The sequence below is a fragment of the Pinus tabuliformis genome, chromosome 4_1 (assembly GCF_031772625.1).
Source record: "Pinus tabuliformis cultivar Carrire ecotype Pingquan chromosome 4_1, CPIR1, whole genome shotgun sequence".
In the NCBI taxonomy this organism is placed as follows: Eukaryota; Viridiplantae; Streptophyta; class Pinopsida; order Pinales; family Pinaceae; genus Pinus; species Pinus tabuliformis.
The window spans coordinates 941038820-941110908 of NC_142303.1; the positions used below are offsets into that span (position 1 = coordinate 941038820).

Here is a 72089-nt window from a genome sequence, read left to right on the forward strand (position 1 = left end):
CATAGCACAGGCTGAAGTCTCACCCGAAGCAATATTGGGGGATCACAAAACTAGGTTTCTGCATCCAGAGATCAGTGTGATGGGTTCCTGCGGCTTCTAGGGCTTCTTTTAGTCTTCACAAACCCTAATCCTTAAAATATAAATAATTGCAGTAACTCGCAGAAACATAATCTAAACCTTCGCGAAATGCTTTAAACATTCATACCAACAAGTAAATAAGAAGATCTACTACTTTTGTGCATCAAATAAACATTATTTCATATAAATTCAGAATAACATAGCGAATATACAAAAAATGCATAAGTAAATATAGATGCACATATACATAATTATAGCTTCAAAACAGTCTTTATTGATATAATTTTTCTTGTTACAGACACTTCTTCCCTGCGCACTCAACTGCAGGGGCCTGCGCACTCAGCCTATGGACTTACCAAGGTCTCTACGTGCACAGTAGCAGGAGCCTTCCCCTTCGCCTAAGTACAGGAAATCAGCATGTCCTACCCTAGCTTACTTGCTTATACAATGATCTTTTATTATCGAATTACCTCCTAGACTCGCTATGACTCTTCTATATATAGCCTTCACTTTTACAATACCATGGTGCACGGACCATGGGTGAGTCACAAAACTCCCTATCTTCTAGCATATTAAGCGACTAAAGCCCCTTTTGACTCTTATGACCTTCGCACTCCACTTCCTCAAAACGTGAAGACTTTACAAGTATATCAAAACTTATTACAAAAATTTACCCCGGGGGACCCTATCCCAACAGTCCCCCAACACAATTTTGTGACTCGTCCTCGAGTCACTCTGCTGGTGCTTCAATCTTTGGCCTGTAGTTCACAAAACTCCAACTTCAAAACCTGCAGGTCAGCAATTCCCTATGTAGCAACCTGGTGCACTTCTTCGACCAACTTTTCAGTAGTTGGGCCTTCAACTACAAGGCCCATGGTCCTCTGAGTCTACTGCATCCCCTTGAGCTTACTCTATACTGGCAAAGTCAATTATTAGGCCTCATATGTCCATGGTTACTTCCGTGCAGAAAATATTTCTTCCTTGCGGCGCAGGTCATCAATTTCATTTTGTATAGCTTCCCTTCCTGCAATTGTGTGAATTGTTGTACTGGTGCCAACGCTCTCGCAGTCAATTAGATTTCATCGAATTGCCTCTGCTTTTCTATGATATCCACTCCAATATTTTTCAAAGTTGGATCCTCCTGTAGTGAGGTCCATAACTCCGTGGCTTTCACAAATAGCTCAGTGCAACCCTTTACTGCTTCTTCTAAAGTTGCCATGCCTTCTTTGATAGCAGCTTCACACTGCTCTCTAACTTTTGGAGGAGTTGTGGGTTGCAACTTTAATTGTAGCTCTGATATTTGCAACTACAGCTCAAACCGGACTTGGTCAATTTCATCTTTAGACTCCTTCAAAACATCCAAAATTTTCTGAAAATCCTCGTCCCAACAAAATGTTGCATCCTTTTTCAACAGTCTTTCCATCGGCACAGTTATTTGTGCATATGCCTTGATGAACTTCCTGTAATATCCGGTATGGCCCAACGTTGCACGAAGCTGTTTAACGTTCTTCAGGGCCTCCAAATTGACAATGACTGCAATCTTGGCAGGGTCTACCATCAATCCCTACTTGCAAACCACATGACCCAAGAGTATCCCATACGGTACACAGAATATGCACTTCTTCAGGTTAAGGGCGATCTGATGTCTTCGATAGGTATCCAACATGAGGCATAGACTAGCAACATGGTGCTTTACCAATCCGAACATTGTCTAGTCATCAAAGTAGACCTCCAAAAATTTATGGATAAATTCCTTGAAGGCCGCAATTACTACGTGCGAAAAGATTGTGGGTGCATTCTTGAGTCCAAAATGCATCACTATGTATTGAAAACAACTCCACTCAGTTGTGAAGGTGGTCTTGCTCTAATCCTTCGACGTGATCTTGATCTGATGGTACCTCAAGAACCCATCTATGAATGAGTAGGCTTCCTAATCTCCAACATTCTCCAGCACCTCGTCTGTAAATGTTATAGGGAATGGATCATGGACGCGCGCATCATTCAACTTCCTCAAGTCTATGCATTTCTGAATTTCATCCTGCTGCTTCTTTTCCTAAACCACCATGGGACTCACCCAGTCTTATTCCTCCACAGGTTCAATGATCCCAACTTCCAACATCTTATCCAACTCTTTGCGCACCTTTTCCTTATATTTGGGATTCAATCGGCATGGGCATTGCTTTATTGGCTTCACATATGGCTTAAAGTAATCTTCATGACGCTCAGATCCCCTACTATCCCTTTGAGATCATAGAACTTGGTGGGAAACAAGTCTTGATACTCATGCAACAACTCTATGACCTTATCAATTGTATCTTCATCCCAATAATCCCCTACCTTTGCAAACTTTGGTTGCACTTTTGATCCAATATTCACTTGCTTGGTCTTTAAAGGCTCTGATATATCAGGGATTTTTTCCTTAGGTCCCTTGACCTCGCGTTGGCCTTCAGACTTGAGAATGTTGATATTTTTGGGATCTTTTTCACCCTCCTATGCGGTCACATTATAACATTCAAGTGCATGGCATAACTGCGTACTACAATCTAGTTGCACCCACACAACCAGTTCTTCAGACATCTTGAATATCACAACTTTGATCGTCTGCAAAGCTTCATCTATACATTCAAACCCATCTTCAAAGCTAAAAGTTAACATAAATCTTTCTTTCAAAACATCCCATTATTCAGTCCCACGTCGCAACTCTGTTTCCAAATACCCTTTCATTGGTATTGTATCAAACGTGTGGCAGAAGATATGAACCCATTCCGGTTGTGGTTCTTCTCCCCATGCTTTCGTTCATCGCACCAAATGATCACGTGGATCATCCTTCCCTATGTAGTTTTCCATCATGCAAGTATTGACATACCCAAACCTCAACTTCATCATTTTTCGGTACTCCTTCCAATTGGCAAAGTTGTCTTTATGCGTACCCCACCATCGGGTAGGTGTATCTTGCAGCGCGATATCTAGAGCTTGGAACCGATGTTCCTCCGGTACATCCCTTTCAAATTTATCCAAAAAAAAATTAACATCTTTTAAACCATCATAATAAGGTAAATTTCATACCTCAGTGGATATGCATCGAAGCGATTTTGTCAGCATGTTACAGCGCAACGAGGATACTTCATGTAATCAGTTATGCCAATGTTCAAGCTCCTCATCAGAATCTAAAGTGTAGGAACTATCCCTATCCCATGTGATTCGTCCATCTGTAGTAGGTTTGATCCATTCCTCATCATGTACAATGATCTTATAGATTTTATCCAAGTCACCTTCTTCTTCATAATCATGGACTGGTTCAGTATAGCAAGCACCCTCAGTCGGATCTAGTGGAACAATAACCCTAGGATCCTTCCTTTCGAACATCATTCTGTGCTTTTTGAGATTAATGACTACGTCCATATCAAAGGCCCAATCAATTCCAAGTAGCATGGGGTACGGGTTACTATCATCAACTATCTCAATTACTTCAAAATCAGCTAGGGCGCTTGCTCCTTCAATATCTACCATTACCCCATATAGGCGCCCCATAAGAATGATCTTTTGTTGATTTTCCATTCGTAGCTGGATAGGAGACCACTGCAACACAAGTCTCCCCATTCTCTCCCAATTTTGGTTTGGCAACACATTTGCATCAGATCCTAGATCAAGAATTACCTGGTCCATTCGTACTCTCCAATTTGCATAGTCAGTCTCATCTCGTGACCGGTTCGCTTCTTGCTTTTGCCTACTTTGCATACTACGCATTGTTCCATCATATGCTTATTTTTACCCATACAATTATTTATTAGTTCATGTATCCCTTCCACTGCCTTCTTATCCCTTAGAAGCTTCATACAAGTCTTCAAAAATATCGCTAACAACAAAGGGTCTACGTCCTACGCGTTATCGTTTCCTCCAGATTTTCCCTGACTTCCTGATGTAGAGGCTTCTGCAAAGCTCTTCTTGGCCTCCATAAAGGTTTCCTTTGCTTTGCTTAGATCGAACCCCACTTATTTTTTAGCAACCTTGCATACCCATCCATGAACTTCTGGCTGCTTCCCCTTGTCTTCTCTAATGGCGATACCACTTCATGTAACAATATTAACACTAGGCTCCTCTTCGCGAGGCTTCGACCTCATCATTTGGATGTTTTGCGTAAGCTATTGGGTCTGAGCCTTATTTTCTTGCATCTTCGCTATAAGTATCAGGTAATTTTCTATGACATGGTCAAACTGCCTACAATACTGACAGGAAGGATGTGTCAGATTTTGACAATCATGCGTGAAATGAGCTACTTCTCTGTAGTTGTAACAGATGATATCACCACGACCCCTTCCATCTCCTCCTCCTCGACCTCTTCCTCGACCTTGAAATCCTCTGCGCGTCGCACTAGCTCCCTGATCTTGAGGATGATTTTTTGCCTACATCCTATATGTAGGGGTCTTCTCCATCATCAGTTCATAACTTCGGCAATTGCGCTCATCGTGACCTACCAATTTGTAGAAAGTCCAAAACAAGTACTGCGGAGTCTACACAAACTTTTGCAGAAGATGATAGTTATCAGTCACGTGTTTCCCAGAGATTTGACAAATAACACACCATAATGTTACTCCTGCACTCGACCCAACAGTGTTTTATGGCTTCAGGGGGACAGGACCTCCCCCAATAAGATAATTCTGGTAGACTTGGCAATGGTCCTTGTTATGACCATGGCCTTATGCTTCAGGCACCAAACTTTTGTGCGTACCAGAGGCTGGACTTATTTTCCCTTCTTAAGGCTATGTAACTCCATATGTAGACTAGCCAACTGTGACTGAATCTATTGTACCCCCATATTCGTATCCTGCATGGGTGAAGCCTCCAACCTCATGGAAATCTCCAAGGCTTCAGCTTGCATTCCTATTTGTGTTGAGACAGTGGTAATCTCAGATGAGGCAATAGCAAAGAAATTTACCAATCTCTGTGTTGATCACCTGTGATATTCATATTAGCCTGTTGAATCAGACACTTTAGTCTTTGATCAAAGTCCCATGTGGACTCATTTACCCTCTTCTATATTTCTTTAAACTCCGTCATTGATCGGGCTTGCGATTTAGGCTTCTTAAAATCATCATTCAATGCTTGTTGTGTTTCTAGCATAGTCGCATTGGGTTTACCTAAACAAAACTTGATATACCAGCTCAGCGCTCTATCCTGTAGCGTCATAAACAACCACACATTCTTCATGTCATCATCAGTAATCTGTTGTGCCTTCCATACATCATCTACTACGAAACAAAATTGCTCAGGGTCTTCAGTCCCCAACCCTTAAACACAGACATCTTCATCGCATTCACCATGTTGAAGGATGGAGGTGGAGGTGGAGTGGATGGATGGGGTATCCCTGCGATACCCTGGCTCCCTGTCTGCAATGCACCTCGCAGTGTCTTTAGAATACTGCTCTCGTCATCACTATCAGACGATCCTAATAGTGGAATATATTCAGCACTTGAATCTAGGTCCCTTTTAAACGCTCTTCCACTTTGCATAGTCCCAAACATTAATTTAAAGGCATAACCTGCTTTTCGCACAATAACATTTTAATCCAAGTTTTCAAGGATTTCAGATACTTACCTCTTGGCCCCTTGAAAAACCTGTGCTCTGCTTCGCTATAACTGGTGGATGTATCGATCGGGAACTTGGTAATGAATCTTCCCAGAATACTATCGATCCAGTAATCGATAGCCCATGTGATTTTGTTTTTTGAACCCTCTAAGCACTTCACTAATTCTGGGGTCCACACAATAGGGTTATCCAACTTCCACGTGCCTTAACTATCTGCCAATTTTGACAACCACTGGTGCATTTCACATGGAAAAGAATATAAGAAAATTTTGTGCTCATCGGTATACAAATATCTATTCAGCCACTCTTGCTTGGACATACACAGATTCTTGTTTTCTTGAGCCGTGAATTCGTGCAACTTCTTATCTATCCACTTCTCGAATTCTTTCTTAGTTGGGAACCATTTATTCGACATGCAAGTACCTCCCTCCAGGCGACTGGCTCTCGGCAATGACCTTAAGGCAAGGACTCCGATGATTGGCAGCAATGCTACACCTGGCAATCCTCTCCTTTTAGTCGAGCCACTAAACGTACCTAGGGAAACTGACTAAAAAGGCATGTTTGAGTCATAATCAAATCATTTACCGTGTGGGAATGAGGAGGCTCTTGGGTATCGGCAACCGGCGACTACTATCTATCGGCACCTCCTGTGAATGATTGACCCTTGGATCGACTAGTGGAAAAGAATCCTGGATCGAGTACACCAAAACCTGGATGAGTACCGACATCGAAACCTGGGATCGACTCTTGACTCTCCTATCAGCATCCTGTCAATGCCCCTCGCATCCCTAACCTCCTGGGAATGCCAAACTGGGAATGAAGGCATCCCCCGGCTATGAAAGAGAAACATAATGAAATGTCATTATTCCAAAGCAAAAAACCTCTTCCTTATGGTCGAGCCCCTCTCCTTATTAGTCGAACACATTCCTCAAATAGATCCTGGTCCCAGCAACGAAACCATTTGTTGGCTTGAGGGTTCTTGACCCAGGTTCAAAGTTAGTTACGCCAACCAACAAAACCCTAACTGCTGGCCCTTTCAGCAATGACCCATGTAGCGCAGGTTGCAGTCTCACCCGAAGCAGTATTGGGGGATGAGATAACCAGCTTTCTGCATCCAGAGGTCAGTGTGATGGGTTCATGTGGCTTCTAAGGCTTCTTTCAGTCTTCGCGAACCCTAATCTTTAAAATATAAATAATTGTTGTAACTTGCAAAAACATAATCTAAACCTTCCCCAAATGATTTAAACATTCATAAAAGCAAGTAAATAAACAGATCTGCTACTTTCATGCATCAATTAAGCATTACTTCATATAAACTCAGAATAACAGAGTGAATATACAAAAATTTCATAAGTAAATATAGATGCACAGATACAGAATTATAGCTTCAAAACAATATTTATTGATATAATCTTTCCTATTATAGACTCTTCTTCCCTGCACACTGAACTGTAGGGGGGCACGCCTTCAGCCTACGCACTTACCAAGGTCTTCACGCACATAACAGTAGGAGCCTTCCTCTTCACCTAAGTACAGGAAACAGGCTTTCCTACCTTAGCTTACTTGCTTATACAATGATATTCTATTATCGAATTACCTCCTAGACTCGCTATGACTCTTTTATATATAGCCTTCGATTTTACAATACCATGGTTTGTAGACCATGGGCATGTCACAAAAATCCCTATCTTCTAGAATATTAAGGGGATAAAGCCCCTTTTGACTCCTATGACCTTCACGCTCTGCTCCCTCAAAACGCGAAGACTTTACAGGTATATCAAAACTTATTACAAAACTTTACCCCAGAGGACCCTATCCCAACACCTTGTGACCTCACTTCTTGCCTACTATAAAGGGTTGTCGCTCGGAATGTTGGGGGTGGAACTAAACTACCAATAATTGCACATGAATACGAGTTTGTCTCTTTATTCAGTGGTATGTATTTAGGACATGTGAAGAATACCACTGATAGTCTTATAATTCGACAACCTCCAGTGCCTATGAAACATAGTTTTGAACTCGTAGCTTGTCATCCACGTTATCTGTGGAGTTTCTTAATTCAAAACTACAAGTTGGAAAGTTGTTAATGTTCGGCCTTTATGTTCTCAGAAATTTCATGTATATCAATTATTGAAGTTAACTTGACTCTAGTGGACATGTTCAAGTCATAATTGAAATAAAGAGAAGCTCAATATGTAATATTGGTCACATGAATGGAGTGTATGGTATAATATTTCGATGTGTTAGTGTTGGTGGTTTTTGCTACTCACAATGTTGTCCGTGAGAAACTCGTACGTTAGTGAATGCTAGATTGTCCTGTGTTGGTACATTGCGCTTGAACAAAACAATAAAATGATTAAATAGAGTTCCATTGGTTAAAGGTTGGTAAAATGATGTTGAACGATGAACTTCTTGCTCATGCTCCTTACTATGTTGAATGATGTTATTCATATGCGTTGATAATATTGAAGAATGTGTTAAACTCGGTCTGCTCCTTGGTGTTGTTCACTATATGTTGAACTCCTGCAATTGTCTCAAGCAGTCCGTTGAAGTAGCCCCTTCTCTGCATTGGTTAAATACAATAACCTGTGAGCTAAAATGTCTTGATGGTCATCGTGTTATGTGCTGGTATGTCAATTGTGTTGAAAACCATTGATTGAAGCCTGAAATGTGTGCCTTGGTGCTGAATTGGATTCAAATTGCGCGTTGTAGCTTTTCAAGTATTCAAACTATGTATATGCATTGAACCATTATGTTTAAGACCACAAGTTTGACTAAATAATTTAATTATATGTGCATTGCTTCATGTATTTGGTTCCATTCAAGGCTATTGTGCATAATTTCTAATTTTATATGGTATATGACATACGTTGGAGTTGATTCATGCTCATGAGGCATAACAGTTATTGCTCGAGTTTGGATCCAGTAAATTGAAGGTAGAAGATCCAAGTTGATAAAACTCCTTGTGCATTTCCTAAATAAGCAGTTTCTTTAAGAAACAAGTTGCATGACCTTTGATATTGTGATGTCACCTCAAAGGACTATATACGAGTTAATTTTTTTTGTGGTCTAAGCTAAGAGTTGTCTTTATGTTTATGGTGACATTGTTTCCTAATATTTTAGTTTGAGAGGAGTCTTCAAACAATAATGGGATTATCCTTCTTTTGAGTGGATTTCCCTCTTATCATTGGGCACATTTAATTTTGAAGAATATTGCATTGCTATCTATCTGCCTTTACAAGTACATTTTTTGGTCATTTGATGACTTGGGTTATTTGAATAATGGTGAAAATTCATGGATTATTAGAGTTATTAAGCACTCTAATTCTATCTACTTCTAACAACATAGTCAAAATCAACAAAATCACTCTTGTTGACATTAAAGTTTGTCTACAAAATGCAAGAGAGAAGATTGATTTCTTGCAGCTTGAGATACAACTACAGTGAGATGAGCTACAATAGTGTAGTCATCATTCTGAACTTGTTTTTATTCATAGCAATCCTCTATTTGAGTTTGAAGTAGACTCCGATCAGCAAAAAAAACTAATCAGATCACTAAGATTGAGGTTGAGTCTGTTGAGAAATCTAGGGGCAACTAGATTAGGTGATTTATCTTACTTTGATAATTGCTTGTGATGTATTTTTACTCAACTTAATTATCTTCTTATTTCACTTGATTATTATTATGTTCTTATCATCAAACAACTACCAAACTATAAAATACAATAAGACGAGAGGACACAAGATATAGGTTATAATCCAGGGCCAAAAGCTCTCCTCTTGAGAGGAAAACCCACAAGAATTCTCCTCTTCTTATAGAATGTTCAGATGACGAATTCTAAGACCTAAGATCCCAGTCAAATACCCCTCTAAGACCAAGTTAAACTTCTCCTTGAAGAAATTGCTTCTCACAAAGTCAACCCAAGTCACAGTGCTTCAAAGCTGCCTCAACCTCACAAATTCAGACCTGCACTCTTGACTATAATTTTTGGCCTTCTTGACCCGCAACTCTCGACTTCTTCTGTAGAAACCCTAGATTGGCAAGTGTGAGAGAAAATGGTGAAAAATGCCTCCTTTTTCTTTCGCTTTTCCAAACTTTTCCTCCTTGAAAATTCAACCTCCAAACTTAACTTCTTTTGACACTAGATTAGGCTCTTTGTGGTGATTACAATTCAAACTTGTTGTAACAAAATTGATTCCCTAATTCTTGTTCGTACATGTGTAAGGAATAACCCAAAATCACTCCCAAAAACTCCAACCTTCTTTATGAGTTCTTGTAACCACCCTCCTCCCACATCTACCCAAGTAACCGACCTACCGGGGTAAACATGTGACAAGAGGCTACTACGATAGGATTCAACCTCCTTGGTGAACTTAAGGAAATGGAATCGATGGAAACACGTCAACCATACCTTCCACATCAACAACAACACTCCCAAGAGGCAACCCAACCACTCATGCATCCAGCCCCTAGTTCCCACTGAGTTTTTAGGCCTCTTGACCTCTGGACACTCTCATGCTATGGGCATGCCAGTGTCCAAGAACCTATGAATGCTCCCACAAGCCTGCGTCCACAGAATTTAAGGCACTTTTCTAGCCCAGAATTTTGGCCACTGCCCAAAACTTTTTGTAACTTCCATAATCCATTAAACACGTGATGACAAGGATAATAAACCAAAAATAAGCTTCAGGACTAGGCCTAACCATCCCCAACTAGGACTGACATTTTGTCAAACACTTCGCATCAATGCAATCTACAAGTCTAGGATATAAGACAGAACATGAATGACTGAAAAATCTGATGAAACATGACAAGAAGGATCATCACCTTATCTCTTGAACTGTTATGACATCAATTAGGTCTTGCATCCATCATTACGCCGCAAGGCGTTTCCCTCTGAAATGAACTTCCCTAAAATCTACCTGTCATCCCTGTGAGCCGTTAGATTATGTGTTAGATGATTAGAGTATTGTTAGTCGTTCGATTAAGGGAAGGTATTTGAATGGTTGTTCCTGATAAGCTCACGTCACCGCAACCGTCGCAGGGTTTAGAATGAGCTGGCACTGGGAAGTTGAAGCGAACAAAGTTATTTCACAGAGCAATGATATGAATGAGAATTGTTCTTGCTTGCTTCAGCTACCCTCCACAGGATCCACTGAAATTGTTTCCAGGGCTCTGGCCTGGTATCACGGAACCTTGTTTCTTCCCGGTTATTTCATCACGACAGAACTCGGTTAATCTCACCATGGAATCTCTTATCTTCCGAGTTATAATGTTTAATTTGAAACGAGGTTTTTACTTGTTTTCATGGGTTGTTTTTGCGGGCCAGCAACAAACCCCAACAAACTCCAAGCGGGGTTGGTGCTGTCAGCTGTCAAGAACTCCGGAAGTGCAGGAACAGCTTCTCTCACTCAGGTTGGCAAGCTCAGCCTAAGGCTTGTCTTGAGATTTCCTTTGAAGCTCTGTAGGCTTTATTACTGTGGAACATGTCTGGTTATTCCTCTTCCAGCAGAGGGTTTGATAGTGAAATGAGTTATTGTACAACCGGAACTTGCCTGCGGTATCCTAGGGCTTCCTGAAGCTACCGCCCCTATGAATGTTTGGAAGAAAATCAGCCTTAATCTCTGGTTTGAGGATCCTCGGCCCAGAATATAGTTTAATGGTTCACAACCGACAGCACGGTTGTTGCCTTAATTACAAATTCTTTGTATAAGATCTACTATGACTATTTATTTTCTGCAATGTAATTTAAACGGTTTGACACATTCAAATTTGGTTTAGGCTGATGATACTCTGTATTCGTTATGACTGTTGCATTTCAGCGACCAAGAGGTATGCGGAAATTATTTCTGTCCCTCAAGATCACTCCCAGCATAGTAATAATATTCATTCAGTTCAATGCCTAATTAAGTTCTGGAGCATCTTTTCACCCTTTCAGCAATTGTATTAGTCTTTTTAAAAAAATGTATTTATGTCTAGAAGAAATGGGGTAGTCATGCTATTACATCTCCTCGGTGTTTCATAGGTTTACTCATTTCCAGTTAATGAATAAGATTGTTGATATCTCTCTTTACAGTTCATTCTATAAATAAACAGGGTTATGGGTTTCATTCTTATCGTTTTGATGAATACTGTTATTTGCTTAAACAGAGTTATGGGTTTCATTCTTATCGTTTTGACGAATACTGTTATTTGCATTTTCTTGCTGTATATAATTTCTACAGTGGAGATTTCCCAGTTTCCCCAGTGGAGCTCTTTCTTTGAAATTGGGGTTTCTTCCCCAAGAGGGTCAATCTACCTGAACATGTTACCTTGGCTGGAGGATAGGTATTTTAATACCTCACTTACCCTCAGACCAGTGTATTGGCACTATGAACATGGTTCATTTACTCCCTTTACTTTAGTTTATCAGTCACAGTGTCTCTGTTGATTATGGGTTGAATAACATTACCACTTCAATCCTGTTAGACAGGTATATCTCACAGTATGCTCTATCAATTTGTACAATTTATTTGTCCAAGAATGCATACTCAAATAAGTATTGTGTAATTCTTACATATACCACTTGTTGTCCCCGTTACATCTTTAATTCATAGGTACATAATAAAAGCAGTCTTTTCTTACTTAAGCTGTATTCTTTACTTATCTATTGCACAATTTATTTGTCCAAGAATGCATACTCAAATAAGTACTGTGTAAGTCTTACATATACCACTTGTTGTACCAGTTACATGTTTAATTCATAGGTACATAACAAAAGCAGTATTTTCTTACTTAAGTTGTATTCTTTACTTATCTATTGCGCTCTCAGCAACATATCATAAGCAGTATTATTTGGCTAATCTAATGCATTCTCATAACATAAACGGAACTACTTTTTCTTATCTGATGCATTCTCAGAAGCATAACCTAAACGGAATTACTTATTCTTATCTGTTGGATTCTCAGAAGCATATCATAAACATAATTACTTATCTGATGCGTTCACAGTTTTCCAAGAAAGTGAATTCAGGACAGGACCACACCTCCCAGCCTATGGAACTGGCAATGGCAATCACGTCCAAGTTCCCCCCGAGCTTCCTCCTTCCGTTACAGTTGTTGAGAGTAAACTCTCACAGGTTACTTCTCAGGGCTCAAAACTGTAGTCCAGCCTGGAAAAGTCAGATTTTCTCTCTGGCAGGGAGGTTTCCACTGGCACCAAGCCAGCTCCAGATAACCTTCCCCAAGGCAGCCCCAGATAACCTTCCCCAAGGCAACACAGTATTCACACTCTGTTTCTCTAGGTGGTCACCTCTCTCCTTACGAACCCCTCCTCATGCCCTCTGAACTCTTTTTGTCTCCAGGACTTTGAAACTGCCCGTTAATGCTAATTCTGCCATGGCAAACTCAATTCCAGTTTGTGCCCATATGGAATACTATCCAGCATGTTTCTTTGCAAAATAACATTTGGTTTTCTGCAGTATGAAGGAGTTGCAACAGAAGATGGCCAGAAGCGAAGCATCTTTGACACTTTCACTCACAGGGAAGGTCTGTTTCATCACATATCTTCATTCATCCCTTCATTTGCCTTCTACCCAGTTCCTTACTTTACTTTGGGACTTTCAAGGCCAAGGCTGGAAGTGAGCTGTTGTTTGTTTTAACTGTATTGTCAGGGATTACTGTTGATGGAGGTAATGGAGATGTAGTTGTTGATCAATACCATCGTTACAAGGTATTATTATCTGCAAATCTAAGAACAATAAATGTCACTAGGACAACCTATATGCAATGGCTACTCGTAAGCCATCCTCAAGCTTTATGTGCATGTCCCACCCCATTATTGTTGTTTTCATACTAATGTATCAATAGTTAAACTCCTAGATGGTTTGGGTATCAACCTGATGCAAAATTTCATGTGGGTTTTGAAGGAGGATATTGATCTAATGTATGCGATGGGAGGAGATGCCTATAGATTTTCAATCTCATGGCCCAGGCTTATTCCTGGTATATTTCTGTTTGAGCTCTGACCACATGTTTAATACTGAGAATTTAGTAAACACTCAATGGACAATGGTAGGAAATAACTATTTCACATATATTGATGTAGATGGCGAAGGACCCATCAACCCAAAAGGCGTTGAGTAGTATAATAACCTCATAAATGAGCTTTTGTCCCATGGTAGTATTTATTGACAAACTTGTTTGTCTACTTTGTTTTTATTCCTGTGTCTATCATCCTCAAAGTTGTTAATCGTTTCACAATGCATGTATCAGGCATTCCACCACATGTGACATTGTACCAATTTGATCTGCCCCAAGCTCTGTAAGATTCCTATGGAGGTTTCTTAAATCCACAGATTGTGTAAACATCTTATGTCATCTCCTGTTCTTATTTTTCTTCCCATGTGGGTTGACACACAAGTCAAAGCATCAATTTATGGTGCATTAATAACCTTATGGTTAGAGAAGCAGAGTTCTCTAATCTACTTCGATCTTATGCAGGGAGGATTTTAAAGGTTATGCAGATGTGTGTTTCAGAGAGTTTGGTGATCGAGTGAAATATTGGTCCACTTTCAATGAGCCCAATGTTTTTGGCACTGCAGGATATGATGACGGCGTTTTCCTACCTCAAAGATGTTCCCAACCATTTGGAAATTGTACTGCTGGAAACTCAACTGTTGAGCCATATATTGTTGGTCACCATGTTTTGCTATCACATATAGCTGCTGTGGAGTTATACACGAAAACCTATCGGGTTCTTTTCCTCTCTGATCTATGTTCATCTCCATTCATTTATGAGATTTTATAAATTTCTTGATGAATGCAAGAAAAGCAAAAGGGTTGGATTGGATTAGTAATTTTAATACATTGGATGATACCTCTTACCAATAAATCCACAGATGTGGCTGCTACTCAAAGAGCAAATGATTTTATGGCGGGCTGGTGAGTGATTTCTAATTTCATTCTGCTAATTTTGATGTTTTCAATCTGTTATTCAATCCGATTACAAGACATTCTATTTTCAATCCATTATATGATATTGTTGCTCCACATCCTGGATTGGTTTTACAGCTATACAATCCCCTCTCTAAAGATCAGCTCAAAACTCTGCCAAGGATAAATTTGTTGATGACAATCTCTCTTAGAGCATCTTGGATTGGTTTTCCAGCTATACAATCCCCCCCTCTAAAGATCAACTCAAAACTCTGCCAAGGATAATTTTGTTAAGGACAATCTCTCTCAAGTTCAAAACTCTGCTAAGGATAACTTTGTTAAGGACAATCTCTCTCAAGCCTACTGTTGAGACAAGCGGTTCCTTCATAATGCTAACTAATTTGGGATAGGCAACTTCAATTTACTAGATTTTTCTACTACAGCAATCTGTTGAGATTTTTAGCTTTTGCTTTCTGGTTGTTTCCAATTGTCAATATATTCCTCTCAGAAAATGGAATACCTCAAAGGCTCTCTTGGGGTTCATAATTTAATTTTTATTTCAGCTTTAGATCTTTATACACAAATGTATCAAGTTTTATTTGCTTTTGCTTTTGCCCGTTTCCAAAGGTCAGTACTCTAAAAAAGGCATTAGGCTTTTTTGAGTCATAATTCAACTTTTATTTTTGGGACTCAAGTAGTTGTTGAGGCAAAAAATGATTCAATTATGGTGTTGCAGGGTTTTGATGTTATCAAAGCACACAACCATCCACATATCTTTCCTTGTTCCACTGTTGGCCCTAGAGGAACCTGGAGATGTCATTTCTTGGATGAGGTGACTAGGTTCTTCCCAGTTGCAAAATTAGACAAATTCCAGTGAAGTGAACTGAGAGTTTAAACTTCACCCCACATTTGGATTTGTTTGTCTACATTATTACAGAGGTGATTATGGTTTGTGGACTGCCTTTTTGGTCTTCCTTGTTAGACTATTTTACTACATTCCTGGTGAGTCACAAGAACTCAAATGCCATCCTATTTTACTTACTTGGTCGTTCTTTCCTGCACAGTATATTTAGTTGAATTGCATGACAAAACTGTAGTGTTTGACAAACTTAATTTGTTGGGAATAGGGGAATTGGAACTGCCATTTTTATTTGTGTTATTGGTGATTATTGCTCCTTATCAAGCCATGAACCTGAGGCAAGTTGTTGTTTTCCTTAACAAATGATTGAATTGGTGTTTGGAAATGTGGATGGTAGTTTATGGGATGTTGTTGGTTTGCAGAGGAACCCAAGCTGGAATGGTCATTTCCATAGCGGCTTCTGCATACTTGATCTATCAACACATCACCAGGACAGGGGGTATTAAAAAGGCTTTTGATCAGGGAGTTGTTGTACCCACCATTGCTGCTGCGTGCCTTATCTATGTGCCGTCCATATTCCCCGTTAAAGGGTATATATTTTAATTTAACCAGGTGTCAGGCCTAAACAGTGCCATATTTGTAAAGCCATCTTGACTCCCTACTTAAAATTTTCAAATTATTATTGTGGAAAATAGTACATGTAAGGTGGTGTGTAATAAAGATCTAGTATATAAATAAGTCCAACAAGCTGCATGATTGACTCCTTGGGAGCCTTGTCTTCTTGGCAAATCATGTCAATTTGGATTGCATGAGAGATTGGTTGAGAAAATTAGATCGGCTCTTTCTGGATATGTTTGAACCTCCTCTGTCCTTTGCAAGGGTAGCTGGTTGGCTGACTTGTTGAAAGCACTATTTTTGTCCATGGAGACAAAAACTGTATGAATAATATTTTAAAGAACACAAGGTTTTTTTCAGTGGTCAAACCATGCCTTTTATTCAAAGTTGCAGATACCATACATGCATTGATATTCCTCTGCTTTTAAAAAATAAAGGATCCTCTATATTATGAGAGTATACTGAGTTGGAGGGTTTTAAAATTCACGTTAAATAACTTATTTATTTGCCTTTTATGTATGTGAGGCATGATCACACAAAGTTATCCATTATTCACAGTTCTGAAATATTGTGGAGCTCCTGTGCACAGTATTTATTTTCATTTTTTTGATATTTTCTATCTGTTTTCTGTCAATTTTTTTATGTCGCTTAATCTGGCATCCTTTCTATTTTGATGCCAAATTTGTTACTGGATACAGAATCTACTTTCATTCTGCTAATTTTGATATTTTCAATCCGTTATTCGATCTGATTACAACACATTCTATTTTCAATCCATTATATGATATTGTTGCTCCAGTACACCTTCTGTCTTCTTAAAACAAGATAATACCATGGATTATATAACTCGCAATAAGTCGAGATATGCAGGCTGTTTTAGGCAATATCCCATTTTTGTTTCTGAGCCTTCTGTCTTCTTAAAACAAGATAATACCACGGATTATATAACTCACAATTGTCAAGATATGCAGGCTGTTTTAGGCAATATCCCATTTTTGTTTCTAAGCCTCTGTGACTTCAATTCTAAATGATTTTCCATATAAAACAAGTAATTTTTTCTTTCTTTATTGAGAAAGAACATATATTAAGTTTATATATAATATTATGGTGAAGTTAAATATTGAATTAGTATAAAGATAATTTGTTTATGATATAAGGATCTATTTTCTTATAGTAATTGGATTATTATTAGTTTTTACTGAGGTAGGACTTTACAATATAAAAAGCTTATTGACTTATTGAACAATGTAATTATGTAATGTTTAATTTTGAAAAACAAATAATTATTATTAGTTTTTAATAAGATAGGATACAGTTTAAAGTTTAGTTATAATGAAGTGGTGTTTCTTAATAACATTATGATATGTATAACAGAGTGGTATTGTCAATGAAGTGGTGTCTCCTACTAACTTAATGGTTGATCGGTTAAGTGAGTATGATTGCTTTCTCGGCCATATTTCTTTTTGTGTAGAATTTGTGTAAAACAATGATTAGATAAGCCTTTCTTAGAGCATCCTGGATTGGTTTTACAACTATACAATCCCCTCTCTAAAGATCAACTCAAAACTCTGCCAAGGATAAATTTGTTAATGACAATCTCTCTTAGAGCATCTTGGATTGGTTTTCCAGCTATACAATCCCCCCCTCTAAAGATCAGCTCAAAACTCTGCCAAGGATAACTTTGTTAAGGACAATCTCTCTCAAGTTCAAAACTTTGCTAAGGATAACTTTGTTAAGGACAATCTCTCTCAAGCCTACTGTTGAGACAAGGGGTTCCTTCAGAATGCTAACTAATTTGGGATAGGCAACTTCAATTTACTAGATTTTTCTACTACAGCAATCTGTTGAGCTTTTTAGCTTTTGCTTTCTGGTTGTTTCCAATTGTCAATATATTCCTCTCAGAAAAAGGAATACCTCAAAGGCTCTCTTGGGGTTCATAATTTAATTTTTATTTCAGCTTTAGATATTTATACACAAATGTCTCAAGTTTTATTTGCTTTTGCTTTTGCCCATTTCCAAAGGTGAGTACTCTAAAAAAGGCATTAGGCTTTTTTGAGTCATAATTCAACTTTTACTTTTGGGACTCAAGTAGTTGTTGAGGCAAAAAATGATTCAATTATGGTGTTGCAGGGTTTTGATGTTATCAAAGCACACAACCATCGACAAATCTTTCCTTGTTCCACTGTTGGCCCTAGAGGCACCTGGAGATGTCATTTCTTGGATGAGGTGACCAGGTTCTTCCCAGTTGCAAAATTAAACAAATTCCAGTGAAGTGAACTGAGAGTTTAAACTTCACCCCACATTTGGATTTGTTTATCTACATTATTATAGAGGTGATATGGTTTGTGGACTGCCTTTTTGGTCTTCCTTGTTAGACTATTTTACTACATTCCTGGTGAGTCACAAGAACTCAAATGCCATCCTATTTTACTTGGTCATTCTTTCCTGCATAGTATATTGAGTTGAATTGCATGACAGAACTGTAGTGTTTGAAAAACTTAATTTGTTGGGAACAGGGGAATTGGAACTACCATTTTTATTTGTGTTACTGGTGATTATTGCTCCTTATCAAGCCATGAACCTGAGGCAAGTTGTTGTTTTCCTTAACAAATGATTGAATTGTGTTTGGAAATGTGGATGGTAGTTTATGGGATGTTGATTTGCAGAGGAACCCAAGCTGGAATAGTCATTTCGATAGCGGCTTCTGCATACTTGATCTATCAACACGTCACCAGGACAGGGGGTATTAAAAAGGCTTTTGATTAGGGAGTTGTTGTACCCACCATTGCTGCTGTGTGCCTTATCTGTGTGCCGTTTAGATTCCTCGTTAAAGGGTATATATTTTAATTTAACCAGTTGTCAGGCCTAAATAGTGCCATATTTGTAAAACCATCTTGACTCCCTACTTAAAACTTTCAAATTATTATTGTGAAAAATAGTACATGTAAGGTGGTGTGTAATAAAGATATAGTATATAAATAAGTCCAACAAGTTGCATGATTGACTCCTTGGGAGCCTTGTCTTCTTGGCAAATCATGTCAATTTGGATTGCATGAGAGATTGGTTGAGAAAATTAGATCGGCTCTTTCTGGATATGTTTGAACCTCCTCTGTCCTTTGCAAGGGTAGCTGGTTGGCTGACTTGTTGAAAGCACTATTTTTGTCCATGGAGACAAAACTGTATGAATAATATTATAAAGAACACAAGGTTTTTTTCAGTGTTCAAACCATGCCTTTTATTCAAAGTTGCAGATACCATACATGCATTGATATTCCTCTGCTTTTAAAAAATAAAGGATCCTCTATATTATGAGAGTATACTTAGTTGGAGGGTTTTAAAATTCAGGTTAAATAACTTATTTCTTTGCCTTTTATGCATGCGAGCCATGATCACACAAGGTTATCCATTATTCACAGTTCTGAAATATTGTGGAGCTCTTGTGCACAGTATTTATTTTCAAATTTTTGATATTTTCTATCTGCTTTTTGTTCCCACCAACACGCAATGTTGCATCTCCATCACTCTAGAATAGAAACTTGACATCTGGAATTGCAGAAAAATGATAGCAATTGGAAGGCCTAGCTGCAAAGCATTTATGGGGTGTGTAAAGCAATTTCAACAAAAAAACGTCTAGCAGTGGGAAACATTCTAGGGTACTTTATGTTTTACTAGCTTAAAATTATAATTAAATTAAATCAAAACTTTATTCTGAAATAATACAAAATTAGTATAAACCTGACTTACAATGATGGGGGCTTACATAAACAATGTCATGTCGTTCCAAAGTTGGGATTCCTCAATGTTTGACATTAATCAACATGCCATTTGTTCCCTTCCATTCAAAAGTTCAAGTTGGTTTCCTGATCAAGAAAGATCGATTGCATCCCTCCTTCTGAGCAACTCAATAATGATAAATGACCGAATTAGCACTTCAACATATAAAAAGCAGAATTGTGAAAAAACATATGTTTTGTAATGTTGCTTCTCGCCCATGCTTTTGTTCTCTTTAGAAAGTGATGTTCCTAACATTTCTCCAAAGGGAAATTTTGACAATTTGCCAAACTGGTGCAGCTATAAAGACAGCCAAAAATGTTAAAAATGATTACTATAAAAGAAAGTGTCTTATGTGTCATGCAACAAGATCAGAACCGTCTTGTCAATAATCAAGCTTAACATACTAAACTTTTAACGCATCCATTCATGCTATCAAAGCAATACAAAATCTTGTATGAAACTTACCAGAGGTGAGCCTGCTCCACATGAAGAAGCTACGAGACAACTGACATATTCTCAGCATGTTTCTCCTTATTTCCACATGTCACAAGAGGCAACTTCTAGACCAATAGAGGATAGTATAGAGAAGCATTCAAGCCACTCCCAAATAGTGCTCAAACTTCATCTTGTATTACCAATAATCCTGACAAGAGCACGTTCCATTCCTAAAATGGTGAAAACGTATAATGTCCCTTACTACAATTTCACGTCCAACAATCTTAGAAATAAACTTGACAGCATTGTGACAGTCACCACATACACGAAGGTTCTTTATTATTCGAATAGGGGCCCCAGGAGGTGTGCTCATAAGCCCAAATGCAATGGCTAGCTTCTCACTGTGATGGTAGAGGACATGTTCCTTATGTTCATCCTCCATATCATGGAGGACAAAGTTTGTGTTCGGTACATAACCTGCCTCCTCCATTGGCCCGGCCAATGTATTCAACATTGCATGAACTTCTATTTGTGGGTGTGATCTATCTTCTGACATGAATGCATGTACTCTATTCTTGACCTCAATCCAGCTAAACCCTGGCTTCTTTTTAGCGTCTCTGTCTTTCATCATTTTTCTAACCTTCGTTGCATCATCCCACCTGCCAATTGCAAAATAGATATTTGAAAGCAACACATATGCAGAAGTATTTTGCGGCTCCAAATCGAAAAGCAATTGTGCGACACGCTTTCCTATTTCTATAGTGCCGTGAACTCTGCAAGCACTGAGCAGTGCCACCCAGATACTGACATCAGTTTCAAATGACATCTTATTGATGAAATCTTCTGCCTCATGTATACGACCAACACGACCAAGAAGGTCAATCATGTAGGCATGATGATCCATTCTTGGTGTGATGTTATGTTCATGCCTCATGGAATGAAAGTAATAATGTCCTCGATCTACTAGACCTGTATGGCTGCAAGCAGAGAGAACACCAAGGAAGGTTATGGCATCTAGCCTAATGCCTGTCAGTAGCATTTAATAAAAAAGTCTCAAGGTTTCCACCCCATCCCCATGTTGAGCATGACCAACAATCATTGCATTCCATAAGACAACATCACACTCAATCATCTTCTCGAAAACTTTCTGTGCATCTTTTATGCCTCGACATTTGGCATACATAGTAACCAGGGTGTTGACCATAGACATGGGTGACTCAAACCCCATACAGAAAATGTGGGCATGGATGTGTCTTCCATGCTCAAGAACTGCTAGGTTGGCACACACACTAACAATGCTAGCAAAAGTTGCCTCATCTGGCTTCAAACCAGTGTGTTGCATTTGACAAAAGAGTTTTAGAGCCTCTTCACTATACCCATGCTGCACATACCCTGCAATCATTGCATTGCAGGAGATCACATCTTGTTCAGGCATTTTGTCTAACACTTGACGGGCATATTGTAGGCTGCCAGATTTAGCATACATGTCTACAAGAGCACTTCCAACGAACATATTTGAGTCAAAACCAGTCTGGATAATGTGGCCGTGAAGTTGTTTACCTTCTTCAAAAGCAGGTAAGCTGGAACTTACACTGAGAATGCTTGCATAAGTGAATTGATTCAGTTTCACACCTATCTGTTTCATTTGGAAACTAAGCTTTAAGGCCTCCTGATAATGGCCATTATGTGCATATCCTGCAATAATTGCATTCCATGAGATTAAGTCTCGTTCCTGCATTTTATCAAACACACATAGTGCATCTTCTATGGTTTGAGTTTTGGCATACATTGTAACAATAACATTGCACACGGAAACTTGGGCCTGGAATCCACTTCTGATAATGTATGCATGGACCTATCTGCCAAACCTCAAATCAATGAGAATAGCACACACATTGACGACACTGACAAATGTCAACTCATTTGGCTTCATACCAGTCTGGTGAATTTGATTAAAAAACCTTGTGGCCTCATCCGCTTGCCCATTTTGGGCATATCCTGCAACCATGGCAGTCCAAGAAACAATATTTCGAACCGGCATTAAATAAAACATTTGGCGTGCACCATCTACTCTCCCACATTTGGCATACATATCAACAAGAGCAGTCCCAACAAATACATTTGACTCAAATCCAAGCTTAACAACCGGTCCATGAATTTTCCTCCCATATCCTAAATCCACCATGCTTGCACATGCACTTACAACGCTGGCTAAGGTGAACTCATCAGGTTTCGTGCCCATCCATTGCATCTGGCCATATAAATCCATGGCTTCAACCTGATCACCACATCGGGCATATGCCGCAATCATTGCATTCCAGGAAACTATGCTACGTTCATGCATTTTGTCAAACAGACACCGTGCATTTTCCACATACCCACATTTTGCATAACCTGTAAGAACCGTAGTCCATGAACAGGCATCTCGTTCAGGCATTGTGTCAAACACTTGGCATGCATCCTTAATTCTCCCACACTTCACATACATGTCAATCATACAATTCCACAAATAGATGCTTGGCTCAAAGCCGGTTTTAACCATATGGCCATGAACCGTCTTGCCCTCTGCTATTTCCGCACTCCAGCAAGCGACAAACATAAATATTAGGATCCACTTGAACAAACCTGCAATATGTAGAATTCAGAACACCTATATCATGGCTACTTCCCTGTTCTTCTTTGGGATAATCTTTGAGAGCATAACCAAACTCTCTCCGTTTATTCACCCAGTACCTACGCTCTAGATGAAACACCATTATATTCAAAATGCTTCTCTGAGTATGATGATGGTGTCCGAGTTGTTTTAAACAGGTGAAATTCATAGCACTCAGTGCCATTCATCTAATTCATAGCACTCAGTGCCATTCATCTTATCAGAATTTCACCTATTTAAAACAGCTCGGACACCATCATCATACTCAGAGAAGCATTTTGAATACATTGGTGTTTCATCTAGAGTGTAGGTACTCGGTACAAGTAAAGTTAGCTTCATGTTCTCACCCATAATGATTGCCTGGTTCATGACCAACATCATGATAGGACAGTATAATATTGTGAAATATTATCCTGGAGCATTCAAGGCATTCAACCCATATTATATATACTATTACTTTCATGAATATCACTAATAAGGATGGGTGATGCTTGGAGGTGTAGTCTTATGTATAACAGGTATTGATTATTCGCATGATGATATGTGTCTCATTTTATCATATAGTATACTTGGAACTGTTTTCTAACTCAATTGATAAATCCATACCAATGATTTTCTCAAACAAAATTCATAACTTCATCCCAATTATTTATGTTAAAGCTATACAAATAGAAACACTAACATCAGTGCTTTGTTCTAACTGGATCCAGGTGTCGAGGCCATGTTTGCAGACTTGGGCCATTTCAACAGGAAATCAATCCAGGTCCAAGCTACATGTCAAGGACAAAATTATTAGTATTTCATCATACCTGCATGTTTCATCCTCCTTAAGTTTTAGTACCATAATGAGAAATTTTGGTTGTTTGTTGCAGCTTGCTTTCTGTGTGTTGGTTTACCCATCTCTGCTTATCACATATACGAGACAAGTGGCTTATTTAATAAAAAACCCAGGGGACATAGCCTCTACATTTTACAAAGCAATACCACAACTTGTGTATTAGTCAATGTTCATTGTTGCCACTTTAGCAGCCATTGTAGCCAGTCAAGCATTGATTATAGCAACATTCTCAATCATAAAACAGTCCATGGCTCTTAGCTGCTTCCCTCGAGCTTATTTTCCACCATAGGGATGAAAAATGTTGCCTTATTTCATATCATAATGTACTGATATTCAGTATATAATGAAAATTCTAAGCATTTACCATGTTTTAAATATGCATTCATTTTTAAATTTATGGTAGATTATCTATGCTTTTATTTAGCAGACATGTTGCTCATCAATCTAGGGTGGAGACTAATGAGCATGCATGACCTTTGAGTCTATATAGACCATATGTATGAATCATGATTTGAAATCTTGGCATTGTAGAAGAAGATTACCAAAGTTCTGTGATTTTTAGGTTATCATTAGATAGGTAAAAGATGGACAAGATGTCACAATGTGTTTTTAAATTATGTTTTGGAAGAGGTAAAAGTTTTGAGAGCGTTTTCAATTTACTTCAGTTTTGATAGTGGACATGTGAGTTGGGCTATATGGAGATAATTAGAGCTATTTAATCCTGCTCATTGTTTGGTGAATTTGAGATTCAAAGTTTGTCTACCAAATGTTTTACAGCAAATTGACAACATTGGCTAGCTTGCTGCTTGAATCTGCATCAGCTCTTGAAACGTCACCACTTATGGATTACCAACAGAGAATAATAGCATATATATGGTTAGATATTTTATTTTTCTTACTTATATTGTTACTGGTCTTGATGGTGTTGTTTTGGTTGTGGCGAATTTTAAGAAGAATTGATCACGCTCCTTTGGAAGTGCCAGCCCTTGATGCTCAATTGTGATGTAAAATATAGGAAGATAGAAACCTTTGCATTGTTGTATTGATAATATGTTGTTTTTATTGACTTTTGGGACTTGGAAAAACTTGTTTCCTTCACTGGTGAGAATATTAGAAGGATAATCTATGATAAATAGTGCACGGGACATCGTTTACACAAAATATTTTGCTTATACTACCCTTCACTCTATTTTTTGCTATCTCTGAAGGCGTTTATCTATCATTTGTATTGAATAAGGTACCACAGGGAGGTTGGTGTCCCTTCCTAATTGTAACAATTTTTCTGACCATAATGTTCTCTTGGAACTATGGAAAGCAGAAAAGTATAAATATTTAGCACGGAGAAAACTCGGCATAGAAGGTTAGTAAACTTGGCATAGAAGGTTTGAATGGATTGCTTGCCAGGGTGAATTCACGTGTACCAGGAATTTGTTTCTTCTGCAGTGACCTTATTTCCGGCTTACCATTGATTATTGAGAATTATGTAAATAATGTGGGGTCTCTGCATGAAGTTCTTGTCATTGTCACCATAAGAAGGGTTCCAGTCAAGACGGTGCTTTTGTCAGAGAGATTTATGGTTGGAAAACTAGAGCCAAAGGGTGTATATAAATGCATACCCCAATATGAGTACAGTCTATGTGTTACAGGCCCAAGCCACCAAACAACACTTTTCCCATGTTGGGTCCCTTCAAATTCTGAATCTAAGAAGCCCCATAGGAGCAACAAAATGAAAATGATACCTAGAAAATCACTCTTCTTGCCTAAGCCACCAATCCTAGCAAGGCTTAAGGAGGACCAACGATAATTATAAGGATCCCATGCTTCCACTATACTCTCTATTGCTTTATGATCCAATATGTTTCTCATCTTATCTTTCCATTTTGTTTTGAATGTGGAGTCTTTACAACCTGCAATATAGTATGCTCTAAGCCCTTGTAGCAATATTCAAAATGTGGCTACAGTTGCTTTACAGTATCTGTAGATGAGGGTATGCCCCCTTTGTTTGCTATGGCGGAGAGCTGGGCTCTTGCTATGAGTACCTCATAAAACTCACCCTCATATGTCAGTTGCAGTGTCTTATTTGGGGACAAGAACACAGGTCCTTGAGTTGCGGCCATGGTTTTAATACCAATCCTCTTTTGACTTCTTCCTTGCTTGGTAGCAATTTATAGAAAACTCTGTACCCCAACAACCAGTATGCTCGAAACTTGTTCGTATCAAACACTAATATATCTAGGGTTTTCAAATGGGCATCTCTGAAATTTTGGAAAATAAATTTAAGCATTTGGAAAGTTTTGGCCTACTACTCATAAACATCAATCCGAAAAAGGGGTATGTGTTGTAGTATTTGTAAATGAGTAAACATTTAAATTTAGTTTTATATGAAAAAAAGATTTAGTATGCATAATGAAACATTAAATTAAAATAATAATAATAAAACAGTTTAATTGACATCTCATATGAACTTAGTAGTGAAAAATGTCATTTTAATAGAGTTCTGGCAAGTTAAGGAATTTGTGCATCCCTATATCTACGAAAATTTCATCGAGAGTTGAATTGGGATATTAAAAACACATTCGAGGTTTTATCCAAAAGAAAGTTCATGACATCTCATATGAAGTTAGTAGTGAAAAATGTCATTTTAATAGAGTTCTGGCAAGTTAAGGAATTTGTGCATCCCTATATTTACGAAAAGTTCACCAAAGAGTTTGATTTCAGCAAGGAGTTTGATGGCTTTCACTTGTATTTTTTGAAACACCTAGTTGACAGAACCACGTAGTAGGAAAAGGACATTTAATTTTTACTCTCACAATGGTTTGTGACAGCCAGCAACCTTGTGTGCCCTCTTTAAAAGTGACAATTCATTCTTAAATATGTAACATATGGAAAAACAAAGTCTCCAAATACAAAAAAAAACTTAAAATAATGTACAAAAATATGTACACGTAAACAACAACTACTACATGAATAATGGATAACCTCTATATGACATTAACTATAACTCATTATCATCCACCCTTGATTTCAAGAATGTCCATTCACATGTTGCTATTCTTCCACACTACTATTACTTATCCATATTCAAAACACACATAACTAATAGTTTCAAGTGTAACTCAATATCATCCACCCTTGCGTTCAACAATGTCCATTCACATGTCACTATTCTTCTACACACTATTATTTATAAAATATCTATATTCAGCATACACATAACTAACAATTTCAATTGCAACTCTTTATCATCCACCCTTGCTTTCAACAATGCCCATTCACATGTCCCTATTCTTCCACACTCTATGCCTTACGGCGTTTCCTTTGCAACATCAGGTGCAAATGCTAGTTTTAACCATTACAAGTAAATACATGAAGTAACCATGACATGAACCAATCAATTTACCATGCTTATAGCCAGCATAAAACCATGGAAATAACAGTGAGATAATAGCCATTAAATCCACATACAAATAAGTAGAGAAGCAAGAGAGCTTAACTTTTATTAACCATAGGAAAATCCGACTAGGTTTGGGACTTCCACGTACCACCCAACCATAGACATGTTTGAACCAAATCTTTCTTTCAGCCAGTCACCCTCGTGCCATATTCTAAGCATGAATTTGGGATCTCATGGATAAACTAATCCAAAAACAACCAAGGAAATCTAGAGGTTAAACCACCTCCAACCTCACCAAACCGTGATCACACCAAAATTGGTGCTCCTATCACCAAACCAAACCGAACTTGGAATTCCATCCACAATCCATCACTATCCTTGAGGAATTTTCCATCTCCTTGTCTCTCAATATTTACCACAATCCAATCCCGGATCACTAGGCCCTAAACTGAGACTCCTCCCTCGGGATTTACCATGTATCCTGCCAAAACCGGTCAAGGGATTCATAGGCCTTTGGGAACGAGGCTTGAGACCACCTCCGCCCCAAATTCTGAAATCCATCCGGCAATTCCAAAGCTCAAAACCAACTTAAACATCCCAACACACCATGGCATCCATGAAAGATAAGACGAGGCTAAAAACTATTGTCATAACCCGAAAAAACCATGCCATCGACAATAAGAGAACCATACACTCACATGCAAAGCCATGCATGTCAAAAGCATCTAGGAAATCACACATGCCATATGTTACCTACAAGTATTCTTGTTGAAGTTGCTTGATCCTGCTCTTCCTTCCTTGATCCTTGCTTTCCTTCCTTCCCCTTTGCTTGTTTTTCCTTAAGATAGAGTGCTACAAGAAAACTCTAAGTGTCCAAGAGTGAGAAAGAGAGAGAATAACGAGAGAGCTCCAAAACATAACTGAAAAAGGGTACCAACTAATCCTTAGAAGCCTTTTTATTAATGAGACCTTTGTTTTCTTCATTTTCCTCCTCACATGCAACTTGTGACCTTTCACCTTACTTTTCTCCTAATTTCCTATATTTTCATAAATAAATGTGCCAAAAAATGCATTTTTGCCTTTTTATGCCTTTTCCCATTTCCTTTAGTGATATACACATCCAGTGATGCCCACTAGGATATATTTTCCCAACATTCAGCTTGGAATATAGGTCCCTTACCTGTGGTCTTATTTTTTCCTTTGTTAACTTTTATTACATGGAATTTTCACGAGGGTTGTTACAGTTATCTTCCTTCTTCGCTCCTTTTAGGTCTATTTTTTTTTCTTGATAGAACTTGGATGTCTGTACTCAAATGAAGTCAAGGTTCTATTTTATATAGTCTTCTTTGGAGGCCCTAAATAGGCCGACTTGTTCTCCTTTCAAGGTCGACTTGTTGTTGCTTGTTGACAAGGTCTTGGAGGGTTTTTATGACACTTTTGACTTTACATAAAATTTCTTTGACTTGATACATGATGCGTTGGGTGTGGAGCATGATTATCATCCTAATTTAGAGGTCTTTGTTTCAGCTAGATGTATACCCCAGGAAGATTGTACACCCCTCCATGCGTGGGGGGTGCAGCGCCCTCGAAGCTAAAAACAGATATAAAATTGCATTGTAAAAGTATAATAATTTCTAGTTAATCTGGGCCGTTCATTAGGCGGATGATTTGACGGTAGAATTTATGTTTAGTTTAGGGTTTTTTTCCCTAGAAGGAAACCCCTCTCTTTGTATGAGGGTACTGTATTGAGGCTGTGAAGATATATGTGTATTCTCAGAGCGAGAAACAGAGAGGTGAGGTTGTGAGAGAAAACAGAAGATATTACAACGGATCTGCTGTAGGTTGTGTCTCTTCATTTTGCTGGATAATAGAAAGGAAGGATTGGCTATTCGAGGTGGACGTAGCCCAAACTGGGTGAACCACGTATATTTGTGTCTCTCTGGTTTTATGTGTTTGTGTTTTTCCACATATTATATGTCTTGCATTTCTCTGTCATATATAATATTTTTCTAACATGATGCACAAATGGGTCTTTTACATATTACAATAACTCAATTGACTTCTTTGACCAAATGACAAAACCTAGAAGCACTCAATGGGTGCTTGACCTACAAATAAAATTGACTTGAGCATGAAACCCATGCTACAAAATAATAATAATGATTTTTCCTTGTCTCTTTACATCAAATATATAAAATCATGATTACATTAGACATTATGAAGATTGAACCTACTTACACTTTTCAACTCTCCCTCTTAACTAGGAAGGTATTCATAATCCATACAAGGTACTTGGATATTCTCATATTGAATAATTCTCATAAGAAGAGTTGGATTGGTAAGCCATATCATAAGTTATTTATTCAACATATATCAGTGCATCTCATCATATCAACCAACATATTCATATAGAAAGGCCTTGACTAACAACTCTATCTATCCACAAGAATATAGCACAATGTTGGGGAGACAATGGCTTATAGACAACTTCATCATTGTCTCTCAAGGCACATACCCCATCTAGATGTTCAAGGTATGTCCTTATAGGACCATTCCCATCTTGGATTAACACATCCTCATGGAATTTCCTCTTCAACTTCTCTTACCTATTGGATTCCTTACCTCATCCTCAAAGAGTATCATAATCAATCTCAAATTCTTACGCAATCCTCCATTCTTTCTTCATAACATGAAGACAAGAATGATGTGTCTATCTCTCCCTCTTAACCAGGGAGGATATGCTCATTCCTATAAAAGGAATATACCCAAGCTCCCTTTTAACAAGGGACTTGTTACCAACAACAAATCTCTTCAGTGGAGATACTATCAACTGCTTATAGGGCTCCTTCTTTTTGCGTTGTGTCATGAACTTTAACTTCTTCATCATGGAGCCTTCTTCTTCATAGGGAATCAACCATATTCTTCATCACTTCCATTCAATGAAACATCATGTTGAACCAATAGTCATGTCATCCTTCTCTTCATCGGGGAGTGATCTTCTAATCCACAAATGGTTATCCTTCATACAACTACCTCTTCCAAGTCATCATTCTTTTAGGATCTTCCATCCAATCTCATGAATACTAGTTGTAGGTGACTTCTACAACCTTATTCCAATAGCCTTGTTTCAACCCAACCAGATGATTTCAAAAATAAAAAATGAACATCAAATCAAAGTTACCTCTTTATGATGGCCTTTCTTCGTGACATCTTGTTTTCTGGAGTACCAACATATTTTCGCATATTGTATGAATCCATCTCCAATATATACATTACTAAGGTTTTCTTTCTCCAACGTATGCATCAGGGTCTTCATATCTTCTTTATGGAGATGTCATAGCTAATCCTTCTTGATATCAGATGTTGATTACTTATCTTATCCTTCTCACGAACTCTTCTTTCACCTTTCTTCACATATAACTTCCTCAAAATCATAGGAATCATATTTGCTAACCACCTCATATTCTCCATGAGATCATATTATGTTGATTTCATCTTGCCGATATGTAGAATAGTTCAAGGAACATTTATTTCATGCCTTCACGCATCATTTTAATGGAAGAGTTTCTTCTTTCACCATGCTCGTGAGATAGAGCATTTTAACCCATACTATTTGCAACCATATAATGACATGACTTTATATATTTATTACCAAATATATAAATACCTCTTCCTTCTTTTGGTCATCCAGACTTCTTTTGGCAACTTCCTTTCCTTGCTTGAAGATGAGAGTACTTCAACCAACTTGACATGCTGCAAAACTTTGTCACCATACAATCATTCTTCTTAACCAGTGGATCCCAAACAAGGTGGAATGTAGACTATATGTGGGACACTTGCTTCTTCTAAGTAGAGGTGAACCTTTTAATGAAGATTCCAATCGAGGATCTTGATGGTCCTCATTCTGCAAATTCTTCTTCCTAATGATGATGATGTATGATGATCTTGTTATCTTCTATCTTGCTAGATGACTTTCCTCCAACCATATATACTGCTACTTCGGTTGTACTTATATGCTTTCAATAGAGATGCCATGAGCTACTTACTTTCTATCATGATGAATTGTACAACCATATATACATTTATTTTAGCTATCTTTCCATGCTTCTTTGACGATGCCATTTTCTTCTCTTTGCTATAATGCATCCTATCATGATCAGAAAATAAAAATTGAAAGTTTCTTGAAAAAGTTTGCAAGCTAGTTTATGTCTTATGGGTAATGGATTAAAATTGCAAAAGCACATAAACTTAGTAATTAAAGTTAAATTTTGTGGATATAACTAGAGAAAAATAGACAACATGCAACATCATAAAACAACAATTTGATGACGGAGTTCACCCCTCCTGGGCTACGTCTCCAGGTCCAGCTTCCAATTTTGGCTCTTTAGATTATATGCTCAAAATGTAAATTACATCAACATACAATTCTCAAATCACAAAAATAGTAATGCCATTGTGTCCAAAACACCCAAAAACCCCTGTGTAGGTTCTTCTTCGACTCAAAAATGATAAAAATGGAAAAATTAGGCCTCCTTCTCCATTTCTCTGTTACATGTCTTGTAAAATGACCAAACTGTGAAAACAAGCAACTAATTCCTTCTTTGGCAGAACCACCAGGTGACAATTTAGCACTGGAGTGGTGGAAATTTCACCAAAATTGATGCAATTTGTTGGGTTTTCAACTTGACTCTTGCAACCTAAGTTTTCACCCCTTTTAATGGTCACGTGACATCTCATATGGTCAGGGATGTAGTCCATAGGCCACATGTCTTCCGACTCCTTGAACCTAGTCATGTTGGTTGTTATGTGACCACAGGATGGGGTGCGGGCAAGGTGCCATGCATCTAACACCTCCACGTTGATTGTCGATGGTTCCATTGAATTGTTGGGACCGGGGGTTGGGTTAACCACCTGCCCCCTCTGCTTCTACCTCTTCCATGGTTATGTGGTATGGCATATGACCCAAGGCCAGGTCTGTTCAGGCGAGCCCACTCCCCCCCCCCCCCCCACCCTCGGTAAAAAAAAAAAACCCCAAATAGTCATTCATTAAAGTAAACTTCCACCTCGTTAAGAACCACCCTCATGAGGTAATGATAAAGTGTTCAGTTTGTTGGCAGAGGTCGCGGGGTCGAACTCCATAGATATTGGTTAGTCCCCAACTAAATTTTACATGCCTTATGAGGGCCATGTGGCACCTCCTAATTGGCTAAACCAAAATCTCAACAACCAATAAAAATTCACCAACCTGACATGTATGTCCCATTGCCATGTGTAAGCACGGGATTGCCCCGTATAATATCTATATTGCTCAGTCATCCTGCTGGCATCAGCGCCACATCACTGTATGACTTGCCCAATCAGCATCCCTATCAATCCTATAAGTTTACTTTATTTGTTTGCCAAAAACTTCAGAACGCAATAAATTTCACATACGATGTCGGATTGAGGCGATTCAAGCATCATTGGAATCATAATGAAGAGATCTAAAATTTGGCACTAGTTTCTTGCGATTTTGCGCATTTTGATTTTGAGGATATCTTTTCATCCCCTTGATCATATCATTATGGAGATGCTTCTTACATTTACTTGCCAACTTTTATGTACATGATAATGTGTGAGAGACCTTATAATAGTGGAGGTCTATCACTTCCTCCTTCTTTAACTTCTTGTTTTCGGGTTATTTTTCTACTTCTTCAGTGACATGGGCTTCATTTGTCTCCTTTCTCTTCTTATTGTCCTTCTTGAGTTTAGGACAATTCCTTTTGAAATTCCCATATTCATTACACTCATAGCATTGGATATTTGACATATCAATTATATTTTGAAACTTCTTTCGAGGCTCAAACTTCCCAAATTTTCCCTTTTTCCTTATTGATGTTGCATATGCTTGAGTTGGTTCATTTTTCCCAACACCGTTCTTTGCCTTTAATCTAGATTCTTCAGTCTTTCATAATGACCACAAATCGTTGAATGGAGTGGTTTCCTTTTTCCCATAGATGCTTGATACAAATTTTCCCATTCATCAAGTAGTGCATTGAGCACAATGGTGGTCATCTCTCGATCAGCCATTACTTCTCTAAGTTATTGTAATTGGTATCTAATTTTAGATACCTTCATGAAATAGGAAGTTATCCCTTCTTCCCTGGATATTTTCATCTTGTATAGTTGAATTCTTAACAATATGATATTTCCTGCAGTGCTTACAGAAATTAGCTCCACCAATTGGATATAGATTTCCTTCGTTATCTTCAACTTTGCAACATAAGGGATGAGAGAATCCTTGATTAATTCTATGAGGATCCTTTGTGCCCTTATCTCTCCTTTCATGTACTTTGATAGTGCTTGGGATTGTTCTTGAGATGACTTGGTGATGGATCCCTTTACATATTCAATAACTTCATTCTCCATGAGAATTAAATCAATTATCTTCTTCCATGCAAGGTAGTTTGGCGTCCCAACCAAATTATTGTTCTCCTTGTAGAATGAAGTCATTTTGTTTGTGGATTGAGACATAAAATTATAGAATAATTACTTTTCAAGTGAAGATGATCCTTTTGATGATGATGTTTTCAACTTGATGTCTTTTTTTATGGTGTTGACTTCCACTATTCTAATGGAAGATGCTTCCTTGATTATGATTGCTCCTTTTAAGATGATTGCTTGTAGATACATTCTTTGATGATGTATGCTTCCTTGATGACAATACTTCTTCTTCAAGATGGTGGGGGATGATATACTCCTTCCAAGAGAGGGATATTACCTTTATTCCTTTGATACTAGAGTGCTCTTTCTTGCTTTCTTTGGATGTAGTGTACAATGTGAATGCTTCAAGTGTATGGTTCTTTGAGTGGAGGTGGGGTCCTTGAAGTCTTCTTCTCTTCTTACAAGAGTTGTGATGGTGTGATCCTTGTGATGTGATGGGTATTCCTTCTTGATGCTTTTCGTATTCCTTAATGACTTGATGTCCTCGATGATTCTTAGTCCTCCTAGATGATCTCCTTGTGCTCGACCCTTGTATATCCTTCTTCAAGTTGCATCTTCATCTTGTTGTTGTCACCTTAGTTCTAATACTAAGTTGAGAAATATAGGGGAAACTAGATTAGGTGTTTTCTCTTAACTTGATAATTGTTTGTGATGTATGTTTACTCAACTTGATCATCTTCTTCTTTCACTTGATCATTATCATGTTCTTATCACTGAACTATAAAATACAATGAGACAAGAGGACACAAGATATAGGCTATAAGCTAGGGCAAAAACCTCTCCTCTTGAGAGGAAAACCCACAACAATTCTTCTCTTATTATAGAATTTCCAAATGACAAATTCCAAGACCAAGTCAAACTTCTCCTTGAAGAACTTACTTCTTGTAAGGCCAACCCAAGTCACACTGCTTCAAAGCTACCTCAACCTCACAAATCCGAACCTTCACCCTTGATTGTAATTTCGGCCCTCTTGACCTGCAACTCTCGGCCTCTACTGCAAAAACCCTAGATTGGCATGTGTGAGAGAAAATGGTGAAACTTGCCTCATGTTTCTTTCGCCTGGTCAAATTTTTAGTCCTTGAAAATTCAGTCTACAAACTTAACTTCTTTTGACACTATATTAGGCTCTTTGTGGTGACTATAATTCAGATCTATTGCAAGAAAATTGATGTTGTAGTTCTTCTTCATACATGTGGAAGGAATAGCCCAAAATCAGTCCCAAAAACTTCAGCCTTCTCCTTTATGAGTTCTCTTCCTTATTCACTCCTTTCAGGTCTGTTTTTTTTCTTGATCGAACTTGGATGTCTCTCCTCAAATGAAGTCGAGGTTCCCTTATATATAGTCTTCTTTGGAGGCCCTAAATAGGTCAACTTTCTCTCCCTTGAAGGTCGATGTTTTGCTGCTTGTTGACAAGGTATTGGAGGATCTTTATGACACTTTTGATTTTACATAAAATTTATTTGGCTTGATACATGATGCCCAAATGGGTCTTATACATATTACAATAACTCAATTGGCTTCTTTGACTCAATTAAAAAACCTAGAAACACTTAATGGGTGCCTGACCTACAAATAAAATTGACATGAGCATGAAATTCATGCTACATAATAATAATAATGATTTTTCTTTGTCTCTTTACATCAAATACATAAAATCATGATTATATTAGAAATTATGAAGACCGAACCTAGTTACACTTTTCAACAGAGTCAATCCCATGTGAAAGAGTAGATTTGCATGCAGATGCAGAAATTCAGCTTGCACTTCCCAAGCCCATCATCAGACCTTGGGAAGAGATTGTAAACGACAGAAACATAATCGATATAGGATATGGCAAGGATGTGTCCTTTCATATTCTAGACTATTTCAAGCCAATCCATTTCAGAGTGCTGGATTTCTTCAAGATGATTCATCTTCACCAGTTCTTGCTCTTCCTCCACAATAGAAGATTGCAAAATGCCAACACTGTGATCGAGTTGGCGATGTGAAAGATTATTATTTCGATATTAATCCATGTGAGCAATGTGGTAAAAATACTCATCATAAAAACATATGCTTCAGAAACAAGCCTTCTGCAAGAACGAATATTCTCCTTTGATGGATCGATTCTTGGTAATGGGCTTCAACAACCAAGAAGATATTTCGCTCATATCACATAATTTGTTCTCAAATATTGAAATTTTTTATAGTTGAGATCTCTTAATATTCTCACCTTGTATCTAACAAGAGGGAATTTATGGTCGTCTACAAGCTTCAAAGATAAATCAAGAAAGCCTAAGCCACAATTTGAACCTGCTATTTGAGCCTAGAGCCAGAGAAAACCATACCCAGATTCAGAGTTGTAACCAGATACAAAGAAGACCACAAGCATGCCCTTTGGTTGGTGGCCTTCCTTAAACCACCATAGGTCGAGACCTCCATTTTCAAGTTGAGGTTATCCCTTTTTTCGCAAGTTGAGACCTCCCTTTTCCAGGTTGATGGTCTCCCTTTTCAAAACATTGAGGACACTTCCTCTAGTAGAAGGCTAACAACTTCTTGCCAAATTTTGAACTGTTCTAGGAACTACACTAAGTGAATGGTCTCCCATTTTAGAACACATCCTCTAGCAAAAGACTTCAACTTCTAGCCAAATTTGGAAGAATTCCAAGAACTTCACTAAGCGTTCCAGTGTTGTTGGTCATCCTTAAACCACCACTAGTTGAGACATCGAGTTATCCCACCTTATATCTTCATTTGAGATAACACATTTCCTTTCAAGCATTGTTGTATTTTTGTGTTATAGCTCTTCTTGGACTCATATATACCCCTTCAGATTAAGGGGGGAATGTTGGACACCTAATTCGCTAAGGGTTGGTGTGGTGGAATATGAAGAGTCATTGGAGTCCAAGAGACCTTCGAATATGAAACCAACAATCATAAGATTGTATAAATATGTATTATGTATTATCTTATCTTGTGTTCACCATTCCATGTGTGTGTTTAGCAAGTATGAATTTGTTGGAGTCCTAATGAGGCTCATTGATGACTATGAAACATTATCTTGAGGGGTTAATTTAGATTCTCTTGTCTTCTAAATGTTCTTGGAACTGATCTAGAATGTGAGATCCCCATTTTTTCTCCCACCAATGTAGGTTTGTATTGAAGTCATCACCCAATATGTATTTTGATCAAAGAATCATGTCCACGAGGGCCACCAAGGAATTCCAACAATCACTTTTTTTTTTTTGTAAATTGAACAGGCATGTAAATATTGACAAAGGATAATTCCTAATTTGAAGGAATACGTAGAAAATGAGTAGCCAACCAATAATATGTCAAACTAGATTCTATCAATACGAGTGAAGATTGAGATTCTATCAATACGAGTGAAGATTGAGACCAAATGGTGGATATCCCATCTAAGTATCCTCTTGCAATAACATAAAGTATCCCACTACCATTCCAAATCTTGTGTTCATTTTGGAGGACCTCTTGATCCCCCATTTTTGTCCACTGGAGCAGGAGAACTAAGGGTCTCTTTCTCGATCAAAGATTTTACTTCCTCCTTCTTTTTTCCAACCCTAATCGTCTGCAATTCTAGGAGAGGACTCTCATTACTTCCTTGTTGCATGAGTAGCCCCTTGTTCAGGGGTTGAGTCGCCTCCTTTTTTGGTGTTTCCATATCCCTTTAGTTTGGATCTAAGATTGCTTGTGTTCCTATTTCCTCGTCCTTCTTTGTATTTGCGTGGATTACCTCTCTATTGGTATGCTAACTAGCCTTCCATTGGAGCCTTTTTAATTTATTTTCCATCTCTGCCTCCAACTTCTCGTCAACTAAACTAAAAAAGGAAGACCCCAATTTTGAACTTTTAGGGGAGAGGAATTATTCCTCTTTTGAGGAAGATTCCACTATTTCTTGCTTTGGTATTTGATCATTTTCTAATAGCAACATGGATACATCATTTTTCTCTAGTTGACACCTCGATCCCGAGTTTTGTACATGTTCATATACATATGTTTCAAGAATTTCCCCTTCTTTAGTGACCGAATTGAGAACCTCAAAGATGTTATTTTTCTCATTTTGGCCTTTACTAGATCCTTCCCCTCCCCCCTAGAGTGGATCACTTAGGGGAAGTTGGTCCTTTCCCTTTATTCCCATTCTAATTTGGCTACTTTAGTGGATTGTTCTGTTGTTTAGATGGACCTCTTCTACTCTATTTTGTTTTCCCATTTTTTCTCCATCATTCTCTTGTTTTTGTTGCTTCTCTTGCTTGATTTTGTAGCTTCTTGCAAACGGGCCATATTCATGGCAAACATTGCATTTAAAAGGTAGATGATCATAATCAACCTCCCGAATATGCGTCCAACTATCCAAATTTAGGTTATTACTACTTGGAGCCCCTTATCTAGACATACCTCTATGGATATCCTTGCATAGGAGAAGAGCCCCTTTGGTGGCTCAACTAGATCAATGTATTTCCCAAGTTCATTGTTGATATTTTTTGAAAGTGGTATCATTCCAACAGTGTAGGGGAAAAAGGAGCTTTACCCAAGAAGGGATAACAATTGGGACATAACTTTTAGGGTTAAAATATGGGCTTCACTGATCTAGATATAACCATTGGGCCCCAATGAAGTAAGGCCAACTTCAAAGGATCAGAGCCTAATCATCCTTGTTCTCCTAAAGAAGGTTAAAAAACCATTTCTTTAGAAAGTTGAATTGACAAAACCCTTGATCATGGGTTTCCAATTTTTTTCAACCCACTACCTCACATAACACGAGAAACCCCAGATCCACATGAATTTTCCTACCAAGAAATGTTCATCCAATTGAAGGGCTTGTGATCTTGATTGTGGCACAAAAACCTCGACCTTTGGAATTTCTTCCAACTTCTTGAAAAAATGAGAAGGCTTTGCCCTTTGGTACTATAGCTCATTTGCGACCAATGATTTAAATTTAGTGATATCCAAAGCTTGGGGTGGGAGCGGAGGTGAACTTGCCCGATCTTGCCATCTAGCCACAAAAATCTACTAAACTCTAAGGGCTACATATTTCCAAGTAAAACCCTATGTCTCATATGCTTTCAATATACTTTCAATATTTTTTGGAAGTGCTACCAAAACTTAAGAGTATGGTCAATTTTGGAATATGCGTGTCTATTTTGAAATAAGGCTTCCAAAATGAGAGAGATTTAACCTCAACAAAATTTTCTAAAATATTTTTAGTAGTAGCCATAGATCACAAGTTGAGATTTATTTTAAAAGTAGTTATGTATTTTGAACTCTTTTAATTAAATTGATTAATTAAAAAAATGTAATATGAACAAGTGTTATATGAAATGAGTTGTGGTTTTTGGGCATGTCGTATTGATACCCATGATATTGTAACAAAGCCTTTTAACAAGTTAATAATCTCCATGTTAAGGTGGGGTGAATATCCATGGTTAAAACATTTGTTACATGTTTTTTTTTAAGTGTATATATATTTAAGTCATATATTACTAATATTTTAATAATAATAATAATAAAATTATATATATATATATATATATTAATAATTGGCAACATGAAATGTTTATTTCTTGAAGAAAAGACACCCGTAATTTTATTCATCATGAAAGAAAGAACAAAATTACATTTTGTATATGCTTTAAGCATCCCATACATATGCCTACGGTAAAAAGCTTACATAAAGAAATATTTGAAGTTAAGTGTGAAAATAATCACTTAACTTCTTTGATTTGCTTTCTTTTTTTACATTATCTGTCATCCTTCAGAGTTTGGTTCAATAAGAACCATTGCTAGATATCTTCTTGTTTCCTTTAGTGAGGATTCTTTGTCTGAGTTTGAACTCTCAGGTGCTCTTTTTATGCCAACCAACCCATCAGATGCTTTGATCTCACTTATTTGGTCCCCTTCTGAATAATGATTCCAAACTATGCTGCAACATCCCCTTCTACTTAGTTACCATGTTGAGCTTGAACATCCACTTGTGCTTAGATTAGTTGGCTCTCCTTGGTATCTTCTTTTTCTTCTTCTTTTAAGAGGTGGGGGTTTGACATCTGCCATCCTTTTGGCCTATGGGCTCGCCTCTTTTTCTTTTTGGGTTCATTTTAGCCTATGGACATGTGTTCTGCAAGTGTCTTGTTTGGAAGCATATTCGACGTCTAAATACCATTTCTCGTAATTTAATACTTGGGTCCACTGAAAGTTTTTGTGTTTCAATATAATGTGGTTAGATAGACCTTTGTTGAGGTCTATATTTACACAAATTATGGAAAAAGTAAATAGTCCTTTCTTTGTTCTTTCAAGGTCCATATTTTCGAATTTATCCAAAGTATTTCCAATATACTTTAGGACCTTATGGTGCCAGAAAGGAAGAGGGAGATTTAGAAGTCTCGCCTATATCAACATTGTAGAGACCACCATATTTGTGGCATTGAATTTTGGGAACCATGGGGTAATGAGAGCCTAACTCTACCCCAAAAGCATGACCCATCATTCAAAACATTCTCCAAATCTTTCTCTCTATCAAATGAAAAATGGAGAAGCCTTTAGAACGGGTGTCCAAGAAGAAAAAAACCCACTAGTGTAATGCTTCATATTTAGGCTAGAAGCCATTAAACCTACAAATAACAACCTTGGAATGGAGTGCAGAAAAGAGATAATTTACCTTTGGAAGATTAACTTCCATGGATGGTACTTGTTCCATTTTTCTACAATGTAGGGGTCGTGGATTATTTTGAATCTAATGTACTAGGATGGAAGTCTTTCCTTTCACTGAATCCCTAAAAGAGACAAAATCGTTGGCATTTCTAGAGCCATATGCTCTGCCACACAACCTTAAATTCAATATAATGGTGGCATAACTCAAAATTCAATAATCCTTCATCTAAAAGGAGTCTTGAAGTAGTTTCCCTTCGAATAAAATACATTGATAAGTTGCAGGGATGCCTAAACTAAACAGAATGCACTATCTCAGATTTCCCACTGTTAGGGTCCAACCCTAACCCCCTCATTTATGTAATAGAGTCGAGCCATAGTTATAGTTAGTTAAAGAGTCAATAAAGCCCATATTAATAATTGTAAGTGGTTGACCCACATTTAAAGAAAGGGACCACAGTTAGTTGCAAATGGGCCATGGTATTAGATAGATGGTATTAAGAGAACCATGGTACTGACCCATGGTATTGCATGTATGAATCCTATATAAAGGATAGAGACTCCCCATTGAGGAGCGTCGTATCTTATTTTGTAATCGAGCTCTGCTCTATTGGAGGTTGCCCCTCGAAGAGGCAAGTGAACATTGCTTTCATCTCTGAATAATAAAATACTTGTTGTTATTTTTAATTTTTATTGTGTTCTGGGTTGTATTTCTTCATATATTTGGTATTTTGGCATCTTATCGCAGGTCAAGAGCATAAGAAGTGGTATCAGAGCGCTTTCTAGGGCCGATGGTATCTCCATTTTTAGCAGAATTTTTTTTAGGCTAGAGACGTGTTTCGGCGTCTTTAAACCATGGGATCTGTCGTTGAGCGCATAAAGTTGCGGATTTGGGGAGGCACGCACGCAGGAAATACAAGAGGTGGTCACGCTTGTTGGAATCCCTTATAACCCCTGTGGGTACCCCTTCGAGTAGTAGCGCATTAGACAGAACCGCGCACAGACTATCTTCCACGTACCCTCTGGGTATATCGGAAGCCCCCTAGGCTCACCTGAAACCTCGTCGTAGATAAACTGTCGACCATCTTGCTGCTACAGTACACCGAGAACAACACTCGGGGAGATTACTCACGCGTATGATAGGGTAGTCGGGTAGTACGGCTAAGGGTACAGTTGATCCTCCTTAGTTAGTGCCCTGAAAGATTGGGCCGAGTACTACTGTTGGACCCTTATGCATATTGCATCTGTAGCACCTGACGCTCCTTGAGACCATAGTTCCCTCGTCTCTCTGAAGATCGCCAATTATCTTCTTTGCCTGATCAAATCTAGCAGTTGGGGTTTTGTCGCCACCGAAACAATCAGATCCACCAGTTCAGGGTCTATCGCCACAGTACCAATCAGATCTATCAGTTGGGGTTCTCTCACCACTGCAGTCCAACTCACATTCAACATTTGAGGGTTTTGCAGGCAGATTTGACCATTTGTGCAAGGAGGCTTGTGGCTCCTATAACCTGGGACGATTCTCGCAGGACATTAGGCAGGATTAAATTTTCTGGAAATTGGCCATTGCAGTATTGATAAGCGGGGAGTAAAACTCCTTTCGGAGTCAAAAAAAGAAAAGTCTGAAGCCTTCCCGGGATGCTTATAAGAGACTTAGCCCATAAGAATCAGGACGATGAGCTGAGCGAGGTGGTACCATTCACTTGTCAGCTTCAATTTTCGGGTGGTCCCAAATTTTTTCAAAGTGACAACAAGTGACCCGGATCTGTGTATGGTAGAAACTAGAGCTCAAGCCATGGCCAACAAGAAGATCGAGACCATTGAAAAATAGTTGGCTTCTTTAACGGACCAGATGCAGACATTCATGGCCACATTCACAAGGGGCAAGTCGGCATTGCAATCGGAGGCACATGGTTTTAATGAAGACCTTGAAGGAGAATCTAGCCATCATCTTCACTTCCATGGAAATCACCAACCTTCCCACCCTTGACCACCCAAGCTGGACATGTACAAATTTGATGGCTCTAATCTGGCAGTATGGGTAGCACAAATGGACCAATATTTCACTCTGAATAACATCGTAGATGATGAAACTAAACTATGTGTGGGAGGCCTTTACTTGGACCAAGAGAGATGGAAATGGTGGTAGTGGCATCAAAAATGCTATCTAGGTAAAATTACTTGGCAGGCATTCGCAAAATCCATTTATGACCACTTTGACCGTGAACCTAATTTTTTGGGTCGTCTTACTAAGCTTCGACAGACAGGCACAATAAAAGACTATATTACAGCCTTTGATACATTGGCCATCTGCACAACAGGTCTAGGTGATGAATTCTACTTGGAATGTTTTATAAGTGGTCTTAAAGAAGCCATCCAATCCCACGTCCGGATGCACCACCCATCCACATTGATGGAAGCTTGCACAAAGGCTATCAAAGTGGAACATGCTTTAGCTTCCTAGTCGCCTCGTCCAAATTTCATAGCCAAGGGATGTCCCACCCAGGCTCAGGGCACTACCCAAACACTTAAGGTTCAAAAGGTGTCCCCCGCATAAATGGCTAAAAGAAGAAAGCAAGGTTATGTTACTACTATGATGACAAATACTCCCCGTGGCATAAATGCAAGGAACCCAAATTCTTTCAAATTGATATTACTAGTCACAACTCATTTGAGGAAGTCCCACCCTTTGAGGGACCAGAGGAGGAAGACGATGACAACTAGCAGGACAATGAGCTCCCAGCTATGCCAAATGAACTAGTTATCTTTCTCCATGCTTTGGCAAGCATTTCTGCTCCCCAAACTCTCAAAATCAGAGGTTTTATTAAACATCACCATGTAGTAGTATTGATTGATAGTGGCAGCATGCATAACTTTATCCATCAGAGAGTCGAAGCTGTTCATTGTTTTGTCAGAGCAGTCTCTAATTTCTAGGTTCAGATTGTTGATGGGGGGACAATGAAATGTGAAGGTCGCTGTGAAAATAACAAACTTCAGGTGGGAGATTACCACCCAAAGACCCACATGTTTGCCGTCAACATGGGTGGTTGTGACATTGTCTTAGGTGTTGAATGGCTCCGCACACTAGGCCCAATCACAATGGATTTCCAGGAGTTATATATGAGCTTTAAGCAGAATGACCACATGCATACCCTCTGCGGACTCTAGGCATGTGCTCCTTCTATCATTAGCTCACATCAAATGGAAAAGTTGTTGAAAAAGGGCCATAATGGAGTTATCGCCCAATTTAATGCCATCCAGGCCATCGAGCCCACTACTCTTCATATTCATCTTGAGATGCAATAGGTCTTAAACCGCCACCCACAGGTCTTTGACAAACCTAATGAGCTTCCACCCTCTAGAGGGGAACATGATCATAGCATCACTTTGGTCCCAGGGGCACAACCACCGAATGTGCACCCATATAGATATCCTTTCGCCCAAAAGAATGAAATTGAAAAAATCATCAAGGAACTCCTGGAAGCTGGTGTCATTCGTCCTAGCATCAATCCTTATTCGTCACTTGTGGTCACGGTGCTCAAGAAAGATGGGAAATGGCGCATGTTTCTAGACTTTAGGGCCCTCAACAAGCTCACGGTCAAAGATAAATTCCCTATCCTGGTTGTTAATGATTTGATGGATGAACTAAATGGTGCTCAATTCTTTACTAAGCTAGATCTTCGCTCGGGCTATCACCAAATACGCATGAAAGAAGTAGACATTCCCAAGACTGCTTTTCGAACTCATGAAGGCCATTATGAATTCCTGGTCATGCCATTTGGTCTCTGTAATGCCCCATCCACTTTTCAGAGCCTCATGAATCACCTGCTCAAACCATATCTAAGAAAATTTGTCCTTTTTTTCTTTGATGACATTCTCATCTACAGCCTCACCTGGGAAAAACATCTTCAGCATGTACAACTACTCTTGCAACTGCTCCAGAAGTATAAATTATTTGTAAAATTGTCCAAGTGCTCTTTTGGCATGGAAGAAGTCGAGTATTTGGGCCACATTTTGGGGCGTGAAGGTGTTAGGGTGGATTCCAAAAAGATCCAGGCACTGTAGGATTGGCCCCAACCAAATACCTTGAAGAGTTTGAGAGGATTCTTGGGTCTCACAGGCTACTACCGCAAATTTGTCCGCAATTATGGCCGCATTGCTAAACCCCCCACTCACCTTCTCAAGAAAAATTCATTCCTCTGGATTGATGAAGCACAACAAGCATTTAGGGCTCTCAAACAGGCCATGTGTTCCACTCCTATATTGGCACTACTCGACTTCACCAAATCTTTTGTGATTGAATGTGATGCTTCAGGTACGGGTATTGGGGTTGTCTTAATGCAGGAAGGTCAACCCTTGGCTTTCACCAGCCAACAACTAAGTGGGAAACGTCTGGGACAATCTACCTATGAGAAGGAGATGATGGCCATCTTACATGCAGTAGATACCTGGCGACCATACTTATTGGGGCGACATTTCCAAATCTGCACAGACCATCAAAGCCTCATATATTTTTTGGAGCAATGTCTATCCATGCCACATCAAAATAAATGGCTAGCCAAAATGCTAGGATATGATTATGAGATAATTACAAGAAAGGGCACGAAAATGTAGTAGCGGATGCTTTATCACGCCAATTTAAGGATGACAACACCCTACTAGAAATCTCTCTTCCCATTCCAGATTGGATTGAAGAAGCCCACAAGGAATGGTTTTCACATCTTTCTCTCTCCCAACTCATTAATAACTTGCTAGCAGATCCTAATTCAACAGTGGGCTACTCTTGGAAGAATGAGATTCTTTGCTACAAGGATAGAGTAGTGATATCACTGACATACACCCTCAAAATGCACATTTTGGTAGAGTTGCACTCATCTCCCACTACACGTCATGCAGGCTTTCAGAAGACTTATGCTCACGCTCATCATTCCTTCTTTTGGACGGGCATGAAAACTGACATTCTTACTTTTGTAGCTAAATGTGATGTGTGTTAATGCCACAAAGGAGAAACAATCAAGTCCCTAGGCACCTTACAACCATTTCCCATCCCTGCCTCAATCTAGACAGATGTTTCTATGGATTTCATTACTGGTCTTCCGAAGTCAGGAAACAAGTCAGTCATCATGGTGGTTGTGGACAAACTTTCTAAGTATGCTCATTTTTGCGCCCTACCCCACCCATTTACCCCCACTTTGGTGGCTCAATCTTTCATGGACCAGATCTTCAAACTGCATGGCATGCCCACTTCCATTATGTCTGATTGTGACCCAATCTTCACCAGTAACTTTTGGCAAGAAATTTTCAAGCTACAAGGCACCCAACTCCAACTAAGTACTTCCTATCATCCCCAAATTGATGGTCAAACTGAAGCAGTCAACAAATGTTTGGAGACCTACCTCAAGTGCTTCACTTTAGAAAAGCAACATCAATGGGTACAGTGGTTACCTCTAACTGAATGGTGGTATAATACTAACTATCATGCCGCCACCAAGATGACTCCATATGAAGCAGTGTATGGTCAACTCCCCCCTTCACCTACTTCTTATATCCCTGGATGCTCTAAGGTGCAAGCAGTGGATCAACTCCTATAGAACTGTGCAACCATGCTAGCCCGTCTCAAAGATAATCTCCATCAAGCTCAGAATCGCATGAAGCAACAAGCAGACCAACATCGTTCAGAGTGCACATTTCAAGAAGGGGATCAGGTATTCTTGAGGCTGCAACCATACAAGCAAACATCACTCAAAGACAAGGGCCATCAGAAATTATCTCCAAAATTCTACAGACCTTATCAAATACTTCAGTGCATTGGAGAAGTAGCCTACAAGCTAGCCTTGCCACCAACTGCAAAATTCCATCCTGTCTTCCATGTATCATGCCTCAAGAAAGTGGTGGGGAACAATTGCAGAATTCAAACCAGTCTACCTGAATTAGATGAATAAGGTTCACTCTGGCTCTAACCTGAACAGGTCCTCGACACGTGAGAATGACATTTGTGCAGCCGCACGATCAAGGAAATCCTCGTCAAGTGGAAAGACACCTCTCAAGAAGATGCGACCTGGGGACCAGCCACTATTCGTCAGCAGTTTCCGCAGCTTTAGCCTTGAGGAAAAGGCTGCTTTTATGGGGGAGGGCATGTTCGAGTCCAACCCTAACCCCCTTATTTATGTAATAGGGTTGAGTCATAGTTATAGTTAGTTAAAGAGTCAATAAAGCCCATATTAATAATTGTAAGTGGTTGACCCACATTTAAAGAAAGGGACCATAGTTAGTTGCAAATGGGCCATGGTATTAGATAGATGGTATTAAGAGAACCATGGTATTGACCCATGGTATTGCATGTATGAATCCTATATAAAGGATAGAGCCTCCCCATTAAGGAGCATCGTGTCTTATTTTGTAATCGAGCTCTGCTCTATTGGAGGTTGCCCCCTCGAAGAGGCAAGTGAACATTGCTTTCATCTCTGAATAATAAATACTTGCTGTTATTTCTCATTTTTTTCTGTGTTATAGGTTCTATTTCTTCGTATATTTGGTATTCTGGCATCTTCTCACAGGTCAAGAGCATAACACCCACCAAGTTTGAGTTCCTGGTCCAGAATAAGGAGGACTTTCCATTAATTTTCTTAAGAAAATTTGAAAAGATTCCTTTCCTATCTTCGCATGTCTTTCAACCATGATATAGAAGGGAGAAAGGGTTGGACTTTTATGGAATGACAGGTCCCTCTTGTGTGCAGGAACCTTTGATTTTGCTACCTCCAAGTCAAAAGAAGCAGGGAAAGTAAGAAGGCCCGTAGCATGTATTTCATGCCCCAACCTAAAATGGATTTCATTTTGCAAGTGCCTTGAACGAACAATCCCCCAGCCAGTTCATCGAATCTAGGGACACATGGGCGAACTCTGTATCATGGCTACATATATGCCATGAGCCCAAATGAAATGAGGCAATAAGGAAGGGAGCCATTGCTTAGCTACGAAGGTCTTTTACAAGCTGCTACAAAAGGTTAAAAAAACCTCATACACCTAACCCTAGAGCCACCAACAAACTTTGTTGAGGAGAAAAATGGAACTATCACATTATTTCAAAAGCTCCCCTCCTTTGAGTATCTCGATCTCAAAGATTGCGACAACGCCATTTGAAAATATGCAAGTGAAAAAAACCCTAGTGCATTACACAACCTCCATTATTTTTTCCACTATAAAACCCCATATGATAGCCTCAAATATATCATGAAGTATGTGCTTAATTAATTACCATTATAAAAAAATATTAAATATTAAAATGATATCTAACTTTTTTATTTGGTTATTTATTAATTTACACAAGGATTTGAACTTTAAAAAAAGATTAGTAATACATCCATCTACCAAGTCCCTATTCTAAAATAAAATAAAATTATTATAAAGTTAAAATAAAGATTTAAGTAGTTTCCCTTCGAATAACAAACATTGAGAAGTTGCAGGGATGCCCAAACTAAACCGAATGCACTGTCTCAGGTTTCCCACTAGGTTCGAGTTCCTCGTCGAGAACAAGGAGGACTTTCCATTATTTTTTTTAAGAAAATTTGAAAAAAAACATTTTTTGTCTTTGCTTGTCTTTCGACCATGATAGAAAGTGGATAAAGGGTTGGACTTCTATGGAATGACAGGTCCCTCTTATGTGCAGGAACCTTCGATTTTGCAGTCTCCAATTCAAAAGAAGCAAGGAGAGTAAGAAGGCCCGTAGCATGTAATCCAGGCCAAAACCCAAAAGGGCTTTCATTTTGCAAGTGCCTTGAACGAACAATCCCCCAACCAGAGCATCGAACCTAGGGACACATGGGCGAACTTTGTATCATGGCTACATATATGCCATGAGCCCAAATGAAATGAGACAATAATGAAGGGATCCATTTCTCAGCTACAAAGGTCTTTTACAAGCTGCTACAAAAGGTTAAAAAAACCTCATTACCTAAGCCTAGAGCGACCAACAACCTTCGTTGAGGAGAAAAATGGAACTATCACATTGTCATGCGGAAAGAGTCGATTTTGCGGACAAAACCGACCTCCCTAGAAGCAAAGGCTTTCTAGTGACAAACAAGACAAATAAACACTACCTTTCTCTAAACATGCATTTAGAATACAAGTAATCAGGTGATTATAACATACCTTTAGTCCAACGCTTTGTAGTAGTCCAGCCTCGCCGATCCGGATGAGCTCCTCCTTCTCTTCGAAACCTGCATTCACTAACAAGCCAAAAGATTAAATAGCACCTGATAAACTCATAAAATAACACATATCCATCATACAGACCAAGGAGTATATGAAACAAATGATGAATAACAATCTGTTGAGAAAAATGAGTTCATTTGTATTAAGTGGAAACAAAAGAAAGCATTACAACCTGAGCCTTGGTGTTGTGCAAGTCCCTCCTAGGGTCCAGCAAGAGTTTTCCTTTACTTTGATCAGCTCACCCACTTCCAAATAAGGCTAGGAAAGGATGGGAATCTCTCCTCTCAAGCTTTACAAGGGAGTCCTAATTCCAGTAGCATCTACCCTTAGGAATGTTCAGCTTTCAACCTCCCCTCCCTCTGGCCCAATGCCTGTATTTATAGTGCTCTAGAGGAAGTTATTCAGGTCCACCATCAATGGGATAAGCCCCTCTTTGGATGGGATAGCTCCCCTCTTGATGGGATAAGTTCCTCTTTCATAGGGATACATGAACCATCTGGAGGCACTCCATACACGTCAAACAAGCTTCTAGCATGCTCTAGAAATGACCACAAGTAACTTTTTTGGAGTGAAACTTGCGCCTTTTGACCTTTACAGGAGTACGCACCCTCCCCTTTACAGACAAAGCGTACAAGTACGCAGGTATTGTGAACTTGGGGTGCGTACACGCAGGTAAGGCTAAGAGAAACTACGTACCCAGAGATATATAGATTTTTAAAGACTTTCTCTCTTTCTTGGAGTTTGACATGGAGAGCAGAGGTATGAGACTTGCCAAGGAGGATAGTATGACAGTTGATGGAGCCATACTAATTGCAAATAGTCATGGTGACAAATTTTAGTGTAACACACATTATTTCAAAAGCCTGCCTCCTTTGAATATCTTGATCTCAAAGCTTGCAACAACAACATTTGAAAATATTCAAGTAAAAAAACCTTAACGCGTTCTGCAATTGCCACTATTTTTTCCACTATAAAACCCCATATGACAACCTGAAATATATCATGAAGTATATGCTTAATTAATTACAATGATAAAATTATTAAATATCAAAATGATATCTAATTTTTTTTAATTAATTAATTTACAGAGTGATTTGAAATTTAAAAAAATATTTAGTGATACATCCATCCACCAAGTCCCTATACTAAAATAATATAAAATTACGCCAAAGCCATTCTCGCTGTGGACTTTTGATGTCTAGACGTTGTTCATTGTTGCGAATCAATGATCATAGTTTTCGTCCTCCTTAGGCTTATCCAAATTTGACACGTAAACCTCCCACTGTTTGACATGTGAACCTCCCACCGCCTTGTCTTGCTCACCACAAGTCGTTTGACACATGAACCTCCCACCGTCTTGGTCTTGCTCACCGCAAGCTTGACTGTCTGGCTTGTCTTCATGGTGTCTAGCTTGTTTAGCTTGGGGTCTACTCCAAATGTTATTACTTCAGACCCTAAGGTGGTCAGAGAGTTGCTGATCTCCCCTCATTTCTCCAACAGAACCCTCAAATAATCTGCACAATAGTTGTTGTTTGGGAGAACCATTGGTTTGGCCCCAAATGGAGACTACTAGAAGTTGTTAAGGATAATTTCTTCTGCCCATCCTTTTTCTCGTCGTAAAATTGTTGCACATGAAGTTGGATGCCAAGCTGATGTTGTTGAAATGCTTGTCAAAATCCAAAATGAATATCAATTTAATGGGGTTGTTAGGCTTAGAGGGAATCTCCAAGGAGTTGCTCTGAACAATTTCATGGGAAGTGTTTTTGGAAGGAGGTTTGATATGGGTTCTGAAATTGAAGAAGTCAAGAACCTGCGAGCAAAGTTGGATGAGGGGTTTCAACTGCTGGTAGCTTTTAACTCGGTTGATCATCTCCCATTTTTTGTGATACCAACACGCCGACTTTTCTCATAAAGTGGACCATGGTTGAGTTGGTTCTGAATCCTGAAGCTCAGAAGAAAGCTCAGGTAGAGCTGGACCAAGTAGTCGGGCGTGAGCAAAGCATTAGGGATGAGGATATTCCTAAGTTTTCGTATCTCCATCGTTCTAGTATGGTGCTCGCAGGAGATGGCATTACAGCCACAGTGGAAGGGGAGGATTGGCTTCATCTTGATTTCCTCTAGTGCGTTGCTTTCTTCTTGCCTAAGGATGAAGGAAAGGCTTTTCTGGAGAGCTTGTGTTTAAAGGTTCAAAGATTCACTTTTGAGGAAAGGTCATGTTTAAAGCTTTAAAGATTCACTTTCGAGGAGAAAAAATGGGGTGGATTTTCAGATGCTTGCGTGTTAAAGCTAAGGAGTGACCGCATTTTCAAAGCTGCTCTGTCGGGGTGCAATTTCAGAGGCATGCTTGTTTGGCTACTCTATCAGGGTGATTTTTCAGAGGCTTTCGTGTTGAAGATAAGGAGCGACCATGCAACAACCTCTTGGCTACTCCATCGCATGTGAAGAAGAGTATCCATGTGAAGAAGAAATTGAACGGTGTACATGGCGCCTTTTGTGGACTTGAATATGTGTGAATAGACTTCCTTTCCGTTAAATTTATGTTGTTTTTTCATGTTCATTTTTGTATGTGCATTAAGGATTTTAAGAGGACTTTAATATATGGTGAAGCTATCGTATCTCTAAGCGATGGTGAAGGAGAATTTACAAATGCATCGGCCTGGTCCCCTTTTGTCATGGGTTCGTCTGTCAACTTAGGATGTGGACATGGCAGGTGGATTCTGTGTTCCATTTGGTACGACCGCCATGGTGAATATGTGGTTCATTACTCACGGTCTGGCAAATTTGGGAATTGTCAAATGAGTTTCGCCCCGAGAGGTTCGTTGAGGGGGAGGGTGGCAAAAATGTGGATGTAAGGGGGAATGATTTGAGGCTTGCACCTTTTAGTGCAGGTCGCCAAGTCTGCCATGGGAAGGCTCTGGGTCTTGCCACTATGAATATCTGGGTGGCCAAGTTGTTGCATCATTTTCAACAGATTCCATTGTGGATGTCCAACCATTTGCTTGTAGGCAGAGTTAGCCCAATAAACTTTGTCATTGGAATTCAAGATGAGAGCAAGACAATTATCTGCTTCAAATTGTCCTTCTATTTCCTCCATTGAGCCACACAGGGGAGAGGTTTGCAAGTTGGTATCATTTATGCACTCGACCAACAAAATCGACCCCATAAGGGTAGTTGGTGTCAGTTATGCACTCAACCAACACAATCGACCCCACAATTCTTTGTCCCTACGACGTTATCACGATAGATTTCTTTATGTGTGGAGAATCCATCATGTCCTTGTTCTGAGGAGCTAGGGAGAATTTCTTGGCAAAACCCCACAAAGTTTCCCGGGAAGAGGAGTTGTCAAGCTTCAAACCAAGTTGGTGCTTGTGAAGACTAAAAGTTGCCAGGGGCTTCGGGATGCCGAGGTCCAAGGGAGATTCAACGACCCTCTTGTATGAGTGATTGTACCATATGACTTGGTGGGAATGGGAATCATCGGTCATTATTACAGGATCACAAGAGGTAGAGTATATGTGTTCTAAGAAGGATATGTCCAGAAGTGGCATGGGCACTAGGGTAGGGGAAGGGGAAAAACTCATCTTGGGACTGGCGAGACTGAGTTGCGACATCAAATGGCCACGCTCGTTGATGTATAATATCTACATGTTGTTGTCATGGTCATTGTCGTTGCTCTCTCTACTGGATAAATTGGATAGAAAATAAGTGGAAGGTGATGATTCTTTGTGGTGGGGAGTGATTGGAAGGAGTGGGAGAGTTACGAGATCGTGTCTATCTACTTCAAGGGTTATGAGTCACTGGGAATTCAACACAACATTGGCTTCCGATTGCAAAACAACATAACCTTGCAATAGAGCCTTCAAATAGCAAAACACCATTGGGAATTTCCATCTGCTCTTGCACATTAGGGCCAGGAGGGTCTAGGGTTCAGTACTGACATCACTTTAACACAACCGACACTTCAATTTTTCCCCCTGTGTTTTTGTTACTAATTTCTTGATCCTTCGGGGTTCCTTTGCATCTCTCAGTGCAATTGCTAATTCTTATTAACTTAAAATAAATAAACAACAAATTATTTACACATCTCCTACCAAGATAGTTATCCTTATAATTACCACAATTTCGAAAGAATTCTTAAAGGTGATTTCAAAGATTCCCTCGATCTTCATGAACTTACCAAGATAGTTGTCTTTATAATTACCGCAATTTCGAAAGAATTCTTAAAGGTGATTTCAAAGATTCCCTCTATCTTCATGAACTTACCAAGATAGTTGTCCTTATAATTACCGCAATTTCAAAAGAATTCTTAAATGTGATTTCAAATATTTCCTCTATCTTCACAAACTTACCAAGATAGTTTTCCTTATAATTACCGCAACTTTGAAAGAATTATTAAAGGTGATTTCAAATATTCCCTCAATCTCCATGAACCTACCAATATAGTTGTCCTTATAATTACCGCAATTTCGAAAGAATTCTTAAAGGTGATTTCAAAGATTCCCTCGATCTTCATGAACTTACCAAGATAGTTGTCCTTATAATTACCACATGTTATGCAACCAACTCACAAAATAGAAGAAAATATAGATCAACGACTTCAAAATCAGCCTCTTCGAGGGGGAAACCTCCTTTACATTACACACATGAAGAATTCTTGGATGATTCAAATGACAAAACCTCCTTTCTATATATAGGAGTCTAAGTGGTCACAATATAATTAGAGACGACATAAAAATAATAATGTAAGGGCATAACAATAACAATAGTGGGCTTCTATGGGGCATAATAATAACAATATGGGGACGAAATGGGCACAACAACAATAATAAGGGGCTACAATGACAATAATAATAAGGGAATACACTAGTATTATATGGATCTAACATGCCCCTCCCCTTGAAAAAAGTTTTGTCCTTAATGCTTGAGTAGTTATGGATGCTTCTGTATAAAATTCTCACCCTCCCATGTGGAATATTCAGCGGGTAAGTTCTTTCACTTGTTGAGATACTCTGAAATTGATCGACTTAGTAGCTGTCGATTACTTGTTTCTGTGACTGCTTCAAGTTCCAATATGATTTTTCCTTCCTCGTCAAGTTCTGGAAATATTGTTTGAACTGGGAGCTTGTCACCTATAACCTTTTTTAAGCATGACACATGGAAAACTGGGTGCACTCAGGAAGATGCATGAAGCTCCAATTTGTATGCCATATGACCAATCTTTTGTAACACCTTGTACATACCATAATACTTTGGTGATAATTTATTGTCTTTCTTATCTTGCTTGAGGGACATTTGTTTGTATGGTTGTAGTCATAGAAATACCCAGTCACCTGCATCAAAACTTCTTTTGTTGTGATGTTGATTTTCCTGTTGTTTTATTCTATTCTGTGCCAAAGTGAGGTTATACTTTAAGAGTTGGAGAACTTGTTATCGATGCTCGATGTGATCTTCCACTGCTTGAACCTTATAATTTTCTCTTAAATATGATGTGATGGACGGTGGATGATATCCATAAAGTGCCATAAATGGGGTCATTTTTGTTGCAGTATGGAAGGAAGTGTTATACCACCATTCAGCTAGAGGCAACCACTTAACCCATTGTGTTTGTTTATCCGATACAAAGCAACGAAGATATCCTTCCAAACATTTGTTCACTATCTCAATTTGCCCATCAGATTGGAGATGATAAGATGAACTATGAGCTAACTGAGCACCCAGACAAGAAAATAATTTTGTCCAAAAATTTCCAGTGAAAATGGGATCTCTGTCTCTTACAATAATCTTTGGGTTTCCATGTAGCTTTTGAATTGTTTCCATAAATTTAGTAGTAATTGTACTAGCTTTAAATGGACGAGATAATGCATAAAAGTGTGCATACTTGGTAAGTCTATCAACTACCACCATGATGACACTCTTTCCTTCGAACTTGGTTAAACCTGTGATAAAATCCATTGAAACCTCCTCCCAATGTTGACTTGGGATGGATAAAGGTTGTAACAGACTCAGGGTCTTAATTTTCTCAACTTTATTTTGTTGGCAAACCAAAAATTCCGCCACAAACTTTTGAATATTAGATTTAAGGTTATCCAAAAAAAAATCCTTCTTAACCCTGTGGTAAGTTTTTAAAAATCCTGAGTGCCCTCCTAAGGGAGAGGTGTGCGATTCCAGAAGAATATTTTGTTTGAGTTGGGAATTCTTACAGAGGTAAAAGTGATCTTTGTACCATAACGAATCATTTTTCCAACTAAATGTATCAGATGTACTGGGATCTTGCTGCAACTTTTGAATTACTTCCCACACTTCTTCATCATTCTTCCATTCATCCATTGCTTCGTTTATCCAAACTGGTTGGATAATATAAATGGCATAAAACAATGCTTCCACATCCTCATCCTTTCTTGAAAGTGCATCTGCAACAAAATTTTGCTTCCCTTTTTTATAGATGATTTCAAATTCATAACCCAACATCTTTGTGACCCATTTTTGTTGCTCTTATAAAGATAATCTTTGTTCTAAAAAGTATTTAAGACTATCATGATCTGTTTTTACCTTGAAGTGTCTTCCCATTAGGTAAGGTCGACATTTCTTAAGTGCATGTAGTATTGCCAACATTTCCTTCTCATAAATAGCTTTATGTAAATACTTTCCTTTGATTAGACGACTTTCAAAAGTAACAGGTCTTCCTTCTTGCATTAAAACAACACCAATTACATTTCCTGAGGCATCACATTCCACAATAAATGTTTTTGTGAAGTCTAGCATAGCTAAGACTTGTGCTTGGCACATTGGTTCTTTCAAATGTTAAAAGGACTTCGTTGCTTCTGGAGTCCAAGAAAATGCATCTTTCTTCAGTAATGTTGTTAGATGTGTTGCTATTCTCCCATAATTCTTAACAAACTTATGATAATACCCTATCAACATGAGAAATCCTCGCAAATGCTTTATGGATGTGGGGATTTTCCATTCCTTAATGGCTTTAATTTTGCTAGGGTCTAGCTTAACACCTTCATGAGATACAATATGACATAGATATTCCACCTCTTGTACTCCAAAGAAACATTTGGAGGTTTTTGCATATAATTGTTTCTCCTCCAATAGTTTGAGCACCCTGTCAACATGTTGAACATGATACTTCCAAGACTTGCTGTAGATTAGTATATCATCAAAAAATACTAACACAAATTTTCTAAGGAAGGGTTTGAAAATGGAATTCATCAAACCTTGAAATGTAGAAGGTGCATTGGTAAGGCCAAAAGGCATGACCAAAAATTCATAATGATCCTCATGAGTTCTAAATGTTGTTTTCGAAATGTCTTCAGTCTTCATTCCGATTTGATGATATCCTGAACAAAGATCCAGCTTGGTGAAGTAAATTGCTCCATATTACTCATCAATGACAGGAATGGGAAATTTATCTTTAATAGTGAGCTTGTTGAGATCCCTATAATCTGAACACATGTGCCATGATCCATCCTTCTTGTGCACCAATACTACTAGAGCAGAGAAAGAACTTTGACTAGGTTGAATTATACCAGCCTCCAACATTTATGCAACCATACGTTCAATTTCACTCTTTTGGGCATATGGATATGTGTAAGACTTGATGTTTGGAGGAACACTTCCTGGAATCAAATGAATAGTGTGATCATGATCATGAATAGGTGGGATACCTTTGGGAGTCTCAAATACCTTGAATGATTGTCCAAAATTTTTTGGAGATTTGGAGAAATAGATGATTTCGATGTGGGAACCTCTAGCGAACATACTTGTGCAATTACGCCCCATTATTCTTTCTTTAGAAGATTTTTCATGTTGTTAGAGCTGATTATCTTTCCTGGTTTCCCCGCAATACCCCTTAATTCAAATTCCTTTCCTTCCCAAAAAAAATTCATGAAAAGTTCTTGAAAATTAAAAGCTATCGTACCCAAAGTTTGTAGCCATTGGACTCCTAGTACAACACCAACACCACCCACTGGAATGGAAAGCATTGGACTATTCAATACATATTCTCCCATGGATAGCTTGATATTGTGGCACTTTCCAAAGCAATTTATGGTTCCTCCATTTGCAATCATCACTTGACACTATGGTGTTGGATATAGGAAGCAATTCAATTCCTTGGTTATCTTACAATGAATAAAATTATGGGTGCTACTCGAATCAATCAACACTATTACATTTTTCTTCTTGATATGTCCTTCTATCTTGAGGGTTTGAGGAGTGGTAATTCCTACTAATGCATTACAAGATATGGTCAGATTCATTTCTTGTTTCTCTAGGGTTGGTTCCTAGTGTATGTCCTCTTCTTTTGACGTTTCTTGTTTCTTTTCTTCCTCCTTTTCACAATCTATGTAAAATAATTTCTTCTGAGCACACTTATGACCTTTAGTGTATTTTCTATCACCACTATAACAAAGCCATTTTGCTCTTTTTTCTTCCAATTGTTGTGGTGTCAACCTTGTAGGTTGTGGAAGGCTAAGGGCATAAACACTTCCATCTTTATAGTTGTGAGTGGTAGGCTTCCTTGTTTCCATAATTTTGCTTTCAATTTTTCTTGCCAACCTGAATGCCTTCTCCAATGAATCGGGTTCCCAAAGGTGAACCTCATGTTGGATGTTATCCTTTAAAGTCCCTATGAACACATAAATCCTATGCTCCTCTAGAATATGTTTTACCCTTATATTCAATTTTTAGAAGTCCTCAATGTGCTCCCCCATTGAACCCTTTTTTTTTAGATTTATCAATTGGCTAAAGAATGTGTTGCTTTTTGTATCCTCATAATGTGCTATCATTTCCTCCATAAAAATTGACCAAGTGACAATTTGTTTATGAGAGCAAAGCCATCGATACCATACAAACTAATTGGGTTCTAAATATAAAGTTGTAATGCGTATCTTTTGTGTGTTTTTCACATTATGGAGATCAAAATATTGCTTCATCTGTAGTATCCATGTTATGGGATCCTTGCCATCAAACTTCCTCATATCGATCTTTGGAATATGGTGGGTCTTCAGTCCAATGTTAGAATCTATGAAATCATGATTAACGTTTCTTTTGTTCTCATCATGAGTTTCCTCTACTACCTTTTCTCCATTAGGAAGCATTTCTTGTAGCAACTTTGTCAAACCTCCCTTCAAATCTTTAATGTTGCCTTTCATACCATCCATCTTAGCTTCTATTACTTTTTGTGAGAGTGAAATTTGTTGCACTTGGTCTTGTAATTTGAAAATATCATGTTGCAGTTCTTCCTCTTCTTCATGAGTCATAGTAGAGCTCTCGGGTGGCTTACTAGGTGTTTCAATTTTCTTTCTTCAAGGGCATAAATTAATGCTAATTTTCTTCACCATTCCCTTTTAATTACTTCAAAATAAATTTTCAAACAAAACTTATGAAAATTTTAAAAGGACTACATACATTTTTTCTGCTTTTTAGGAGCTCGATGTTGAATTTGTTGTATCTCTGTAATTTCAGATCCCCAAGGTCTGAAATTTCGTCCTGTGGTAGCCCTCTGAGTCCTATTTCCAACCTCAGAAGTTTGATCAAGATTGGTGTTGATTTGGGGTAGCATCAGATGTGCTATAGCCACAAAATTTGGTGGAGAGGCTAAGGCACAGGAGATCTCCAATACCTAGAAAGGGTTTGGGCAGATTCTAAACAGTTTGGGAGATATTAAAATAATTAATATTTTTAATGGAGTCGCTAAGTCTAAACTTAGGGAAATTAAAATATTAATGTCAATTAATATAAAACTGTATTAGAATGGTCCAAAAGTCATGGATCAAGCCATATCTAATCTTAGTCGTTGATTAGGGACTTATTCTCGACCGTTGATTTGTTAACGAGAAAAGTATAAGAGGAGGCTTGAGGGTCACTTGGAGAACACACCAAGAGATCAAGATTTTGACTTTCTGGGCTGGGTTTGCTGAGAAAGTCGAGAGAGTGATCTGGATTTGCTGCAGAGGGGTAGTGAATACATAAGCAGAGAGGCAGAGATAGTGCTGGGAGGATCAATGTAATAGTCGAGAAAGATGAAGTAGAGGTCAGAAGCTGGAACTGTCGGGAACAACTAGAACTACCAGGAAAGTTGATGCAGAGGGCAGAAGCCGGAACTATCGGGAACAACCGGAACTGTCGTAACTGCCGGGAAAGTTGATGCAGAGGGTAGAAGCTAAAACTGCCAGGAACAACTAGAATTGCCATGAACTATCAGAACTGTTGGGAAAGATGACGTAGAGGGTAGAAGCTGGAACTGCCAGGGACAACCGGAACTATCAGAAGTACCTGAAAAGATGACACAGAGGGTAGAAGAGGCTGACGCAGGGGTTTTTCGTGGGGCAGATTGGAGCTGAGGAGCTGCCAAAGTGTTTATCCAGGGTTTCAGCCAGAGCATCTGTCTCCGAAGGAGAGGTATTACTGCCAAGATTTTTCTCTGTTGGGTGAGCCGAATTTGGCACCCAGATTGTATTCTGAAACTGCTTAATAAATCAAACCCTCAAATAGCTGCACCAATTTTCTCGCATTGGGTTTTCCCGAGGACATTAGTCCAAAAATAATGGTGTCATTTGTCTGCTTGTTTCTGTTTCCTTCAGTTGATGGTCTGTAATGTGTTGAGCATGTACTTGTGTTTATTTTCAGTGTTTACATGGTAAATAACTTGTTAATTAATCAAAACAAGTAGGAAGGAATAAATCAGAAAGTACATGGAGGGTTTCTAACTGTTAGATTTAGAAACTTGAACATGGTATTAGAGTGTGGTTGCAGATCACAAGATAACTGAGGACATCAGCTGAGCAGAGCAGCAGCATCAGAAAATAGTTGTCTGAGTGACAGGTGTTGTTTCTAGCAGCAAAACAATAAGGAAGGGGTGACGAAATGCCTGCATCATCAAGTACGGGCCAAGAAGAGGCTGCAAAGAGTTTGAGGGAGGCAAAGACAAGCTCACGCAAAGCCACGTAGAGGCCAGGAGGGCTGAGACAATTGGCTTGGGGAGCTAGTTTGTTGGTGTTGGGACTGCGTAGAGCCTAGGAGCTCTCACCTTCAGGTCGCTGGGGTTTAGGAGGTTGTGGATAAGTTGCAAAGTGGAGCTGGTGGGTACTGTTGTCAGAACAGTACCTAACAAGGCAAAGCCAAGGAGGACGGAGTTGCTACCGAGGGTTTCTAGCCGAGAAATCCGGATCAATGGTGCGGTTGCACAGACGATTAGAGTAGGGGGCATCTCAACATCGGCAGAAGGATTTCCAGGAGGGAAATTGAGGCTCAGAGGGAGTCACATCGAGAAATTCCAGGAGGGAAGTAGAAGAGCAGTGGAATGGCACTACACGGAGTAAGAGACCAAGACATACTAGACGGAGACTTAAACTTCGTAGTCTGGAAGGCCAGAATCTTATCCGTACTTGACAAAAATCATGTCAAGCACTTCGCCTTAAAGAGGATAGCGGTCCCACTTGACCCAAATGACAATGACATGTATGAGGAAGCAATGGCAAGGGCTAAGAGTATCATTCTTGATGGGGTAAAGGATCATATAGTAACGCATATTGCCAAGAAGAATACGGCACGAGAGATGTGGGAGGCCCTCACAAAGTTGTATTAGCATACTTTCGTGCAGAGGAAGATGCTCCTAGAAAATCAGTTGCGGTCATACCAGATGCAGAAGGGAGAACAGATCGACACCTTCCTCGATCGATTGAAGGAGATTTGAGATCAAATGACTTCCATAGGGGCTACACCAGATCCAGAGTTGATGGTGAGAACAACCCTAAATGCAGTCTCAGAAGACTGGGAGGTGTTTATCCAGAGCATACTGGGCAGAGCAACCCTTCCAGATTCGGAGGGAATGTGGGCGGCTCTTCGCCAAGAAGAGATCAGGAGGGTGACCAAGACGGGAAGCAGCAGCAAGGGGATCAGAATCAAGAAGGAGGAGGAGGTGGATGTTGCCCTAGCATCTGAGGGTAAGCAAGAAAAGTGGAAGAAGAAGGATCTCTCCAAGGTCAAATAGTTCCACTGTGGGGAGTTGGGTCATTATGCGACCCAGTGTCCAAGGAAGAAGAGCAAGGGAGAGGGCTTCTGAGACCAAGGCTGTGCCAACAAGGGTGGAGAAAGAAGTAGATACAAATGATGACTATGCCATGAGTGCTCATGTGCCACTTGAGAGGAAGTGGCGGGACATTGACCTGTAGTCAGACGGACTATAGGTGATGAGGGGCAGGATCCTTGAGGTACCCAACCTCTTGGATTATACCTTTCTACAGGAGCCCTGAAGAGGAGTAGCAAGACTGGCGGATTTCAGTAGAGGCGAATGAGGATGGAGTAGCAGAGAGAGCTACAATGCAGGATTCCCAGGACATCACGAGGCTAGTAGGCTGCAACAGTGCAAGAGGCACGAGAGTGTTGCACCAGTGCAAGATGACACAGAGAGGTGTCCAACGATGATAGATGTAGGGAATTGTTGCAGCAACGCAGAGGTCAGAGAGGGAGCACTTGTTAGTGATAGAGGGAGCTTTAGCATCGGGAGTGTCTCTAGCCTGACAAAGATGATAGAGTTGGGAGATTAGTTACTTACTTCTCAGTAACTGAGTTGCAGAGCAGTAGTTAGGAGTGGCGAGGCTATGGGCAACACGATGCAGCATGATGAGAGGGGATACAGTGAAAATGCAACAGTGGTAGTGGTAGGGCCATGGACAGCAGCACAGATGTAGAGGAAGCTGTCATACAGATGCAATAGTGGCAATGACAGAGCCATGGGTGGCAGTACAAGATGCAGCAGTACAGATGATAGGCAGCAGGCTTAGCATCAGGGACGGGGTTAAGGATCATATAGTACCACATATTGCCGAGAAGAATATGGCACGAGAGATGTGGGAGGCCCTGACCAAGTTGTATCAGCATACTTCTGTGCAGAGGAAGATTCTCCTAGAAAATCAGCTGCGATCATACCATGTGCGAAAGGGAGAATAGATAAACACCTTCCTTGGTCAATTGAAGGAGATCCGAGATCAGCTGACTTCCATAGGGGCCACACTAGATCTAGAGTTGAGGGTGAGAATAGCCCTAAATGCAGTCTTAGAAGACTAGGAGGTGTTTGTCCAGAGCATACTAGGCAGGGCGACCCTTTAAGATTGGGAGGAAATGTGGGTGGCTCTTTTCCAAGAAGAGATCATGAGGGTGACCAAGACGGGAAGCAACAGTAAGGGGATCAGAATCAAGAAGGAGGAGGAGGTGGATGTTGCCCTAACATCTAAGGGTAAGCAAGAAAAGCGGAAGAAGAAGGACCTCTCCAAGGTCAAATGCTTCCACTGTGGGGAGTTGGGTCATTATGCGACCCAATGTCGGAGGAAGAAGAGCAAGGGAGAGGCTTCTGAGACCAAGGCTATGCCAGCAAGTGTGGAGACAGATGATGATTGCGCCATGAGTGCTCATGTGCCATTTGAGAGGAAGTGGGGGGACATCGAGCTGTAATCAGACGGACTATAGGAGATGAGGGGTAGGATCCTCGAGGTACCTGTTGTGGCCAGCAACCACCCCCCCCCCCCCCCCTTTTTCATTTAAGTGTTGTCCAAAATACTAAATGAATGGGGACCCTTAGTTAAAATTTAGGAAAAGCAAGAGTTTCCTTTCTTCAAAATAAGGTTACCATCGTAAGCTTAGGAAGATCTTTTGAATACTTTAAAACCTAAGTTTATGATAAGAAAAATCTAAAAAAAGTCGCATCATAAAATGACAGAAAAACACCTCCATTTGGGTATAATCCTGGTATGTGCAAGATTCTCGTACTAAGCGATATATCGCATCGCAATAAGGTAATGCCAATGAGAAAGACTTCAAGATTTTCCGATTTGCGATAACCCCGATCGCAAGATCGCATATCGCAGGGAATGGGCTAACAAAATATGGCAAGCATAAAACTTCTGCGATCTGCGATGTTGCGATATCGCGATAAAGTGATGGTTGCGATATTAAGCCAAATCAACTCTGCGATGTTATATTTGTGAGTCGGTGCGAGAGCGCGATGGTGCGATAATGCGATGTCGCGATCTGCGACGATAGCGAACCAAATCGCAAAATCACTCCGTGATGAATCTTTTGGGCGCGCTATTCAAGAAAAGCCACTTACCATAATCTGACTCAAGATCATGCGCTTTTAATGATAATAAAGGAATTAGTTGTCATCTATTAAATGTAGACGCGTGCTTTTGCAAAGAATTACTTCACGTAAGGTGGCATATTTGATATATCTGCTGCATTTAAGACTCTCCCATCACCTTTTTTGATCAATCATTTCCATTTGTGAGCTGCAGGAACGAAGAACGAAGGGCGATACCAAGCCATACGCAGGAAGAAATGGGAAAGAAAAGTAAGGCTCAGGGCTCTGAGGTGAAGGAGATGGCACCTTTATATACAGACACAGCTTGTAGCAGAGACGCAGGGATATCGACGTAGGAAAGCATGTACAGACTGCTTGAAGAAGAAAACCCTAGAATAATGAAGGTTACCGCTGTCGCAGATTCACAGGGCTCTTCCGAAGCATCCTTAGAAGAACTAGCGTGCTCATTCCTTCATCAGATAGCAGCAAGGCCTAAAATTCTACCATATACGGATATGATCAAGTGGATACTTGACAATGCAAAAATGAACGACAGACAGTTCAAGATTCAAGGACATGGGCTCATCGGGTCATTCGCTGCACAAGACTTAAAGCTCACGTATCATCTTCCTGAACCGCAGGTGAATTACAATGCACAATCATTAAAAAAATTGTGGCGGAGAACCCAAACCTATCAGAGACCACTAAAGATTGGTCCAGAAAAGATGAACCGCTCAAAAAAGATAAAAACGGTATGTACAGCACTAGTTCCCTCACCTCTCCGTATTGTTTTGCTGCGGCCATGCTTTGTAGATTATTTGGGATGCCAGATATCAATAAGTTTTTGTCTGAATGGTTACCATTGATTGATGCTGCCAAAAATGCTATTATTATAGATTGGGCCAAGATCTTTTCTGATAACCTATTCACGGCTATTATCAATTACCGGTCTAAAAGATCCATGTCTCAAAGGATCTATCCTCCTTTTTACCTATCCGCATATGTTATGGATTCTATTTGTTATGTGTCTAAATTTCCCTCTATGAGTTGGAAATGGACAACTCAGGACCCATTACCCATCCATGTTTATCATAAGATATTATGGGATTCTCAGTTCATTCCACATTTCTACCAAATTTGTCACGGGCTTATCTTACCCATGTATAGAATGATGTATGATAAAGAACCCCCGAGGTGCTCACCTGAGGCACAGATAGATATCATCCCCATCGCAAGATGGTTTGGAGAAGAATGGTTCACCTATATTAGAGTATTTGGAAGCACCGTCCCTCCTCATGTCCTACCTTTGTATATTCCTGACAAACTGCTGGCTCGAGAAATTGCATATCAAACCTGTTCAGAAGGCGGCCTAACCAAAGACCTAAAAGACAAAAAGAAGGCCATATGGCCCCAATTTCCTGTAGCTTGTGGGGACTTTTCATTGTTCGACGTAGGTCACACGTTCACCGAAGTGGAGAATATGACGTGTCTACAATTATTTAAATTCCCGGCAAGGCCATTTGACCCAAATGAAGTTGCCCAAGATTTCACAACAAACGTCAAGATAAAAGTATTCATTGGAAAGAAGGATTTATTTGATGATTTATTTCAGAATAAAAGCTCACTCCAGGAAATTTTACGGGAAGCTCAATCGCGATTGTCTCCAGATGACCTCCAAAGATTCATGGTATACAGGGAAAGAAGACTAGCCAGTGTTCCTCTAGAAAAGCTGCAACTACCTGCCAGAGAACCTACTCCAAGCATTAGCCTTAGTGGGAATTCAAACGCTTCCGGATCTAAATCTAAGACTGGATAAGAGATGCCTGAGCATTCTAAAAAATCCGAAAATGACCAAGATAGAGGCAAAGAGTCAGCTAAGGACACCGCTCAGTCAATGGAATTTCCACAGCAGCAAGTTATCGCCTCCCCGTCAAGAGATGTCCCCCCTCTCGTCATTGAAGCACCACCCGTCACAACAGAATTAGATAAAGAATGGGAAACCTTCAACGAACTGATCAATCTTGAAGGACAGGCCCCAAAAACACCTATGAGCAATACACAGGTAGCACAAGAAGTGGGCTCAGCGTTGCTCTTCAACGAGTGGGACGATCAAATCAGGGAGGCAGAACAAGCAGAATGGAAGCTGAAGGCACCAGAAAAGGAAAAAGAGGTCCAAGCACTAGACAGGTTAAATTGGGAGTGTTACTGGGCATACTTGGTGAAGCCGCATAGTCAGCAGATGACTGTAAAATGTATCATAAATGCGGCCGAGAAAGTAGTGCCAGCTCTCATAGATTCTGTTTTCTCAGCCTAGCTCAAAGCAGAAGTCAACCAGCCGACTCTCCTCAAACCAATGATGAATGCATGCAGCTTTAAAGATCAGATTCAGAAGTAACTTTATTTAGAATGTTGTTTTCTTCTTAAAAATTAGATTAGAAAAAGTACGGTCATTTGAAAACCGCATCCTAAAATTTTGTAAATAAACTATTATTAGAATTAGGAAGTAGTATTTTAACCCTTCTCATGCATTTAGAGAAGGGTCCAGAAATTTGTCAAAAACTTGTCCTCAGAACATGCACTTCTGCACCCTCAGAGGAGGTTTTGATGAATGGATGGATCAAGGTTTATTAATGTTTGCATTTGATATCTGCTACTGATGTTGCACTTATGTACTCTTAGTAGATATTAGAACAAGTAGGGATAAATCATTGTTGCTTGAAGCTTATGAGTAGGACCAGTCATAAATGGTACTTTTATCTCTTGATCATTTATGCTTATATTCTTAAAGTGATATACAGTTTTTAGTTGTTTATATGTTATTGCATGAATGTGTGAGTTGCCATTTGGCACTTTTGTACGGTGGAGTCATTTGTTTATGTTTGATATATGAATAACTTATTATGTGATATGCTGTTCACAACTGTTTTGCCTAACTTTTTATGCAAAGTGGTTCATCTTAATTGATTTCCATTCTTATGATAGCTGAATGATCTTTATTACCAGTTATTGTTTGAAATCTCTTTAGATCGCATAATAGAAGAAATACATCCCGGGTTAGCATAGATTAGATGTGCTGTTTTCATTAGACTACAATATCATAGAATTAGATTAAAGTAGCTTAGATTAGAACTCTTAGATCAGCATCATCCAACTCTACACACACACACACCCTTAGATTGGGAAACTGGTCCCATTATCCCCAGTCGGACCCACTATACCAAACGGATAAGGAGCTGCCAACCAAGGTCCGGACCGGGTGGGTATCGCCCTTGTTGTCGACCCGATTTTCGGGGCTTCAATAGTACCCAACCTCTTGGATTATACCTTTCTATGAGAGCCCCGAAGAGGAGTAGCAGGACTGGCGATGTCGGTAGAGACGGATGAGGATGGAGCGACAGAGAGAGCTATAGTGCAGGATTTCCAGGACATCGCGAGGTTAGCAGGCTGCAACAGTGCGAGAGGCATGAGAGTGTTGCACTAGTGTAGGATGGAACAGAGAGGTGTGCAATGGTGATAGATGCAAGGAATTTTTGCAGCAACGCAGAGGTCAAGGAGGGAGAACTTATCAGTGACAGAGGGAGCTTCAACATCAGGAGTGTCTCTAGCCAGACAGAGATGTTAGAGTTGGGAGATCAGTTACTTACTTCTCAGTAATTGAGTTGTAGTGCAGTAGTTAGGAGTGGCGGTGCTATGGGCAGCATGATGAGAGGGGATGCAGTGCAGACGCAGTAGTGGCAGTGGCAGGGCCATGGGTAGCAGTACGGATGCAGAGGGAGTTGTCGTACAGATGTAACAGTGGCAGTGGTAGAGCCATGGGTGGCAGTACGAGATGCAACAGTATAGATGATGGGCAGCAAGCCTAACATCAGGGACTGATGTCGGATGATCAGAGTAATACTTAATAAGGAGTATTGCTAGAGCACAATCCTCGCTAAGAGGGATTGTTGATTTGGGGTAGCATCGGATGTGCTATAACCATGAAATTTGGTGGAGAGGCTAAGGCACAGGAGATCTCCAATACCCAAAAAGGGTTTGGGCAGATTCTAAACAGTTTGGGGATATTAAAATAATTATTGTTTTTAATGGAGTCCCAATGTCTAAACTTAGGGTAATTAAAATATTAATGTGAATTAATATAAAACTATGTTAGAATGGTCCAAAAGTAATGGATCAAGCTAGATCTAATCTTAGCCACTAATTAGGGACTTAATCTCAGTCGTTGATTTGTCAACGAGAAAAGTATAAGAGGAGGCTTGTGGGTCACTTGGAGAACACACCAAGAGATTAAGATTTCGACTTTTTGGGGCTGGGTTTGCTGAGAAAGTTGAGAAAGTGATCTAGAGTTGCAGCTGAGGGGCAGTGAATATAGAAGCATAGAGGCAGAGATAGTGCCGGGAGGATCAGCGCAGCAGCCGGGAAAGCTGGAGCAGAGGTCAGAAGCCGGAATTGCTGGGAAAGCTGACGCAGAGGGCAGAAGCTGGAACTGCCGAGAAAGCTGATGCAGAGGGCAGAAGCCGGAACTACCGGGAACTGTTGAAACTATTGGGAAAGCTGACACAAAGGGTAGAAGTCGGAATTGTTGGGAACAGCTGGAACTACTGGGAACTGCTAGAACTACCGAGAAAGCTGACACAGAGGGCAAAAGAGGCTGATGCTAGGGTTTTTCGTGGGGTAGATTGGAGCTGAGGAGCTGCCGGAGTGTTTATCCGGGGTTTTAGCTGGAGCATCTGTCTCCGAAGGAGAAGTACTACTGCCAAGATTTTCCTCTGTTGGGTGAGCCGGATTTGGCACCCAGATTGTATTATGAAACTGCTTAATAAATCAAACCCTCAAATAGCTGCACTAGTTTTCCTGCATTGGGTTTTTCCGGGGGACATTAGTCCAAAAATAACGGTGTCATTTGTCTGCTTGTTTCTATTTCCTTCAGTTGATGATCTGTAATGTGTTGAGCATGTACTTGTGTTTATTTTCAGTATTTACATGGTAAATAACTTGTTAATTAATCAGAACAAGTAGGAAGGAATAAATCAGGAAGTACATGGAGGGTTTCTAACTATTAGACTTAGAAACTTCAACAATTGGATTCTCCAAGGAAGAGTTATGCGAAATCACCCACAATGACATGATTATAGACTAGTTCAGTAGAGCGATCTTGTACGAAGTGTCACGTGTCACAGTTTTGATCTTCAGACCTGGAAATGATACACATAAAACTACAGTTTGTCCTCTTTTTGTAACTTCCTATGAAATTTCAATCTAATGCTCAGAGAGGAAGTTATGATAATTTTCCCAAGGTCACCTGTTTGGGATGTAATTCGGGAGCCTCCAAAAACCCTAACTTCCGTGGATCATATCTTCAAAAATATTGCGAGACAAGATCTAAAACTCGGACCCGAGGTTCATCAAGATTTTGGTGCAAATGAGTTTTAATTTATGTAGAATTTTTCTACAAATCAGCTAGCTCTGATACCATGTAGAAATTCCCACTGTAGATCACCTGATAATGCAATAGACTAAAGCAAAATACTTGATCTACTTCTACAACCAATTTAGCAAAAGCTTAATCAAACATGAGCAACATCAATAAGAACACATATAACTGATAAGAAGGAATCAATCACACATAACACAGAAGATATAACCCAGGGAAAGCCTTAGCCTAAAACCCCATCTCTATATTATCATACAAGTGGAAATATAGCCAGTATTACAAAAAGCATCAACTCAAAAGCTATCATGTTCTCTCTACAATACCTTTGCTGCTCATAGATAGTCAAAGGCCTCTATCTAACCTCTGGTCTACCCTCCAAGCCTCCTATTTCTTTGCGCAATTTTGATTGGGGTCCAGTGCAACCACTTGTGTGAATTGGCCTCTTCACACACTCACTAACCTCTTATCCAACTACGCAGTCCTGAAGGAGATAAATCCTCATCATGGATGAGCTTCCTTTATAGGAAAAATATTCATCCAACTGATAGTACAGTATCCCTTCTTTGATCTCAACTAGGTCTCTGCCTGAACTGACATGCATGAGTTATTCATGAGATAATATTCAGTTATCTGAAGAACAACAGTTACATGCATGCAAGCATTAACTAACTGAACTCACATTAATTTAAACAAACTGTTTAAATCAAATATAAATGGACTTGACTTAGTTAACTAAGCCAACTAATTACTACTCAAATTAAAACTCATCCTTATCTCTTTAACTGATGGATAAATTCCTCAATTAATAGAGAAACTGTTGCATGTCCTCACATAGACTTCATGTTTGATTTTTCACAACTAATTAACTCATGGTGAATTAATTAATTTATTTTCAAACAGTTGTTAAGTTCAAATTCGAATTTTACTTCCTATTTTAGTCCAGGGACTGACTAAAAATAGGAATCCATCCCGAACTGCTAAAAATAGAATGTTATTTTTAGCACTTCCATTTTTCATTCCCTGTTGCCCAATCCAGCACTGGTACCCAAACTGCTATTTTTAGCACTTCTATTTTTAGCATTTCTTGTTGCCATTTTTCAACACTCCCTCTCAATAAGAAAGGCTTCAACTCGAACTCGATCCTGTACCTCTGGAATGTTCTGCATGAAACACATCTACCAAGTGTGGTTGCTCCAACAACTCTCGGAACAAAAAAAAACTCCCCACTGACCTCTCTGTTGGGCTAGAAACATACTCTGACGCTGAAGCTCTACCTGCTGCTAACAAGTGCTCCCTCTCTGACCTCTGAGCTGCTGCAACACTCCATGCATCTCGCACCATTGCACACCTCTCTGTGCCATCCTGCACTAGTGCAACACTCCTGTGCCTCTCGCATTGCTACAGCCTGCTAGCTCTACACAGTCTTGAGACTCCTGCACTGTAGCTCTCTCTGCCGCTCCATCCGCATCTGTCTCTACCCAATCAGCCAGTCCTGCTACTCCTCGTTGGGGCTCTTGTAGCAAAGTCGAATCAAAGAGGTTGGGTACCTCAAGGATCTTTCCCCTCCTCCTTGGGACGATCACTCCACATCGCCCCACCTCCTACTTGGAGGTATGGCTACATGTGATCCCTCTGCCCACCTAGCTCGAAGTTTCCCCCTACTAGAGGTCTCTGCATGAGTGAATGCCTCCACTATGTCTCCTCTCAGCTTCCCCAGTTGTGGTTGCTCCACAACCTCCTGAAGCTGCTGCACCAATCGTGGCTCCTCCACAATCGTCTAAGACTTCTTCTAGCGCTACATGTTGAGAGGTAATGTACTCTCCCTCTCAACCACCAAGTCTCCATCATTTGCCTTGCTCCTCAAGGCTTTGCATGCATCTTGAACCTTAAGAGCATACAGGTTCTTGACCCGTGAACCGATCTACTTCACCTGTCTAGTGATGATGTGTCTAAGGAAAACCTTTCCCTTACTGAAGACTACATCATAGCCTCTGTCTTCTAGCATCACGATCGACACCAAGTTTCTCTTCAGTCCTGGGACATACTTGACATCGGTCAAGGTAAGGCAAGCTCCATGCTCCCTCTGAAAAACAACCGTGCCTACACCTGGGACACTATACTTTTCATCATTACCCATCGCCATGAGTATCTGGAGATATTTCTCCTCCAAGGTACTGAACAAACTCTTGTCGCCGGTCATGTGGAAAGAAGCTCCACTATCAAGAAACCAACCACTTCCCATCATGGATGAAACCATGCATGCGAAGAGTGTGAAATCCAACTCGAACTATGAAGCAAGTGCCTCACCTTCTGATCCTTCCCTGGATCCCTTCTTGGATTTCCTCTGTGGACAATTTGTAGCAAAATGGCCCAACTCATGACAATAAAAGCATCACACTTTCTATTTGTCAAACTTCTTCCCACCATGGGAAGGACTCAATTCGGAATGAGAAACCTCCTCCTTCCCCTTCTTCACCTTACTCGCTAAGGCACAGTTTTCTTCATCCTCCATGGATGAAGAACCATCTCTGGTGCTTCTTCTTATCTCCTCCTGCATCAAATCTGACCAAAGTCGTTCCCAATCTGGCAGTTTCTCTCTTCCATTAACCGAGTCCTGGTAGCTATGCCAGCTCTTAGGAAGACCAAGGAGTGCAAGACTCACCATGTCATCATCAGTTGTCGTGATCCCTACACTTCCAAGCTCATCCCTGCATGTGGTGAGCTTGTTCAGATACGTAGAGATCGTGTCACCCTTTTCACACTTGATCTTTCGAAGCTTGTCTTTCAGTGCCAACTTCCTCTGATCACTACTATTCTGATATAGATCTTTCAATGTTTTCCACATTGAAAATGGTGTCTCCTTCCCATGGAGACTCGAGACTATGTGATCTCGAACTCCCTCCAGAAGGATTCTCCTTGCTTTAGCCACACATTTCTTCCATTCAACCAATTCAACAGCACCAGTCGGCTTGAGGACTTCTTGATCAATGAAGTCCTTTAGACTGTTATCCTCTAGTACTACTTCCATGCGATCCTTCCATGCTATATAATTCGACCTGCCATCAAGGGCATACTCGAGTCTCAAACCATAGAACGCCATAAGTGAAATAGAGATGTGATAAGAACTCGACTTCTATATTTAGGAATCAAAAATTCAACATCTCCCTTCTTGTATATTGTTCTTCCTTGATCACCTGTGCTCTGATACCATGTAGAATTTTTCTACAAATCAGCTAGCTATGATACCATGTAGAAATTCCCACTGTAGATCACCTGATAATGCAATAGACTAAAGCAAAATATTTGATCTACTTCTACAACCAATTTAGCGGAAGCTTAATCAAACATGAGCAACATCAATAAGCACACATATAACTGATAAGAAGGAATCAATCACACATAACACAGAAGATATAACCCAGGGAAAGCCTCAGCCTAAAATCCCAAGTCTGTATTATCATACAAGTGGAAATATAGCTAGTATTACAAAAAGAATCAGCTCAAAAGCTATCATGTTCTCTCTGCAATACCTCTGCTGCTCATAGACAGTCAAAGGCCTCTATCTAACCTCTGGTCTGCCCTCCAAGCCTCCTATATCTTTGCGCAATTTTGATTGGGGTCCAGTGCAGCACTTGTGTGAATTGGCCTCTTCACACACTCACTAACCTCTAATCCAACTACGCAGTCCTGAAGGATATAAATCCTCATCATAGATGAGCTTCCTTTATAGGAAAAATATTCATCCAACTGATAGTACACTATCCCTTCTTTGATCTCAACTAGGTCTCTGTCTGAACTGACATGCATGAGTTATTCATGAGAGAATATTCAGTTATCTGAAGACCAACAGTTACATACATGCAAGCATTAACTAACTGAACTCACAGTAATTTAAACAAACTGTTTAAATCAAATATAACTGAACTTGACTCAGTTAACTGAGCCAACTATTACTACTCAAATTAGAACTCATCCTTATCTCTTTAACTGATGGATAAATTCCTCAATTAATAGAGAAATTGTTGCATGTCCTCACATAGACTTCATGTTTGATTTTTCACAACTAATTAACTCATGGTGAATTAATTAATT

The 72089-nt window shown here is 39.5% G+C and overlaps 1 protein-coding gene, 1 long non-coding RNA gene and 1 pseudogene across 2 annotated transcripts; 2 read left to right on the forward strand and 1 right to left on the reverse strand.

The window, feature by feature from the left end:
* Positions 1 to 13569: 13569 nt before the first annotated feature.
* LOC149179231 (uncharacterized) lies at positions 13570 to 14221 on the forward strand. The gene is made up of 4 exons (XR_016258905.1): positions 13570 to 13648; positions 13752 to 13823; positions 13919 to 14006; positions 14147 to 14221. It is a non-coding gene; the product is annotated as an uncharacterized LOC149179231 (long non-coding RNA).
* Positions 14222 to 15081: 860 nt separating this feature from the next.
* LOC149179232 (cold-regulated 413 inner membrane protein 2, chloroplastic-like) lies at positions 15082 to 16467 on the forward strand. The gene is made up of 4 exons (XM_089423797.1): positions 15082 to 15410; positions 15516 to 15580; positions 15706 to 15775; positions 15860 to 16467. Exons 1-4 carry the CDS (start codon positions 15292 to 15294, stop codon positions 16038 to 16040), a joined length of 435 nt encoding a protein of 144 aa, XP_089279923.1. The 5' UTR covers positions 15082 to 15291; the 3' UTR covers positions 16041 to 16467.
* Positions 16468 to 20379: 3912 nt separating this feature from the next.
* On the reverse strand, positions 20380 to 22860 carry LOC149179233 (putative pentatricopeptide repeat-containing protein At3g13770, mitochondrial pseudogene; annotated as a pseudogene).
* Positions 22861 to 72089: the final 49229 nt, after the last annotated feature.

Bases quoted from the DNA above. Each gene is read 5' to 3' on its own strand.
- LOC149179232 (XM_089423797.1), top strand. From the start codon at position 15,292: ATGATTCAATTATGGTGTTGCAGGGTTTTGATGTTATCAAAGCACACA. The intron at 15,411-15,515 runs GTGACTAGGTTC...ACATTATTACAG, and splicing joins GATGTCATTTCTTGGATGAG to AGGTGATTATGGTTTGTGGA. The intron at 15,581-15,705 runs GTGAGTCACAAG...TGTTGGGAATAG, and splicing joins ACTATTTTACTACATTCCTG to GGGAATTGGAACTGCCATTT.